At 49.2% G+C, this 66,049-nt stretch overlaps 7 protein-coding genes across 21 annotated transcripts in view; 5 read left to right on the top strand and 2 right to left on the bottom strand.

The window, feature by feature from the left end:
* The first annotated feature begins 230 nt into the window (after positions 1–230).
* Positions 231–2,122, top strand: RAMP2 (receptor activity modifying protein 2). 2 transcript variants are annotated; one of them, XM_023243804.2, is made up of 4 exons: positions 231–481; positions 831–986; positions 1,446–1,554; positions 1,682–2,122. In XM_023243804.2, the coding sequence occupies exons 1-4, from the start codon at positions 382–384 to the stop codon at positions 1,935–1,937; spliced, it is 621 nt and encodes a 206-aa protein (XP_023099572.1). In that variant the 5' UTR covers positions 231–381; the 3' UTR covers positions 1,938–2,122. The 2 variants fall into 2 exon arrangements, with proteins under 2 accessions (XP_023099572.1, XP_023099573.1); XM_023243805.2 differs by having other exon boundaries at positions 250–481; positions 921–986.
* A 4,115-nt stretch (positions 2,123–6,237) lies between these two features.
* On the top strand, positions 6,238–11,328 carry VPS25 (vacuolar protein sorting 25 homolog). Its single transcript, XM_003996902.4, has 6 exons — positions 6,238–6,391; positions 6,605–6,750; positions 7,677–7,730; positions 8,360–8,448; positions 9,222–9,297; positions 10,698–11,328. The coding sequence occupies exons 1-6, from the start codon at positions 6,339–6,341 to the stop codon at positions 10,808–10,810; spliced, it is 531 nt and encodes a 176-aa protein (XP_003996951.1). The 5' UTR covers positions 6,238–6,338; the 3' UTR covers positions 10,811–11,328.
* A 1,004-nt stretch (positions 11,329–12,332) lies between these two features.
* WNK4 (WNK lysine deficient protein kinase 4) lies at positions 12,333–28,055 on the top strand. Of its 8 annotated transcripts, none has more exons than XM_003996903.6 (19): positions 12,333–13,078; positions 14,488–14,660; positions 15,649–15,869; positions 16,180–16,337; positions 16,812–16,900; positions 16,997–17,213; positions 19,174–19,438; positions 19,684–19,805; positions 20,033–20,091; positions 20,183–20,300; positions 20,574–20,690; positions 24,913–25,050; positions 25,628–25,682; positions 25,786–26,381; positions 26,461–26,521; positions 26,621–27,029; positions 27,113–27,312; positions 27,479–27,576; positions 27,684–28,055. In XM_003996903.6, the coding sequence occupies exons 1-19, from the start codon at positions 12,464–12,466 to the stop codon at positions 27,684–27,686; spliced, it is 3,714 nt and encodes a 1,237-aa protein (XP_003996952.1). In that variant the 5' UTR covers positions 12,333–12,463; the 3' UTR covers positions 27,687–28,055. The 8 variants fall into 8 exon arrangements, with proteins under 8 accessions (XP_003996952.1, XP_006940436.1, XP_006940439.1 ...); XM_006940374.5 differs by having other exon boundaries at positions 27,723–28,055; XM_006940377.5 differs by having other exon boundaries at positions 27,479–27,534.
* A 563-nt stretch (positions 28,056–28,618) lies between these two features.
* COA3 (cytochrome c oxidase assembly factor 3) lies at positions 28,619–29,749 on the bottom strand. The gene is made up of 2 exons (XM_003996904.6): positions 29,488–29,749; positions 28,619–29,142 (listed from the first exon to the last, which is right to left on the bottom strand). The coding sequence occupies exons 1-2, from the start codon at positions 29,699–29,701 to the stop codon at positions 29,036–29,038; spliced, it is 321 nt and encodes a 106-aa protein (XP_003996953.1). The 5' UTR covers positions 29,702–29,749; the 3' UTR covers positions 28,619–29,035.
* A 138-nt stretch (positions 29,750–29,887) lies between these two features.
* On the top strand, positions 29,888–38,569 carry CNTD1 (cyclin N-terminal domain containing 1). 2 transcript variants are annotated; one of them, XM_003996905.6, is made up of 7 exons: positions 29,888–30,262; positions 33,221–33,296; positions 33,544–33,712; positions 34,681–34,843; positions 35,758–35,902; positions 36,515–36,611; positions 37,189–38,569. In XM_003996905.6, exons 1-7 carry the CDS (start codon positions 30,094–30,096, stop codon positions 37,354–37,356), a joined length of 987 nt encoding a protein of 328 aa, XP_003996954.2. In that variant the 5' UTR covers positions 29,888–30,093; the 3' UTR covers positions 37,357–38,569. The 2 variants fall into 2 exon arrangements, with proteins under 2 accessions (XP_003996954.2, XP_019673485.2); XM_019817926.2 differs by lacking the exon at positions 33,221–33,296 and having other exon boundaries at positions 30,125–30,262.
* BECN1 (beclin 1) lies at positions 37,964–51,092 on the bottom strand. Of its 3 annotated transcripts, XM_019817925.3 has the most exons (13): positions 50,929–51,092; positions 50,526–50,654; positions 46,796–46,863; positions 45,590–45,648; positions 45,071–45,139; positions 44,825–44,915; positions 44,575–44,711; positions 44,220–44,414; positions 43,164–43,310; positions 40,923–41,072; positions 40,092–40,152; positions 39,510–39,652; positions 37,964–38,794 (listed from the first exon to the last, which is right to left on the bottom strand). In XM_019817925.3, the coding sequence occupies exons 2-13, from the start codon at positions 50,650–50,652 to the stop codon at positions 38,626–38,628; spliced, it is 1,416 nt and encodes a 471-aa protein (XP_019673484.1). In that variant the 5' UTR covers positions 50,653–50,654; positions 50,929–51,092; the 3' UTR covers positions 37,964–38,625. The 3 variants fall into 3 exon arrangements, with proteins under 3 accessions (XP_019673484.1, XP_003996955.1, XP_044900937.1); XM_003996906.6 differs by lacking the exon at positions 45,071–45,139; XM_045045002.1 differs by lacking the exons at positions 45,071–45,139; positions 50,929–51,092 and having other exon boundaries at positions 44,825–44,979; positions 50,526–50,600.
* Positions 51,093–59,497: 8,405 nt separating this feature from the next.
* The window catches only part of PSME3 (proteasome activator subunit 3), a 6,656-nt gene continuing 104 nt past the window's right edge, over positions 59,498–66,049 (top strand). Inside the window, exons 1-11 of one of the 4 annotated variants that reach the window (XM_045045008.1) lie at positions 59,498–59,771; positions 60,467–60,499; positions 60,618–60,672; positions 60,872–60,984; positions 61,884–61,932; positions 62,474–62,586; positions 62,853–62,921; positions 63,062–63,129; positions 63,229–63,283; positions 63,401–63,487; positions 64,366–66,049. The exon at positions 64,366–66,049 is cut by the window's right edge and continues 104 nt beyond it. In XM_045045008.1, the coding sequence (XP_044900943.1) occupies positions 59,730–59,771; positions 60,467–60,499; positions 60,618–60,672; positions 60,872–60,984; positions 61,884–61,932; positions 62,474–62,586; positions 62,853–62,921; positions 63,062–63,129; positions 63,229–63,283; positions 63,401–63,487; positions 64,366–64,446 (765 nt within the window). In that variant the 5' untranslated portion in view covers positions 59,498–59,729 and the 3' untranslated portion in view covers positions 64,447–66,049. Of the gene's footprint in view, positions 59,772–60,233; positions 60,363–60,466; positions 60,500–60,617; positions 60,682–60,871; positions 60,985–61,883; positions 61,933–62,473; positions 62,587–62,852; positions 62,922–63,061; positions 63,130–63,228; positions 63,284–63,400; positions 63,488–64,365 lie in introns of those variants that run through there. The other 3 variants (XM_003996908.6, XM_045045007.1, XM_003996909.6) reach the window with 3 other exon arrangements.

A 66,049-nucleotide genomic window follows, 5' to 3' on the forward strand; every position in this document is an offset into this window, starting at 1 on the left:
GAGAAGGGGACGACTAGGGTCCCGGGAGCGGATGCTCAGAGACCCGGGAGAGTCCTTGGGCGCCACGCGGCTCAGCCCAGGAAATGCGTCCCGGTTCTGGGGTTACAAGGGGAGCTGTCCAGCCCCGCAGGGTGAACTAGAAGAAAGAGTGGGCCAACGCCGACCCGCCGGAGGGAGCGGCGGGCGCCGGGGCGGGGTGGGGCATCGACTCCCCCTCCGGCCCGCGGGCCCCGGGCGTCGCCCCCGCCCCCCACGTGGCCGCAGCCGTCCCAGCCCCTGCGAGGAAGCGGCGCGGCTTCCTGGGGCTTGGGCCGGGGATATAGGCGCCCCCGCCCGGGCCCGGCTCAGCGCCACCGCCCCTCCTCGCCTGCTAGCCGCGCGATGGCCTCGCTCCGGGCAGAGCGCGCCGCCGGCGGCCCGCGGTTCTCTACGACCCTCGCGGGGCGACCGGCAGCGCTCCGCCTCCTCCTCCTGCTGGGCGGTGAGCGCTGCGCCCCGGGGCTCGGGCGGGAGGCGCGGGAGGCCCGGAGGGGAGGGGGGGCTGGACCGCCGAGGCCGAAACGGGCCCCGGGGTGAGGGCGGAACAGCGCTGTCCTCCGACAGTCCCCGGCTCCACCTCGGTGAAGGCGCAGCGCGAACTGCTTCCCACTTGGAGGAACGTGGGGTGCCGGGGGCCCGGCGGAGAGGTCTTGGGAGGTCTGGGGCTGGCCTGGAGGAAGAGGGTTTGGGGTCTGGATGTGAGTGGGAGGGAGCTGGTATCAGCCCTCTCTTCCAGTCACTGAAGCACCCCTTGGGAGCCTGGATTATTCTTCTTTCTCTTCTGCGAGTAGCTCTGCCTTCCAAGGGTCTCAGACCCCTCCTCCAGGCTCCACCGCCTAGATCCCCGCCATCCTCCTTCCCTCCCCCATTTCTGCTCACAGCTGTCCTGAAGCCCCAGGAGTCCCTGGCTCAGCTTCTTCCCACTGAAGGCAGCTTGAAGTCAGAAGGTGTGTACCGCGCGACTCTGGGAAGGTGGCCGAGGGCAACGAGGAGAGCTAGGTCAGTGGGGAGGGTCCCTTTCCCACAAGGCAGGCCCCAACCCCAAATGAAATCGCACTAAACACCCTTCCGTTCTCTCCTGGGGTTCCTTGTGGTCTTTCTCCCTCTCAGCCCACAACCCACCCTCCCCGCCCCCCCACCCCCCCCCAGCTCTGAGCTGGCTCACCTCAGGTGGGTTAGAAGACCCCAGAAAAAAACGTATATGGATGTTCCCGTCAGGCTGGGAAGTGCTGAGCACATGGAAGGCATTAACATTTTTCTGAGCTGAGACTCTCTCCTTGGGAAACTTTCTGAGGCTGTTCCTGGTGACTGCCATGTCTGAAGACAGGAACAGTGGAAGTACCTGGACCTGAGGGCTTGGAGGGAGGGCCAGGGGTGTGGTCAGTGTGCAGCATCTGTGCCCACAGAGAACAAGATGGAGGACTATAAGGCGAATGCCCAGTTTTGCTGGCAATCTTATAAGGAGCAGATGGACTCTATCCCCAAGGACTGGTGCGACTGGACCATGATTAGCAGGTAGGGGCAGTGCTAGGGCAGCTTGGACCAGGGGTGGGGCCTGCTCCTTGTGTGTGGGCCTTGAGTGTGGGGTATTCCTCTCTCTGGGCCCAACCCCATATTCACTCTAGTCTTCCCTTGCTTCCAGGCCCTATAGCGACCTGCAATATTGCTTGGAGCATTTTGCAGAAGCATTTGGCCTGGGTTTCCCCAATCCCTTGGCAGAAGAGATCATCTTTGAGACTCACCAGATCCACTTTGCCAACTGCTCCTTGATGCAGCCCACCTTGTCAGACCCTCCAGAGGATGTGCTTCTGGCCATGATCATAGCCCCCATCTGCCTCATCCCCTTCCTTGTCACCCTTGTGGTGTGGAGGAGTAAAGACAGCGAGGCCCAGGCCTAGGGTGGTGGTATGAGCTATTAGCAGTCATCTTACTCCTTTCCCCTGCCACCACCAGGTCTCTCTCTTCCCCTCCCTGCCTCCTTCTCTCACTCTCACCCCCACCACAGACCCTTGAATTGCTGGAAATGGAAGCCCAGTGGTGGCACAAGTTTTGTAGTCTTCAAAATAAAACTTTTTTTTTTTTTTTTTTTGGTACTATCCCCTCCCCATCCCAGAGTCTCTACCATTTCCCACAGCTCTGGGCAGCAGAGCTGGGAAATCTGGATACCAGCACTGTTTTGTTCACTTGCCTGCTCCTCACTATTCCTCTCCCCCCACTTGAAAGCCACCCCCTACACTGCTTCCTCCCAGGGCTGGGCCTTTCCTGTCCTTATCCAAAACCAACACCAGGAAACCTGCAGGAAGAGACTCCCTTCCGGCTTGGATGGCAGCTGGGGAGGTGTGGGGGAAGGGGCAAGGGTGGAATCTCTGCTGTGACTCCTGTGAGAAGGAAGGGGGACTGCCTAGGGGCTCTGAATTTTCCTCTTTTTCATGCCTCAGTTTACTCCCAGGGCCTAGGAATAGAAACCTTGATATGACCAAAAAGAGTTCATTCCTAAAGAGCTCAGGATTGAAGGGAAAGGCAGTGGGACTTATTCTACTAACTCCACCACAGAACTCCCTGTCCAGGTCCCTGGCCCTCATCCTACATTGTCCTGGACCCTGGGGGTGTGGCCTACAGCCTGTTAGCACACTGCCCCCTGGTGTCCACTGGAGCTAACAGCCAGAAGATGGATATGACCTGGAAGAAGCTCAAAGCTGAGGAGACTGGACCCTGGAATCAAACATCTGTCATCCCCATAGCAACCATTAGTTCTTAGCAAACCCTTCTATCAGCTTCCTAAGCCATACTGATACTCCTCTAAGACACCTTCCCACTTTCTAGGGACATACCTAGCCTCTGAACTCACCATTTCTGTATATGAATACTCTTACATGTTCCCTGGACAGTGAGGCCCAGTTTTCCCCAGAGAACCTTCATCTTCAGTTCTTCCAGATCATCAAAAATACTGGAGAACAAGGACAGCTGGATGGCTCAGTCAATTAAGTGTCTGACTTTGGCTCAGGTCATGATGTCATGGTTTGTGGGCTCGAGCCCCACATCAGGCTGTGTGCTGACAGCTCAGGCAGAGCCTGGAGCCTGCTTTGGAGTGTGTGTCCTCTCTCTGCCCCTGCCCTGCTTGTGCTCTGTTTGTCTCTCTCTCCCCAAAACAAATAAACATTAAAAAAATACTAGAGAACAACTTTGGTCTCCATAAAGACACCTGTTTATTTTCTGTGGCACGTGGAGCCTTGTCAGGGACTTTCCTTCCCTCCTTCCTGAAATATTTGCCTCCCTGAGTACATGCATATCCATTTCCTTGGGACATGCCTGTCTATTCCACAGATAGATGTCTGTATGCTTCCTAGAATGTATCTACTCATCCTCTGAGATAGACTTCTCTCAGGGCATATCTGTCTCTCTAGGGGCATACCTGTTCCCTAGGACATTTTGGGTTTTCACCTGAGATAAGTCTCTGCTCTGTTCCCATGAATGCATTGGTCTTCCCCGGGGATATATCTATCCTCCTTTTGGCCCATATTTGCCTTCATGTGTTTTACTAATGTACATCAAGGGCATACTGGTATAAAATACTGTGTATGGCATATTGTGTTGGAAAGATAAGTTAGGACTTGGTTTCTGCTCTCAATGACTTTCCATCTAGTACGGGAGCTGACATGTGTACCAATCAACAAAAGCAATGGAGTGTGTGATTAGAGTCACGAAAGGGATACAAACCAAATGTTATCTAAGTGCAAAAAAAGGAGGGGTCACACCTAGCTGAGGTGTGATCACAGGAGGGTGATTGCAGAGTTTGTACACGACTAGGCCTTAGGATGGAGTGCATTTCCCCTAGGGAAGAGAATAGGAAAACAGGTGAATTAGGAAAATATTGTGATAATCCAGGCTTGAGAAAAAGAGGACATGGGTCAAAGGAGTGATGAATGGGAAATAGAAAATAAAAAGTAGAAGAAATGATTAAAAACAGGGGAGGGACTTTGGATATGAAGGAGATGAAAGAGAGGAGAGGTTAGAGCTGATTGAGGCTTTGCATCTGAGTTACTAGGACAATGATGGAAGTAATGGTAGAAAATGGCCATTAGGGAGAGAAGCTGGCATGAAGAAAGGGATTTACAATATGAGCTAAAAATGGAACAAGCTTTTATGTCCCACAGAGAGTTAGAAATGGGAGGGGTGTTGGTGGTGGAAAGAGATTGGAGCTGGAAATACAGATTTAGGAATCTTTTGCACAGAAATGTCAAGTGAAACCATGAGAAGGATGAAAGTTCTCAAGACAGAAGATGTATTGAAAAGAAAGCTAAAAGGGCACCTGGGTGGCTCAGTCGGTTAAGCTTCCAACTTTGGCTCAGGCTATGAGCTCGAGGTCCATGAGTTCAGGCCCCATGTTGGGCTCTATGCTGACAGCTCAGAGCCTAGAGCCTGCTTCAGATTCTGTGTCTCCCTCTCTCTCTGCCCTCCCTCACTCACACTTTGTCTCTCTGTCTCTGTCTCAAAAATGAATAAACATAAAAAAAGAAAGAAAGAAAAGAAAGCTGAGAGGGCACCTGGGTGGCTCAGTCAGTTGAATGTAGCTCAGGTCATGATCTCATGGCTCATGAGTTTGAGCTCCAAGTCGGGCTCCGCACTGACAGTGCAGAGCCTGCTTGGGATTCTCTCTCTCCATCTCTGTACCTCCCCTGCTCGCATGGTTCTCTGTCTCTCAAAATAAATAAAAGAAAAAAAGAAAAGGAAAGGAAAGAAAGCTGAGGTTAGGTTCTTAGGAAATGTGCACACTTATTTTATTTTTTTTAATGTTTATATTTGAGAGAGAGAGAGGGCGAGTGCAAGTGGGGGAGGGGCAGAGAGAGAGAGGGACACAGAATCAGAAGCCGGCTCCAGGCCCTGAGCTGTCAGCACAGAGCCTGACACAGGGCTCAAACCTACAAACCGCAAGATCATGACCTGAGCCAAAGTTGGATGCTTAGCTAACTGAGCCACCCAGGTGCCCCATGGAAAATTACACACTTAAAGAATGAGGGGGAAATGAGACAGAAAGATCAGAGAGACAGTAGCAGAACAAGGATAAAGCAGTGCCATGGAAGCAAAGGAGATAGTGCCTTTTGAAAGAACACTGTCAACAGAATGGTCCATCCATTCATACAACAAATATTTGCTGGGTACTACTGTGGATCAGGAACTGTGCACAATGAAGGGTGAACTTGGGTGGGGGAAAGGTTAAAGATCGGATAGGAAATTGAGAGGGTGACAGAGTCAAGGAAACTGTACATATTTTCAAGTAGGGATGGCCTATGCATATTTGTCAACTAGGGGAGAGGAGCCAGAGGAAAGGAAAAGAGGGTAGATGACACCCAGAGAAGTCCTGGAGGCACTTGGAAAAGAGAGGCAAGAAGATATGCCAAAGGTTGGCCTTGTAAAGGAAGAGTGACACTTCTTCCTTTGAATCCAAAATGAAGGGGTAAAAGTGGAGAGAAATTCTTGTGGGATGCATTAAGTGTGGTGACAAAGAGGGACAAAAAGGGAAAGATTAAGAAGTTCACATGTTCGGCCTCAAGTTCACAAAATAGAGAAAGGCATTCTGCAGAAAGAAGGAAGACGGAGACAGGTGGAATGACTTGACGACCGGAAAAATGTGAAGAGTTACCTGGAGGGATGTGACAGGGAGTCAATAAAAGTGTTGGGCTGCACCGAGAGCCCAGCAGTGAGGTTAGTCAGGGAATCTGGGGTTCAGCCAGCATGTTCAGACAGAATTGGGTAGTCTAGGCTGGGTAAGGAGTCAAATACGACCACAATGGGTCCGGAGTCTTGAGACTAGGAAGGTGAGGATGTGAGAGATAGATGGCTGTGGTCCAAAACGGCAGCAGTGAATCATGGAAGCTGACCCATTTCAGCAATAAAAGCTACAAATATGCTCCCATGGGTGCTGCAGGAGACCAGGGAATGGTGGAGTCGAAGGACACAGTAATTGAGGAGGCTGGGGAATTGTGAGTGAAGTTAAATGCAACTAACACGTGTTAACATTAAAAGAAGCCTTAGCAGAGTGAAACAAACTATCAAGCTATGCCGCTTTGGGGGAAGTCACTGCCCATTTCTAGAGCTGAATGAGACTTCTCTGGGCTCTAAACGGTACGGATTTTTAGGTTCATAGCAAGAGACTGGCAGAGAAGCAAGATACCTTCCGTTGGGCGGCCCTTCTCGGGAAAGGCCTCCGGAACCTTTCTGCTGTGCTTTTTGCCCGGACGTGCAGAAGCGGAGGCCGGAAGTCCTCTGCCCGGAGGTTCCGGGTTTCCTGGGCTACTACGATGGCGATGAGTTTCGAGTGGCCGTGGCAGTATCGCTTCCCGCCCTTCTTTACGTGAGGCTCAGACCCCGAGAAGCCCCGCTGTGCCTCCCTCCCCTGCCCCGGACCCCGGGCTCAGCCCTGATGCTTCAAATGGGGAGGGGGAGAAAGGACCCGGTCGCCACCACCCTTAGTCCCTCACTTTGTCCCCCAGACGCGCCTGCGTCTGTGCTGCCTCTCGCCCTCTCACGCCCTCTAATTCTGCGCCCCACCCCCTTCACCCGGCAGGTTGCAGCCGAATGTGGACACTCGGCAGAAGCAGCTGGCCGCCTGGTGCTCGCTGGTCCTGTCCTTCTGCCGCCTGCACAAACAGTCCAGCATGACGGTGATGGAAGCTCAGGAGAGCCCGCTCTTCAACAACGTGAAGCTACAGCGTATCCTCCCTCAGGCTCTTCCACAGCCCACACACACGCACTTCTGCACTTGCACACATGCCCAGACTTCACACCCCCTTCACCCCAGTAGGCAGGTTCCCACCCAGACTGGACTTGGGAAGGAGCCATATGTGTAGCTGACTTCCATTTTAGCCCCAACCCCCAATGCAAATGCAGCATCAGACCCTCCAGTCCTAGGTAGTGATGAATACCCAGGTGTCATTCCGGGCTTAGAATCTCTGACCCAAAGCCAAGTCCCCGGTTTTCCAACCTGAGCCCTTTTGACTCTGAATCTCCTGTCCTCTTCTGAGTGAAGCTCAAACTCTGGTACTACCTTAAGTAATTTTCTCCACCCACTCTCCTTCTCCCAGGAAGTAAGGGTCATTTGTTTTTGCTTCCTGATTCATAGCTAAAATATCTGTGGAGAAAGTCTGAAGGAAGAAGAGGAGACAGATGGTGACAAAAGGGAGTGCCTTTCATTTCTAAAGCTCTCCTTTTTTTTTTTTTTTTTTTTAATGTTTATTTATTTTTGAGAGTGAGAGGGCACAAGTGGGATAGGGACAGAGAGAAAAAGAGAGACAGAATCCGAAGCAGGCTCCAGGCTCTGAGCTGTCAGCACAGAACCTAACTCGGGGCTTGAACTCAGGAACTGTGAGATCATGACCTGAGTTGAAGTCCCACCCTTAACCGACTGAGCCACCCAGGTGCCCCCATAAAGCTCTTCCTTTTAATTGAACTAGTATCTCTTTACCTTCCTCCCCCCTTTATCCAGGAAGTGCCAATTTATAGCCTTTTGGGGAATTGCACATATAATTGTGTGGGAGGGAGAGGAAGGGGACAGGTGGTTCTTCGCATGAGACTGGCCTCAAGAGTTTTTATCCCACCTAATTCATTCCATCAATGCTGTTCCCTTAACTTTAAACCAGGGAAGCTTCCTGTGGAATCAATCCAGGTTGTATTAGAGGAACTGAGGAAGAAAGGTGGGTTCAGGTCCTCAGATTTCCTTATTTTTCCTCCTAGTTGGGTTTTCCTGAGGGCAGCTTGGCACAAGTCTTTGCTTTTTTTTTTTTTTATTATTATTTTATTTCTTTTAACTTTTATTTATTAAGTAATCTCTGTACCCAACATGGGGCTCAAACTCACAACCCCTGAGATCAAGAGTCCCATGCTCTACCAACTGAGCCAGCCACGTTTCTCTGAGATTTTAGTTTTAAGTAATCTCTCTCACCCAGCATGGGGCTCGAACCCACAACCTCAAGATCAAGAGTCACCCACTCCACTGACTGAGCCAGCCAGGTGCCCCATGAGTCTTTGCTTTTAACAACTTTCTTTTTCTCTCCCCTGGCTTGGAGCCCATAGTGTTCTATATAGAAGATAGTCCAATTCCCTGGGTCCTTTTCCCTATTGGTATTCATTATTGAAATCTCTCCATCTGTGTTCTGAGACCTGGAGAAAGGTGGAAGGAGAATTGGTGCCTTGCAGATAATAATAGTAAAACAATTCTTGGATTTCACTTCCTGAAAGCTGAATCTCTTTCACTCTTTATACATTGGTTTTGCCTTTTGTCCCTTCTTAGCGTAAGATACTCTCATAAGTATCTTTTTTGTAGGAAACCTGGAGTGGTTGGATAAGAACAAATCTAGCTTCCTGATCATGTGGCGAAGGCCGGAAGAATGGGGGAAACTCATCTATCAGTGGGTGAGACTGTTCTGCCACAGTGACCCATGGCAAAGGAGAATTATATCTGTGTTCAGCAGATACCTAGTGTTCCTAGGTCTGGACTGAGCAAAGTGGGAAGGGGAAGAAAGAGGAAGTATAGGTCTTCCAGGCAAACCTCTTTCAATGACTCAATTTCCTAGGCTCCATAGAACTTCCCTACCTTTATAGGAGGCCAGAGGCTATGTGAGGCCATGTTTGGAGAATGCAGTGCTGGGAACCATGAGTACTATTGTTGGCTGGCGTCTCTGGCCACAGAAGATAAATGGGGAAAGGAAGGGCAAAAAAAAAAAAAAAACAACAACAACCCTGGGGCCCCTCCCCCACTAGGCGCTTTGGGGCTGTCCACAATATGAATGAGACATTCTGAACCAGTATGGGTGTGGGGACAAACTGTCTTCCCCAAATTCCTAGCCACCACCAGCCCTAAACTTTCCCAAGGGAGAGAAGAGGGGAAGAAGCATCAACAACCTAAATATAACAAACACATGCCACCTATTCCTGAACAGGAAAACAAAATGAGAGGTCACTCCTCAGACATGTGAAGGCCTGTGGTTTAGTGGTTCCGTATATGTGTGTACACGTATAAATATAGCACCTGTAGGGGTTGTGGTTTTTAGGCCACTCCTGCCGAGGTGACAGTGAGCCCTGGTTTGGGAACAGGTATCATTCGTGGGTCAGATAGGTGGAGTCAGTGAGCTCACCTTCCAGGAGATCCCTGGTCCTTATTCAGTCACTGTTTTCTGTGTCTATAGGTTTCCAGGAGTGGCCAGAACAACTCCGTGTTCACTCTCTATGAGCTGACCAATGGGGAAGACACAGAGGATGAGGGTAATGCTTCTCCCTTTCCCTCCAGTTTTGTCATCTGAATCCTCCAGTCCTTGTTCAGCTGACATTCAGACTTCCCATCCCTGCCTTTGAATTCCAAATACTACATGATAGAAGGGCTCTTAACCCATGTCCAAGGTTTCCCTAAGCCACCTGAATTTACATGCAAAATACCCCCAAATTTTGTCAGTGGGATATGTGCATTTTTCTAGGGATAGAGTCCATATTAAAAGATTGTCAAGGGCATCTGTGATCCATGAAAAGTTAAGAATTCCTGGTGTAGATAATGAATGAGGAACCGGCGCAGAAGATTAAGCCTGAAATCTCATTCTTTGCTGACGCTGGCTTTCTTTCACCCTTTATACTTACAGAGGGCTCAAGATTTGTGGGTGTCAGCTGAAGGGATTGGGCCAACACCACCATCCCCACCCTTAGGCCTTTTAAATACTTTAGTTTCTAGCCAGGTGAGGATTTATATACTGTTTGATTTTTACATAGTGTAAATATACTCTTAGCTTTTTTATCTCTGACTTCATATTCTGATCCCAGGATCACCAAAAGTTCCAATCTCAGCTGGGGAGGAAAGGGCAGCTCCCCTTTCTGCCAGGCCCTGGCTGCCGTAACAGAGTTTACAGGTCTTGGCTGTTCCCCCCTGCCCTACAGGCCTCTGCTTGCTACTCCCACCATTGCCCCATGACTTCAGTGCCACAACCATGCCCAGCCCACCACTCATGCTGGGCAAAACTGGAGGCTTCCTCAGAAAGCAAGCTCCCTGACTCAAGCCGTAGGCCCCCGCAGGGAGTGAGGTGTGCGAGCCTGTTAGGGCTTGCCACCTGCTTCTCACATCTCCCTGCAATATCTTGCCATATCTCCAGATATTCAGCTGGCCCTTGGCTCCCAGCCTTGTTCCTTTTAACTAGGAAAGGGCAGATATCTGTGCTGGCCCTTAACAGTCTCCTGGTCAGAGGTATGGCTATACTTTGTGTTAGGACAGGTGCTCCTAATGGGTACAGGTGTGCAAACTAGGGTCAGTGTCCAGTGTCAAGGACCTTGACGTTCCTAGGTTTAATTGTCCCCCACTTTGTGGCCCAAAAGTAGATGGTGTCACTCTCATACATCAGATACTAATGGCACATGGGTGGGGGATACACATGAGGGTTGAGTCCAACAGAAGAACCCAGAAGGGGAAAATAAGTGTGAACTCACATTTTGTGCAGACTCTGGCTTTCTCTCACCCCTTACTCTTAAGGCGTACCCAGGAAGGATTGGTGGCAGCGGCAGCAGTATAGGTGGTACATGTCTACCCTGGCCTCAAGGGGTCCCAGATTCCAGCTAGACTTCTCCTCAGGGGCCTTGAGCCCCCAGGAGCCAAGTGTCCCTGACTACCCATCTCTCCCTTCCAGAGTTCCATGGACTGGATGAAGCAACCCTACTCCGGGCTCTGCAGGCCCTACAGCAGGAGCACAAGGCTGAGATCATCACTGTCAGCGATGGCCGAGGCGTCAAGTTCTTCTAGCAGAGACCTGTCTCCTTTTACTTCTTACCTCCCACCCTTCCAGGGCTTTCAAAAGGAGACAGACCCAGTGACCCCACAGACTGGATCTGTGACTCCACCAGACTCAAAAGGGCTCCAGTCCAGGGATGGGTTTCCCACTTACCCCACGTTTCTGTCCCTGGGGAAGGGCGAGGCTGAGGCGCCTGGGAGAAAAGATGTGCTTCTCCTTGCCCTACCTCCTCTCCCATCCTAGACTGTCCCTGAGCCAGGGTCTGTAAACCTATAACTCCACATGTGTTCACACACGTAAGTACATACACACGCCTGCACAAGCTTCTGTCTCTTCCCCTTCCCACCCCCTTAGCTGCTATTGCCTCCCCTCTCAGGCTGGTGCTGGATCCTTCTTAGGGGATGGGAGAAGCCCTGGCTGCAGGCAGCCTTCCAGGCAACATGAAGATAGGAGGCCCAGGAAGGGGCCTGGCAGTGAGAGGCCAGGCCCGACACTGATTTTATGATATTAAAAAGCTCATCCCCACTGCCTCCTGTCGGAAGTTACTACTGGAATGGGCATAGGGAGGGCTGTGAAGTATTGCCCCCTGAGTGAATCCCAGCCTAGGAGAGGGTAGAGGAGGCCTATGGCCTTTGTAAATGAAAAGGTGCCCCCGTGCTGGCAGGCTCCAGGGGGCCTGTGGTTTTACATCTGCTGGGTGGGCTGTGTGGGGGAGTGCTGATGGAACACAGCTTGGGGACAGACTGCTTTCTGAATTGGAGTAACTTCATGGCTTCCCCTTCTCCCCCATGAAAGTCCTGAACTGCTCTGAAGCCCCTCCCTCCATCCCACTGGTCCGGGGTGGGGTAGTTGAGGCCAAGGGGAGCTGAAGGGGTGTAAACCGGATATGGACTTTGGTTTATTGGGAACTTGGGCAAACAGAAGGAGGAGGAAGGAGAGCCCACAGAGCAAAAACAGCTACTGTGGCCAGGCTAGGCTGCGGCCAAGGTAGGAAGGCGGAGGGGATGGGTGACCGGGTCCTTGGCTTGGGGGAGGGACTTGTCCTGGGGTGCACACACCCATCCCTGTGCAGCCCAGAGGGTCAGCGGCTTGGGAGAAAACCAGACCTTTCCATTGACCTCTGTATTGTCGGCCTGGGGCTACTCCGGACGAACAGGGGGGGGTGGCGCTACCTTATCTGGGGCTTGCAGGCGGGTGGTAACCTTCCCTTAACCACCCCTCTCTCCCCCCCACGCTTCTAGGGCCGGAGGGCCGCTGTCACGTTTCCTCTCCCAACCCCAGCATCGTGCCTCCCCCAGCTACCCCCGCCCCCCGACAGGTTTGCTCACTCTTAGTGCGGGAGGACACACGGCCGCCTCGCACCCGGTCGACTTCGGAATGAGCCTCCGGGCGGTGCACCGGGAGGCGAGGGAGAGGAGGGCCTGCGGCCGGGGGCGGGGCGGCCGAGGTGAGGGGCTGCGCACCCGATTCCGCGCGGCTGGCCGCTCCGAGGGGGCCGCCCTGGGGGGATGAGGGCGGGGCCGGGGGCGGGGCTGCAGGACGGTCGAGCCGGGACTGGGGCCCCTGTAGCTCAGCCCGAGCGCTGCGCACCCAGCCAGTCCGCCTGTCAGACCGCCTCCTCTCCAGCCGCCCGGCTTGCTGCCCTGCGGCGCCGGCCCTTCCTCATGCTGGCACCCCCGGCCTCCGAGACTGCGGTCCCCATGTCCCAGGCGGAGGCCGACCTGGCCCTGCGGCCCCCGCCGCCTCTCGCTGCCGCGGGGCCGCCCCGCCTCGGGCCCCCTCCTCGCCGGGCGCGCCGCTTCTCCGGGAAGGCTGAGACCCGGCCGCGCTCTTCCCGTCTCAGCCGCCGCAGCTCAGTCGACTTGGGGCTGCTGAGCTCTTGGTCCCAGCCAGCCTCACCCGCTCCGGAGCCCCCTGAGCCTCCGGACTCCGCTGAACCCGGCCCCGCGAAAAGCCCACCGCCTAGCTGCCCAGAACCCCCCGAGGGCACGTGGACCGGGGGAGCCCCCGCGAAGGCTGCAGACTCAGCGCGTCCAGAGCTAGCAGTCTCGGCAGGAGGCCCGGGGTCCCGGGAACCGCCGAGGGTCCCCGAAGCCGCGGCTCGGGAGCGGCAGAGGGAGCAGGAGGAAAAGGAAGACACGGAGACCCAGGCAGTGGCAACGTCCCCGGACGGCCGATACCTCAAGTTTGACATCGAGATCGGACGTGGCTCGTTCAAGACGGTGTATCGAGGGCTGGACACCGACACCACGGTGGAGGTGGCCTGGTGTGAGCTGCAGGTGCGGCTGGGCACCCCCTCTGTGGCACCTGGGATGGGACCCTTTGGAGGTCTGGGGATGAGAAACCTAGGGGACAGCAGCAAGGGAGAGATCTATTTTTCCAGTCAAATGTCTGGACACTCCTGCCCCACCTTGCTCTGATGATTAATGAATCTGACTGATTCTGGGCTGCAGAAGGAAAAACTGAGGCAGGGGGTACATGGAAGCTCCCCTATGGGTTGTGGACATTTTAACTTTGAAGTCTCTGTACTCAACCCTGAGAGGTGGAAGATAGGATGCTAAATCGGGGAGGGAGCCAGTTTGGATCTGAGGGGGACCAATTTCCCTCAGTAGTAACAATCTCTTCCTTTCCCGTTCCCCTTAGTACTGAGACACTCAGTGTGACCCTGGTCCTCCTCCTTCACCCTGGATCTTTGCAGATTAGGAGGCTGGGATGATGGAAGCTAGAAGCTGGGGCAGGGTCCTCTCCATTTCCAAAAGATTTAGAGTGGTGGTAGCAGGATGGGGCCCCCCCAGGCCCCTTCTGGAACAGTCAGACTTCTAGACTTCTCCACAACTGGGGGAGGGGGAGACAGAGAGTTCCAGCCCTGGCCTGAACCCAGTCCTTCTCCTCATCCCACTGTCTACCTGGGCTCTCCCTTCCCAGACCCAAAGGCACTGAACCCAATGGGCTTTAGGGGGATGTTGGTGTGAAGGATTTCTTCTCATGGAGGGAAGAACCCAGTTAAATCTGGGCCAGCAGCAGCTTTGGGCAGAGCCTGGGTAAGGGTCCTCCCCTCCAGCCCTGGCACTGGGCTCGCCCCTTGCGCCTGCCAGTGGCGCGCCCTAGGCTGTAGGCCAGGCAAGGAGAGGCAGCCAAACCAATGGGGTGGGGGGGCGGGTGGCGAGGGATATGAGAGGGGGGCGGGACGGCCAGGGGCAGGGGGCGGTCTCCTGGTCCTGGATCTTTCTCTCTCTCTCTGTAACTCCCTCTGCAGCCCTCCGGCCTCCTGTCTGGATCTAGCAGTGCCCAGTTTCTGGGGCCAACCCCGTTGAGGGCCCCAATTCTCTGCCCGCTGTCAGCCTGCTGCCCGCCTGCTGCCTGCCCGCTGCCAGCCCCTGGGGCGTCCCCTCCCGCCCCATGGCTGGCCAGGGAGGCCACAAAGGCGCTATTGAGCTCAGGGCTCCTGGACGGGGCTGCATAAAGGCCCTTGTGTCCAGCGGGGGGTCCAGGGGCGGCCCCAGGCCCAGGATGGGCGTGTCCTTGCAGCAGCCGGAGGGGGCGGACCGAGAATTCGGGGTATACAGCTCCTTGGGCGAGCGATGACCTAGCCCCATTCGCGACCTAGGCCCTTCCTCGTTTCTGGGGGGGGGGGGGGGGTCCTGGGCCTGATGTGATCTTGATTCCCACCCATCCCCTACCCCCACAGACTCGGAAACTCTCTCGAACGGAGCGGCAGCGATTCTCTGAGGAAGTGGAGATGCTCAAGGGGCTGCAACATCCCAACATCGTCCGCTTCTACGATTCGTGGAAGTCGGTGCTGAAGGGCCAGGTTTGCATCGTACTGGTCACCGAACTCATGACCTCCGGCACGCTCAAGACGTGAGCTCTGCGCCTGGTGATAGTGTTGGTTGGTGGGTGAACTGGTGGTGGGAGGTCCCCACTCCTTCTGGAACTTCTCCCAGGCTCCCCAAACTCCAGATTTAGGTCCAAAATCAGGCTCTCACCCAGCCCTACTGCATCCCTGCCTTGGTGAGTGGCAGTGTCTACCCAGCACTCCAGCTGAAACTTGGGCGTCTCCCCAGATGCCTCCTTTGTCTCCGCTCTGTACATCCACCTTCTCCACCAGTCTGTCTCCAAGGCCCTTCTTAAAATGCCCCACTCTGCTTTCCTTGTTCCATGCGCTGCCACCTCAGTGGTCTGGAGCCCTGCAGCAGCCCCCTAAAGGGCCTTCCCCCACTCTGCCCTCACCTTTCGGAGCAGTCCTGTCTTCCCGCAGTCTGGTCAGCCTTTCTCCATTCCTTAAAACCCCTTAAAGGTTTCCCACCACCCTCAGGAAAAAGTCCACACTCCCTAACCTACTCACAAAGTCCTTAGGATTTAGCCTCCTCTTGAGCCTTAATTCTACAAAAACTGAATTCCCAGCACCTCCTCCCACCCTGCCCTATCACCGCCTGCGTGCCTTGGAGCACAGTGTCCCCTCGGCCTGGAAAGTCTCCATCCCTTCCCCTTTTCACCCTTGAACCCCTACTCATCCTTCAAGATGCAACATAAAAGTTATTTCCTTTCCAAAGCCCTCCCCCACGCCCAAGGCAGTTAGTCATCCCTTCCGGCACCCCCACAGCCCCTTGGCGCAGCCTTATCTGTGAATTTATGCCTGACCCATTTTGTAATCCCGGGTCTACTACCACACCCCCCACTCAGTTTCTCTGTGGGGCGCACCGCGGACTGAGCTAGAATAATGCTGGGAGAAAATGTGTACCTGGTGGTGCCGGTGGAACTAGGGTAACTTCCCAGTGGGGGTCTCCTCCCCCCCCCCCCCCCCCCGCCCTGTCTCCGCCCCGACCCTGGCTCTGCACCCCTCCCCCAGATACCTGAGGCGGTTCCGTGAGATGAAGCCGAGAGTTCTTCAGCGCTGGAGCCGCCAGATCCTTCGGGGGCTTCATTTCCTACACACCCGGGTACCCCCCATTCTGCACCGGGATCTCAAGTGCGACAACGTCTTTATCACTGGCCCTTCAGGGTCGGTCAAGATCGGGGACCTGGGCCTGGCCACGCTCAAGCGCGCCTCCTTTGCCAAGAGCGTGATAGGTGCGTTCCTCCAGGAGGTCCTTGCTATTCCTACCTCCCCTGCGTTAGAAGAGACCCTGGGGGCCCACTCTCCCCAGCAGGGTCCTTGGAGTTGCACGGAGTTACAAGAGCATGGGGAAAGTGGGGAGACTTATGGCATCCTCTCTGCCCCGCACCCCTCCCACACACACGGTGGGGAAGGGTCCGTTACTAGCACTCCAGAACTCGTGAGGTTGCTCTCCCTCCCCGTCCTCCCCCCTCCCTCCCCCCGAGAGGAAAGAGGAAGCCAGAGGGAGGCTCTGCAGCCTAATGCCTGCTGTGGATCCTACAGGGACCCCGGAGTTCATGGCCCCGGAGATGTACGAGGAAAAGTACGATGAGGCGGTGGACGTGTACGCGTTTGGCATGTGCATGCTGGAGATGGCTACCTCAGAGTACCCTTACTCCGAGTGCCAGAATGCCGCACAAATCTACCGCAAAGTCACTTCGGTGAGAGGGGACGGGGAGGGGAGACAATTCCAGATCTCCTCCCATTTTCCGACCCTTACCAGCCCGCGTCAATGCCCTTTCCCTTAAAGAAAGCAGGCTAGACGCAAAGATGCTCTGGTAAACACTGAAGGATATTGGATGCACACACGCCCTATCCCCTTACTAGCTGTTTAGAATAATGATGTGTGTAGCACTCTCTAGAGTTTGCAAACGATTTCACATCTGATCTTTCACCCGCAGCGTGAGCAGGGCGTCTCGTCCTGCCCTGCGCTTCACAGATGGGAAAACTGGCACACTGGGAGACTTGTTCAAGGTCATACTGTCAATACTTGGGCTGGGATTTGAAATCAAACCGTCCAGTAGCTGTCGCGGTGCCTTTGCGATTGCATGCTCTGCTGCCCCAGACGGGGTGAGGGGCAAGCAGAGAGCTGGGACGCAGAGGCCTGGAGGCCTCATGCGCCCCCTTTCCTCTAGGGCACAAAGCCGAACAGCTTCTATAAGGTGAAGATGCCTGAGGTGAAGGAGATCATCGAAGGCTGCATCCGCACAGATAAGAACGAGAGGTGGGGTGGAGGGGGCAGGGTGGGGGTGGGTTCAGGGGCCGGGGCAGGGGTGGGGGGACGGCGGCAAGGCTCGGCTCACCGCAGCACTCCCCCCAGGTTCACCATCCAGGACCTCCTGGCTCACGCCTTCTTCCGCGAGGAGCGCGGCGTGCACGTGGAGCTGGCGGAGGAGGACGACGGCGAGAAGCCCGGCCTCAAGCTCTGGCTGCGCATGGAGGACGCGCGGCGCGGGGGGCGCCCGCGGGACAACCAGGCCATAGAGTTCCTGTTCCAACTGGGCCGGGACGCGGCAGAGGAGGTGGCGCAGGAGATGGTGAGCAGAGGACAGACTGCCCTGCGCCTGGGCTTGTGCGCCGCCGGTCAGTGCCATGTGGGTGGGGCGCCAGGGTGGTGGGAGGGGCACCCAACCTGCCCCTCTCAGAGCGTCTGGTAAGTGTCCCCCTGGCCCGCGCGCCTAAACACACGCACGCCCCAAGTGCGGGCTCACTGCACATTTCCTTTTCCAGAGCAAGCCCTGGGTCCTCCAGCCTGCCTGGCTCTGCTTCCTGCTGCTCTGATTTCCCTGGAATGCTCTTCTCTCCAATTTATTTATTTTTCTCTTTTCCACCCCCCGCCTTGGTCTTTCTTTTTCCTCCCCTCTTTCTTCCTCCGTGCTCAGAACCAGGAATTTCAGGAAACCTGTCCCCTCTAGGGTCAAAATTAAATGCTTCGTTCCAGTTCAACAGGTCCTCCATTACAGGACCCACCACCATTGGTCCTGTTTTATACCAGGATACACTCCTGTCTCTCTCCTCCACTGGACTATAAATTCCTTGAGGGCAGAGACTGTGTTCTATTGATTTTTCTATCTCTGACAGTGCACGGCACATGGTTGGAGCTCATTAATAATCCCACATTTGTACATGGCTTAGAGCACTTTCACATGCATTCGATTGTTGTTACCAACCCTGCCGGGAGTGATTTTATCCTGATGTATTGATGAGGAAATGGACGGTTCAGAGAGGTTGAATATCTTGTCCAAGGTCCTGAGCAAGTAAGTGGCAGAGCTGGATTTAAACTCAGGCTGTTCAGATCTTAAGTCAGATCACCCTGCCCCACCTCCCTTACATGTGCTGCAAAGTTTGAGATGAATAAGGAGTTGATAAACAGAAGCTGCCAGCGCAGGAGAGGCATGCATGGGAGAGAGAAGATGCAGGACTGTTTAGGAAGGCCTGAGAAGGGGAGAGAGTATGAGGTTCTTGATAGAAGAATGGCAGTTGAAAGTGTGGGGATCCTCTATGGTAGGTCTGGATAGGGAACCTGAGAATGTGTTTTTAAATGTAGCAGAACAGGTGTCCTTAGCACAGCTCAAACCTGACCTAGGATCAAATCTTGATCCATTATGTACAGGGATTCTTTTCTTTTTTTTTTTTTTTTAATGTTTATTTACGTATTTATTTTTGAGAGAGAGAGGGAGAGAGAATGCATATATGTTGGCACACAAGCTGGGGAGGGGCAGAGAGCGAGGGAGAGAGAGAATCCCAAGCAGGTTCCACACTGTCAGCGCAGAGCCTGAGATGGGGGCTTGAACTCATGAACCATGAGATCATTACCTGAGCTGAAATCAAGAGTCAGATGCTTAACTGACTGAGCCACCTAGGTGCCCCCCACTTTTTATTTGAGAGAGAGAGAGAGAGAGAGAGAGAGAGAGAGAGGGAACAGAAGGAAAGGGGCAAAGAGAGGAGGAGAGAGAGAATCTTCAGCACGTTAGGCTTGATCCCATGACCCTGAGATCATGACCTGAACTGAAATCAAGAGTCAGCTGCTCAACCAGCTGAGCCCAACCAGGTGCCCCAAACAGGGGATTCTTGATGATGACACACTATTGATACCTTTAGTTGGGAGACTGTCCTGTGTATTGTAGGATGTTGAGAAGAATTCCTGGCTTCCACTCACTAGATGCCAGTAGCACTGAGGTGTGACAACTACAGGTGTCTCCAAATATTGCCAAATGTTCCCCCTTACCCCTGAGAGCAGTTGATCTACTAGATAACCATGAACTAGTCACGGCTTTACTTATTTCTAAGACAGGGCTAAGCCCACTTCAGAAGGTTGTTGGGAGGATTTAACGATGATAATGTAAAGAGTTGCCAGTTAACGGACACAGTGCATGATCAATAAATATTAGTGTCCTTTCTCCAGGAGAAATATCCCGAGGCCTCAAGAAGGTGTCCTGATGGGTCTTTGAGTGGAGTCCTCACCTCAAACCGTGCTCCTCGCCCTCTTAACTCCAGGTGGCCCTGGGTCTAGTCTGTGAAGCTGACTACCAGCCAGTGGCCCGCGCAGTACGTGAACGAGTTGCTGCCATCCAGCGGAAGCGCGAGAAGCTGCGCAAAGCTAGGGAGTTGGAAGCCCTCCCCCCTGCACCAGGACCCCCACCAGCAGCTGTCCCCAAGACTCCTGGTCCCCCCAGTGTCTTCCCCCCTGAGCCTGAGGAGCCAGAGGCAGACCAGCACCAGTCTTTCCTCTTGCGCCATGCCAGCTACTCATCTACCACCTGTAAGCCACCCCTGACCTTGGGATATGGGATGTGACCTAGGTCCCAGAACCCTTGGCCTCTGCCCCCGCCCCACCCAGAAGTCCAATCCAGCAGCACTGTCACTTACCCTGCCTTCCACAACTAGCCACGAAGCTCCTTCTGGGAAAGAACTCCCACAGCTCCAGGCCCCTTCATGCTCAGGCAGCCCCCCCCCACTCTGCCACCCTTTATTTCCCCTTTTTTGATCCCCTCCCTCCCCCACCAGCGGATTGCGAGACTGATGGCTACCTCAGCTCCTCCGGCTTCCTGGATGCCTCAGACCCTGCCTTTCAGCCCCCTGGGGGGGTGCCATCCAGCCCCGCTGAGTCCCATCTCTGCCTGCCCTCGGTGAGAGGGGGTCATGTGGGGGGCTCCCAGACATTCCAAGCCTGTGACCTATCTTTCTCCTTGTAAAACCCAACCCCATGACCTAGCCCCATGTCCCTGGAAATCCACCACTCTGTCCTCATCTTCCTTAATTCCCTCTGCCTAGTACCCCCAGCATCCTTGACACCATCTCCCTGAACCCCCACAATTGTCTTCCTCTGACCTCGTGAACCTATTTCCCATTTCAGGCTTTTGCCCTGTCCATTCCACGTTCTGGCCCTGGCAGTGACTTTTCCCCGGGAGACAGGTAGGTTCTGGTAGGGGTTGGGGGCAAGGGTGAGACATATGGCGGGTCCCAGTGTCCATTCTGACACTCCTACCTCCTTTTTCTTTTCTAGCTATGCCTCAGATGCAGCATCAGGTCTTAGTGATGTGGGAGAAGGGATGGGACGCATGAGGAGACCCCCAGGGAGAAATCTCCGGCGTAGACCCCGATCCCGGCTTCGGGTCACTAGTGTAAGGAGGGGGCATAGGAGATGGGGAGTAACCTACGGGACCAGGAGGGAACTGTCAGGGGCGGGTGAGGGAGGTCAGCCAAAAAAGGGGAGAACAGTGTGTGACTGGTACCATAGACGCAGCCAGTCTGGTTTCTAATATCAGACTTTGGGGGCAGAGTCTGCTTCTGTCCAGTTCCAATCTGGCCACCGTCATTTGGTTGGAGTGGGGTGGGGGCACGTGATGAGGACAGAGGGCTTGACCTCCTCTCCTCTGCTGACTTTGAATCTGAAGGTCTCAGACCAGAATGACAGAGTGGTTGAGTGCCAGCTACAGACGCACAACAGCAAGATGGTGACCTTCCGATTTGATCTGGATGGCGACAGCCCGGAAGAGATTGCGGCTGCCATGGTGAGGGGGGAGGGAGAGGAGGACAGAGTCTTTGGGTCTAGGATAAGAGTCTCCCTCTGGATGTCCCCTGGTACTGAACTATCCCTTCCTCCCACCCAACAGCAAGGGTTTTTAAAGCATGATGACACTGAAGACATCTGCTCTTGTTTTGAGGACAGTTTTTATTTATTCAGTGAGGTTTGGATCCTCAGCTAGAGCAATTTCAGACTAACATCGGGTACACACAGATGCTGTGGTGAGGTACACGCTAGACACATGATACTGTGGCCATGAGTAAAGGGTGGTCTGGGGGTAACAGGGAGAAGAAGTAGAACTTATTCAAAGTCATGACAGATGGTTAAGAACAGCAGTGAAGACTGAAGAGGGCAGGTCTAGAGGAAGTACAGCATCAGGACAGGCATGGAAGCAGGGAGTGACTTGGAATATGGGGTGGGGGAGGGGGGCTTCATGAGGAGACCACTGCCACTAGAACTAAGAGTTCGTCTAGGAGACTTGTGGAAGCGAGGTTGGGCATGTGGAGGAGGCTCAGATTATAGACAGTCTTAAGAGTTAGATGGAGTGTAACATGGTGAGAATAGGCTTTAAGAAGACCATTCTGCCATGGGAAGTGGGAGAGGGTCGAGGGTAGGGAATCCAGTTGGCAGATGGATACAAGAAGCCACAAATGGTCCAAGGAGAAGATGGATTATGGGGGAAGAAAAGAAGAAAAGGGGAGCATCTGAGGGTTGTTTCAGGAAAATAAGTTACTCTGTGATCCAGTTTTTTATTCTATTTTTTTAAGTTTATTTATTTATTTTGAGAGAGAGAACGAGCATGAGTAGGGGAAGGGCAGCGAGAGAAGGAGAGAGAATCCCTTGAGGGCTCTGCACTGTCAGCACAGAGCCCAATGCGGGGCTCGATCCCACGAACGTGAGATCATGACCTGAGCTGAGATCAAGAGTTAGACGCTTAACTGACTGAGCCACCCTGGCACCCTTCCAGACATTTATTGATGTAATACAATACAAATAATAGATGCTCAGGAAACATTTGCTGAGTTGAAATGATAGGGAGTTAGGGAGAGAGGATATCACGGGCAACTTGGAGCGTGGAGAAGCTAGTGGGAGTAGACCATTAAAGGAGAGAGGAAGTTGGAAAATGAAAGTAGATGTTCTTAGGGGTCATGATGAGCTTGAATGACAGAGAGGCAGGCAAGATCCTCCCTGGGAGCACAACATGGTCAGGCAGGCCTGGAGGCGGAAGTGGATCGAGGAGTTGTCAGCATGGAAGGGAGAGTGAAGGGAGACGAGCTTGAGAAGCCAGAGGCAGAGAGGGTCTGAGAGTGGGTCTCAGTGGATACCCCCATTTCTGGGATGGGTGAAATAGGTCATCAAAGGACACAGAGATGGAGCCTGAGAGGTAGGAGGAGCCCCAGAAAATGTTAGGGAAAACTGAGGGAAAAGAGAGTTTCAAGGAGGTGACGTGGGGTAAAGCCTGAGGCGAGCCCACACTGACTTTTGTCAGGAGAAGGTCTTTGTGCGAAACCAGCTTCCCTGGAGTGGGGGAAATGGATGCCAGCCTCTGTGGTGAAGGAGTGAGGGGAATGCGAGAAGCATCAGGCTTCGGGAACTCCCTTTAAAGCTTCCCCTCCATCATGTCACTCACCTTGTATCCAGAACAAAGACAAGATATCACTCGGCACACCGGCTTATCATCTTCCATCAAGCCACTTGACCCTTCAAGAATCTTTCCTCCGGCCACACTGGTGTCTGAATGGTCCCCTGACGAGGCTGGCTGCCTTTCCGCTTCTGCCTCCATCTCCTCAGGGGTCTCTTGCCTTGAAAGGCTTCTCTACTAGGCTTTCAAGCACACTCAGATCCCACACAGCCAAAGGGACCCCTCCCCCTGACCACAGGGGTCACCCTCCACGCATCTACAGCAGACTTGGGTCTGCTCTTCCTGCTGTTTGTCCCTACATTTTTTTTTTTAAAGCTTATTTATTTTGAGCAAGAGAGAGAGAGAGAGAGAGAGAGATTGAGAGAGAGAGAGAGAGAAAATCCCAAGCAGGCTCCATGCTGCCAGCACAGAATCCAATGCAGGGCTTGAACTCATGAAACCCTGAGTTCATGACCAGAGTCAAAACCAAGAGTTGGATGCTTAACTGACTGAGCCACCCAGGTGCCCCCTTGCCCCTACATTGTTAATGGCTACCTGTGGTTACAGAGTAAGGTCCCAATTCTGGAAAATGGCCTTTTTTTTTTTAAGTTCTTTTCTTTTAATGTTTATTCTTGAGAGAGAGACAGAGACAGAGCATGAGTGGGGGAGGGGCAGAGCCAGAGAGGGACACAGAATCTGAAGCGGGCTCCAGGCTCTGATGTGTCAGCACAGAGCCTGACACAGGGCTTGAACTCACGAACTGGGAGATGATGACCTGAGCCGAAGTCGGATGCTTAACCGACTGAGCCACCCACGCACCCCTGGAGCATGGCCTTTAAAACTCCCAGCACTCCCAGCTCTGCTCTGGTCTTGACTGTTTTGTGAATGTGCTATGTCCTCTCATACCTCACAGCTGTTAATTCATGCCATTCTCTCTGCCCTTCTCTTCCCGACGAACAGCATGGAACAGAGGAAAGGGTGGGCTTTCACTTAAGACCCGAGTTCAAATTTCAGCTCTGTGATTTACTGATTTGGTGAATTGGGGCAAATTTCTTAAGCTCTCTGAACCTCAGTTGCTCATCAGTAAAATGATAGTACTCATTTGGCAAAAGTGTTCTGATATGATATGTAATTTATGAGAAGTGAGATCACATATGAGATATGAAATTATACGAGAAGTGTCCGTACATGGTAGGTCCTCGATGAAGGGTTGCTTCAAGGCTCAGCTCTGTGTGGCCATCCCAGCTTCCCTTATTCCCCCTGGGTGGCATGACCTGCTCTCTCTTTGGAATGGCATTTAAAAAAAATTGTGGCAGAAAACACATACCATAAAATTTACCATGTTAACCATTTTTAAGTATTCAGTTCAGTGGGGTCAAGTATATTCACTTTGTCGTGAAACAGATCTCCAGAACTTCTTCATCTTGCAAATCTGAAACTGTACCCATTAGACACCTCTCCCTTTCTGCTGGTATTGCATTTGATCTGTACCTTGACCACAGTGCCTTTCCTACCATGGACTGACTTGCAGTAAATCGAGTTGTGTAGATATGTGTCTCTTCTACTAGATCTTGGACTTCTTCGGGACTAGGACTTTGTTACATGCTTTTCTGCATTCCTCACCTAGAACAATGTACCCATACCCACAACAATGCCTGGCACATAGTATGTGCTCCAGTGTTTGTGAAATTGAATGTTACATTTACCATTTATTGCCTTATTTTCACTTAGTGTGTGTGTGTGTGTGTGTGTGTGTGTGTGTGAGTAAGCCTGCATGGTTTATGAGCCCTATGAGAGCAGGAGTTATGTCCAAAAGCATATGATGCAACCATGGGAAGAACTCAGGCTCTGGCTTTAGACAAGTCTGGGGGCAAATCCTGTGATGTTAGGCAGACTGAACTTAACCTTTTTGAGCATTGGTTATCTTAACTCTAAAATGGGGTTGTTGGGGCACCTGGCTGGCTCAGTCAGTAGAGCATGCAACTCTTGATCTTGGGGTTGTGAGTTCGAGCCCCATGTTGGGTGTAGAGGTTACTTAAAATTAAATCTTTTTTAAAAAATCAATAAAATAAAATGGGGTTGTTAACACAGACCCGAGAGAGCTGTTGTTGGTGTTAGATGAGCTCAGACATGTAAAGCATCTGGGCCATGATGCATCCTAGGGATGTTAGCTCCTGTCCTCTAAGGTGTATTTCTCCTCGCACCACATGGTGCCTGGCATACAGTAGATACTTACTGAATACTTATTTTAGGTGGGTGGTTGGCAGAGCAGTGGGGTAAAGGGTTGGTTTTTAAAAACTTTTTTTTAATGTTTATTTATTTTTGAGACAGAGAAATACAGAACCTGAACAGGGGAGGGTCAGAGAGAGGGAGACACAGAATCTGAAGCAGGCTCCAAGCTGTAAGCACAGAGCCAGATGCGGGGCTCGAACTCACGGACTGTGAGATCATGACCTGAGCTGAAGTCGGATGCTTAACTGACTGAGCCACCCAGGCGCCCCGAAGGGTTGGTTTTTAAAGATCAGTGCAGGGGAGAGAGATGAGTGAGATAACAGCCCTCTGTCCCCTTCCTGCTGACCCTTGCCAGGTGTATAATGAGTTCATTCTGCCCTCGGAGCGAGCCGGATTCCTGAGCCGCATTCGGGAGATCATCCAGCGAGTGGAGACCCTGTTGAAGAGAGATACTGGCCCTGTGGAGGCTGCTGAGGACCCCCTGGGCTCCCAGGTCAGACCTCTTAGATCATCTTCGGTGTGGGGGGGGGGGGGACAGACTCTCTGCTCCAGACTTCATTACTCTCTGCCAACACCAGCCCCCGTGACTCTAACTCCTTCATCTGTGTGACCCTAACACAATGGTTCTTACCCCATTTGAGTATCTGATGAAAGCCATGGGCCCTTGTTCCAGAAAAATGTGTTCAATGCATACTTTTCTTTTTAACTCATTATTCTGGTAGAATTTCAGACTTACAGAGAGAAGTTGCAAGAATTGTACAAAGAACTCCTACTCTTTGCCAAGATTTGCCAACTATTACTCTTTTGTCATGTTAGCTTTATCATTCTCTTCTTCTCTCCCGTCTCTGTATGTATGTGCACATATTATTTTTTTCTGAACCATTTGGGAGTGAATTGCAGACATCATACCCCTCTACCTGTAAATATTTTAGCACATGCACTTTTGAGTCCCTTGAAACTCCTCTTTAGGCTCCTAGAAGTTCATGGGCCCTAGATTAAGCCCTGGCTGAACTGCCATCTAAGACTCAGCTCTTCCCCACTGTGACCATGGACCCCTTCCTCTCCCTCAGGTGGAGCCAGCACCATTGCCTGCCCTCTCTGATCCCCTCCCAGACCCATCCCGTGGTATGTACTGCATTCTGTCCCTACTCATCACAACCTTTGCAGCTGCTCCTGGGAAGGGCTTAGGGATTGGGGGACAGGGAATTCAGCACACCTTTCTCGCCAGCAGAGCTCCAGAGCAGCACCTCCCTGGAGCAGAGTTGCTGGGCAGCCTTCTCCACCTCGCCATCTTCTCCTGGAACCCCCTTGTCTCCTGGAAGCCTGTTTTCCCCCGGAACTCCTGTCTCCCCAAGTCCCATTTTCCCCATCACTTCTCCCCCATGTTGCCCCAGTCCTGTCCCATTCTCCCAAGTCTCTTCAAATCTCTCTCCACAGACCCTCAGCTCCCCACTGGCATTTTCCCCCAGTGCTGCCCAGCTCCCTGGCCCTCCCTCTCAGTCTCCACCGAGTTGCCTTCTCCCTTCTCCACCTGCCTTCTCTCCCAGTTGTTCTCAGGTCACCATTACTCCTCCTTCCTTTCCCCACTGCCCCTCTGCTTCCCCCCTTCCGTCCACCACAGCAGCCCCTCTCCTCTCTCTGGCTAGTGCCTTCTCACTGGCTGTGATGACTGTGGCCCAGTCCCTGCTGTCTCCCTCACCTGGGCTCCTGTCCCAGTCTCCTCCAGCCCCTCCTGCTCCCCTCCCTAGCTTGCCCCTGCCCCCTCCCCCTGCTCCTTGTGGCCAGGATAGGCCTTCACCCCCAACAGCTGAGACCGAGAGTGAGGTGAGTAGGAAACCAAGAGGGATGGTTAGGGGAGCTCCACTCTGGATCATTTCCCTTCTCATGGACCCACACTTTGCAGGTCCCGCCAAATCCTGCTCGGCCACTCCTGGGCGAAGCCAGACTAGCGCCCATCTCTGAAGGTGAGGCCTCTGACCACTGACCTTCCCCTGCCACCTTCCACTTAATACCCTGCCAATTTCTCTCCCTTCTTTCCTGACTCTTTCCTTCTCTCTTGACAGAGGGAAAGCCACAGCTTGTGGGGCGTTTCCAAGTGACTTCATCCAAGGAACCAGCTGAGCCTCTACCCCTGCAACCAACATTCCCAACTCTCTCCAGTTCCCTGAAGCCTCCAACCCCTCAGCTGACCTCGGAGAGCTCAGACACAGAGGATAGTGCTGGAGGCGGGCCGGAGGCCAGGGAGGCTCTAGCCGAAAGTGACCGTGCAGCTGAAGGCCTAGTGGCTGGAGCGGAGGAGGAAGGGGACGATGGGAAGGAACCCCGAGGGGGGGGCAGCCCCCCACCCCAGAGCCATCCCAGCCCAGTGTGGATGAACTACTCATACAGCAGCCTGTGTCTGAGCAGTGAGGAGTCAGAGAGCAGCGGGGAGGATGAGGAATTCTGGGCTCAGCTTCAGAGTCTTCGGCAGAAGTGAGTCTGGGGAGGAAGGATAAGAGGTAGACTTGGGAGAGCAAAGCATGTGGCTAGCCCTCATGGTCCTGGTGCTTCCTCAGGCACTTGTCGGAGGTGGAGGCACTACAGACACTACAGAAAAAGGAAATCGAGGACTTGTACAGCCGGCTTGGGAAGCAGCCCCCGCCGGGTATCGTGGCCCCAGCCGCTATGCTGTCCAGCCGCCAGCGCCGCCTCTCCAAGGGCAGTTTCCCCACCTCCCGCCGCAACAGCCTGCAGCGCTCTGAGCCCCCGGGCCCTGGTGAGACCGCAGTGGCCAGGCTCCCTTCTTTCCCAGGTCCCCTTCCCTACTGATCTGGCTTTCTTCCAGGCCCTGGGGATCTGCCCCTTGGTTTGGGGGCATTAGCCCCCCTCTCCCCGTGGCCCCTTCCTTCACTCAGTGCTCTCCCTCCCCATCCTGCACCCAGGCATCATGCGAAGGAACTCCCTGAGTGGCAGCAGCACCGGCTCCCAGGAGCAGCGGGCAAGCAAGGGGGTGACATTCGCCGGGGATGTTGGCAGGATGGTGAGGGCGGGCCCAAGGGAGGGCGAGCCCAGGGAATGGTAACTGGCTGCAGCTTCACCCTTCTCCCATCCTGAAGGTTTCGTCAGTGCTTTTTCTTTTCCCTCCAGTGAATTCAGAACAGAAGCCATGTGTCTCTCCCATACCAGGGCCCATGATGGAGTTCCTGCTCTCAGAATCTGCTGACCAACACAGCTCTGCAAGGAGACCCCAGTACTGAGGAAGTAGAAGGCCAAAGGGGCATGGAGAGTGCTGCTCCATTAGAGAGAAGAGCCAAACACAGGGAATGATTTACTGTGTAGAAGGTGTCAATTCTGCAGCCTACCATCCTCATTCCTCCACCTCCCCAGCCAAAGGTCAACCACTAAGCAATTCCACTCAAGCCCTAATGCTTCTAGAGAGCACACTCCCAGCTGAACAAGTGTAGGGGGTGTACTCACATAGAATTGGCAACAGTCAATTAAAATGCCAAAAACTAGGAATCTGTGATTCTGACTCTGTTGTGTCTTAAGAACTGGGAGTAAAGGCTTGTGGGGTAAGGCAGGGGAAAATTTAGAAGGGACTCTCCTCACAATGGGAGCAAGGCTAGAAGCTGCCCTGCTTTCTGGCTTCCTGCCAACAGTTCATGAGGAAACTGCAAGATCAACCAATGATGCACTTGACCAAGCTAAGATCTCATCTAGACCCCACCTTAGGCCTACAAAGCAAGGTCCAAGTGGAAATTAAAAGAATTTTAATTCCCTCATCTTTCATCTACACCTCTCAGAATGGGTAAAGGCAGGAAAGTTGGGAGTAAGGGTGTATTGTTTTTAAGGGTAGAGGACAAAAGAGTGACCTTCCCTCCCTGGAGACACAGTTTGGTCTCACACAGCCCAGTGACCTACCATGATCTCTCCCTTAAATCAGATGGAAACATCTCATGGAAAAAAGTAATTCTAGTTAAACATTTACAGCTCCCTGGGGCAATGCCACTGCTGCAGCTACTGCTTGTGGAGCTTTCCAGCATGGTCATGCCATCCCTCAGCCTCAACACACTCATCTTGGCTCCAAGAGAGGTGACTCAGTTTATTATTCTCAACCTAACCCCATCTTTTCCACTTTAGGTTCCAACACCACACAGAGCTGCCACCCCACCCCTATAACAGCTAAGCCCCTGGGAGGTGGAGAAGGTAAACCACAAAGTTAGAAAGACCGAGAAAAGCCAAGGTCAAGGTTGTACAACTCTCAAATAAGGAAACATACTATAAGAAGGGCTCAGTGACTGGACACAGTGAGCATGAAGTGGCCAATATTCCCTTGACCAGGCCAAACGCAATAAATCCCTGGCTTCTTGGGCTCATTCATCGTCCAAGGTTGAGGCCAGCAATGCTGTGTGCAGGCTTTGATTTCCACAGGGTCATGGGGCATCATCCACCATGTGAAGGGGCTCCAGCAGGTTGGAGATGCATAGTGCCCATCTGGTTCAGGGTCCCGATGCCCTCTCCATGGCTCGGGCCCGGGCAGCTTTGGCCTCGTCCTCCAGCTCATCTAGGAAACGCTCCTGGGACACGGAGTAGAAGGTGTAACCATCTGGGGAAGTGAGTTCAGGAAACCACTTGGAGTATGCACATTGCCTTCTCCTAGCCTTGTTCCACCACCCTTGTTATTCTCTCACCCTCCCAAATCAGTGATTGGATCTTCTGCCCTCTGCTTTTCTGAGCCTTGATTATTCCGTTATTATTGACAAAGCATATTAAAAGAGCATCTTACAGTGACAAAGTAAGGTACATTAAACGCTTGGGTCAGCATCAGGAATGGCCAAGACTTTCACAGCTCTGGCTCTTTTTACCACCCCCACACTACCTAGTACTCGCCACTGTTCCCCTGTCCCTGCCCCCATATGCCGTCTCCTGAGCCTACAGTTCGAACGGATACAAATAGCTAACACCAGGGCCCCGATGCCCAGGCCGGTCACGATGTTCCGGGTCCGCCGCTGTGGTAGAGTCTTCTGCCACTGGGCGAGCTGCACCTGCCGCATGTACTGCAGCTGCGCGGGAGTCAGCTTCTCTCGAGTTGGGTCGATGCGCTGAGCCACGGGGGCCTTTCCACTCTTAGCATCGAGAGAATCACCAGCTCCTGGCGCCGCCATGTTGCCGCTCCGCCCTTCGTAGCCCCAAGGCGCGGGGCTTGCTGGGAATAGCCGTCCTTGGCCGCAGCAGCGGACTCTGGGAATTGTAGTCCGCGTTTTCTTTCGCGAGGGGAGTGCGGCTCTTGGCCTTAGGGGAAGGGGGGCGGGGGTGGCAAACCAGCCGAGCTTTCTGATTGGCTGAGGGGTCCGTGGCCGTTAGGGCGAGAAAGGGCTGTAGAAGGCTCGAGGCAGTGGGGGAAACTGGGTTTTCCTCAGACTTGAGGTGAAGACAAGCACACAGAAGGGGACGAGGAGTCCCAGACAAGAGTGTGGCGGAAGACTCGGGGGTGAAGCTAAGGGGGTCGGTTTATGGATCCCGTGAGCCGTCCGGGTGCCCCCAAAGGCTTCTGAAAATGCAGGAACCTGTGAGGTCAAGATTGGCCTCCCTCAGTGACTTTCAATTTGGAGCTGTTGCCACAGAGACGATCGAAGACGCTCTGCTTCACCTGGCGCAGCAGAACGAGCGAGCCGTGCAGGGGGCTGCCGGCCGGATGGGCAGCTTCAGGGAGACCCGGATCGTGGGTGTGGACCCAGGGCCCGGGAGATGGTTTTGTGGGAGACTGGGGCACCTGTCTGGGAGGCACCCCAGCCTGGAGATTCTGTTTGCCTTCTTCATTCAAATAAGTGTTGTTAGTAACCACTATATGCGAGGTACAGGGGATACAGTGATGAACAAGATAACACCAGCACCCTACCCTTGATTTCAACCCATGTAGAGTGCTTCTCCACACCGCTTGGCACAGAAGGACAAAACAGAGATTCAGCCCCTGCTTTCAAACCATGCCTAATCTTTAGAGGATATTAGAACAAATCTGTAAATGACCAGGTACAGGTACTGTTAGTTAAGTGACACAGCAGATAAAAGAAGCTTTCTGGGGATGGAAAGGAGCGATAGTGTGAGGTGAGGTTAGGAAGATTTAAGAGTGTTCTCCAGGCATGGTAGACCTCAAAGCAGGATGAGGTTTTGGTTGATGAAGGTGGAGGAGGGAGGGGGGCAGCATTTCTACCAAAAGGGGCTAACCTGAGTAAATCCATGGAAACAGGGAAGCTTAGGGTGAGTGTGGGTACGGTGGTTAAGTCCAGGTTGTCCAGAGCATGTGGAAGAGGAGTTGAAATTAAGACCAGAAAAGTAGTTTGGAGACATTCCATATGGGACTTTGAATGCCAAGGGCCGGGGTGGGGGACTGTTTATACTTGGCTTAGTAGGAAAACAAGAAGGCATTGAAGGTTTTCAAATAGGGGAGTGATATGACTGTAACCTTCCCCCTAGAAAAAATTATTTTGGCTGCGATGTATAGAATGGAGTGGAGTAGGGAGGGATAGGAGAGAGGTAGACCAGTAGGAATCTTCTGTCACTAGTTTAGGCAATAGGGCAGAGGGAATGACAGGGGAGGATGGATTAAAAACATTTCAGAGACAAAATCTTGGGTTCTGCAGTGGGTGAATTTAAGAGGTGGAGAAGGCAAAGAAGGCCATACCAAAGGGTTGAGTCTAAGAGAATGGGAATATAGTGGTGCCATTAAGAGAAATACATACATCTAGTAAAAAATAATAAAACAGGGCATGACTTTTGTTTGTGAAAGAGAACAGCTTTGGTTTCAGATCCACTGAGTTTCAGGTGCTTGTAGAACCTCTAAAGGAAGGTTTCTAGTAAGATATTTAAAAAAAAAAAGTCAGAAGAGAGGTCAGAACTAAAGGTAACGGTTTTGGAGTTATCTCCATAGTGATACTGTTGAAACTGGTAGAGAATGAGTCTGAGAGGGAGAAAAGAGAAGCAGGTCAAAGACATTTCCTCCCTTGGGAAACATTTTGTGTTCAGGCAACTGGAGTAGGGAGAAGAGTCATGAAGGAAATTCTTAAAAATAGGGAGATAGGAACAGAACCAAGGCACCTCTGGAAGCCAAGAGGAGAGTTTCAAGAAGGATGATGGTCAGCAATTTCAGCTGCCTCAGGGATATGAACGACAGGATTGAAAGTTGCAAAAAGGTGATGATGTTTAACAGTTTGGACCTGTTTTCTGGCCTTTGAGACCATCATTCCGGCAAGTTGATAAAAGTAGAAGCCAAACCACAGAACGTCAGGGAATTCACAAGGAAGTGGAAGCAGCAGGTTTGAGCAAAGGCTCTCAAGAAAGTTAACAGTGATGCAAAACTAGCTTAAGAGGATAGAAGGGGAGGGTCTTTCAGGTAAATGATGTATGTTTTTAAGTGCTGGAGGGAGAGCCAGCAGGAAGGGAAAGCGTAACCACCATCTATTGCATCTAACCCTAGCTCAGTTTGCTTGGCAAATTAAACTAGAAAATAGAAACAACTGCCCAGATAATTCAGTCCCAAACCAAACCCAAACAACTACACACACACACACACACACACACACACCCCGAAGAAGTAAGGCCTAACCTCCAGCAAACAAAAGGACTAATAACACACAGTTACGTGTGCAAGGGCATTTTGCTTAATTGCTTAAACTAATTATCTTCTGCATTGGGCACTGCTAGCAGGGCTTTAGTTTCTATAACACCCAGGTTTTGTACATATGTGTAACATGTGTTGGGCAGACTGTTCAACTGTCTTGCGCCAGCTTAACTTTTATGTGCCTAAGAAAGGCAAATTTTCTCTGAAGACACATGGTCATTTGACTATGCATAATTCTTTGCTAACCAGCGCTAAAAGTCCCAAGTTCTGTGGGAGCTTTCTTTGTTGAGAACTAACATTTACCCTTGTTTCCACCCTCTAATGATAATGCAAACTAAATAGAATTCTATCTGGGGCTGTTCTTTCAAAGAGAAACAGAGGCGGCCTAAGATTTTGCCAAGGTATCTTGCCCTTCCCATCTTCCCAATGCCCTTGCCCCCCTCACAGAGTGGGCTGTGGTCCCTGACGTAGGGGATATTTCTTCAAAACGAGCCACTCCCCAGGAACAAACTTGCTCCTGCGGACAGGCCCAGCCACTGCAGATTTACCCAACAAACGGGTGGTGGAGAGATGGTGTCCAGCTGTAAGGTGAATCCTGTTTGTAAAGCAGTGGGAGTTCTCCAGAGGGTGGTTACTAAACAAACACTGTTACGAAGAGTATTGAAGCTCCGGGAGGGACTTTTCTGTTCCTGTCAACATTCCACTGAAAACAGAATATAGGGGTTAGGGTTTTTATCCATCCAAGAATCTCTCTTGAAGCTGGAGGTTCCCAGCATGGTGTAGAGGCCAACTGGACCAGCTGGTATGTTTGTGTGTAGCTGGCCAAGCCTTTTATCAGCTGAGACCCACAGGAAGGCTCAAGGGTCACCAAGGGGGCTCTGTCCGCTTGGATCTGCCTGTTGGCAGGAAAGGGAACTAAGCTCAGCTTGTGTTGTTCCAGTCTCCCCCTTCTCAGCCCCTGACCCTCTTCCCTCGGCCCCCTCGTGGCTTTTACACAATGCCAGGAGTTCACGGAGTGGTTTTGGTTGCACCTTGTGAATTAGGCTCTTCTTTTCTGTTTTGGCAGAGTTTGTTTTTCTCCTGTCTGAACAATGGTGTCTGGAGAAATCCGTGAGCTACCAGGCTGTAGAAATCCTAGAAAGGTAAAGCCCTGAGCATAGGTCTTTGTGAGTGGTACCTCTCAGAATAGCTAATGTCTCCAAGTCTTAAAAAAGTACAGTTGTCCCTTACCATGAGGCCTGGTTTTACACCCTCTGTTACTTACAAATGCACATGTCTCACCAAGGGACTGATATCGGAGAGGAGGAGATATAGCATAGTTCGATAGCACAAACTCCCTTTAGTTTGAGTGAGTGCGGATGGTTTACTCTCCCCTGCCCTTCCTTACAGGTTTATGGTTAAGCAGGCAGAGAATATCTGTAGGCAAGCCACGGCCCAGCTGAGAGAGAAGACGGAGCCTCAGAATTGGAAAGCTCTGAAAGAACAGCTTTCCAACAAGTTCATCCTGCGTCTTGTGTCATGTGTTCAACTGGCGAGCAAACTTTCCTTCCACTACAAAGTAAGGAACTGGGGTCTCTCGTGGACACCTGAATGTTAGGAGAAACCAGCTCGTCCAAAGGTGACTGTGAGAAACCTGCTCCTAAGCTAGGTGTTACTACTCCTGTGGAAATTCCAGAGTGTGATTATGCTTCCTAGGCATACCTCCTACACATGCACACACACACACACACACACACACACACACAGTCACACAGAGGCAGTTATTAAATAGCCTGAAGTTCTGTTCCCAAAGTATAATTGCTGGACAGATGCCACCATTCATACAGGTCACCTTTCCTCCCCTTGGACTCAAGGACAGTTTACATAAGGTGCCTGAATTACCAACAGACCTATCAGTATTAAAGACAAATGGTCACATTTATAGGGGATAAAATGTTTCCATACCCCTACCCAATGCCTGTATAGTAAAATACCATTCACTCAACAAATGTTCACTGTCTTCTATGGTCAGATGCTGCACTAGGTGCCATGGGTACAACATTAAACATATTGCCTGCGATCTCAAGGAATTTATTATCCAATAAGAGAAGACATGCAGGCAAATAATGTGGGAGAGTGCTCTGATTAGTGTAAATACAGATGGCTATGAATGTACACCCACAGCCTTGGAGAGTCAAGGAAGTATATTTAGAGACCATGACTTTTTGAAGGGGGTATGGGCAGGAGATGGGAAGGTCCTTAAAAAAGATGGAGAGGAGTTAAGGAAAATGGGGAGAGAGGAGGGGGAGGAAAGGGAGATCCAGATATAGGAAACAGCACGCATACAGGCCTGGAGAGCTGGACGGGCTCAGAAACTGCAAGTAACCCTATATGACGGCGTGGGGGCGTAAGGGGCAATTACTAAGAGAGAAGACGCGATGAAGGCATGGGCTGGATTGTGAAAAGCTTTGTATACTGTGCCAAGATGTATGACCTTTATTCTGACACCCTTCTCTCCCTCTCACTGTTTTGTTTTTCTTTGCTCAGATTATCAGCAACATTACAGTCCTGAATTTCCTCCAGTCTCTGGGGTATGTGCACACTAAGGAGGAACTGCTGGAGTCAGAGCTTGATGTTTTGAAGTCCCTGAACTTCCAAATCAATCTGCCTACTCCCCTGGCATATGTAGAGATGCTTCTGGAGGTTTTAGGTACTTTATTACGTGTGTCAGAGAACATGGGTTGGAGTCGTCCATAGAAGGCAACAAGAATGTGCCCAGAGGTTTGGAAGCCGTGGAAAGAACCTGCCAATGAGAAACAGCAGGAAGTCGGGGGTGGGGGGGAGCAGGAAGACTGGGGACACAGTCAAGTGTCCCCTCTGGTACTTGTCAGGGAAGGAAACTCAGGTCTCAGCACCTGGCTTCTATTTGGACTCACTAGGCACTCTTGCTGTAGGATCAAAGAGGTGATTTTCTAGAGAGGTATGAGATAAGATGGGAACAAACAAATATACTCTTATCTGTATATATACTGTAGATGGAGATTTCTCTACCTCTCCCTTTATCCTTTTTTTCTTTAACATTTATTTTTGAGAGAGAGAAAGAGAGAGTGGGGGGGGGGAGGGGCAGAGAGAGAGGGAGACACAGAATCTGAAGCAGGCTCCAGGCTCTGAGATGTCAGCATAGAGCCTGACATGGGCCTCAAATGCGTGAACCGCAAGATCATGACCTGAACCAAAGTTGGATGCTTGATGGACTGAGTCACCAGGCACCCCTCCCTTTATCCTTTAAAATTGACCTCCTGGGGCACCTTGGTTTAGGCTCAGGTCATGATCTCATGGTTTGTGAGATCAAGCCCCATGTCAGGCTCTACACTGGCAGCACGATGCCTTCTTGGGATTCTCTCTCTCTGCCCCTCCCCTGCTCGAACGCACACACTCTCTCTCAAAATAAACATTTTAAAATTGACCTCCAAAAAAATAAAAAATAAAATTGACCTCCCAACTAAAGAGATTTCCTACAGAACTCATTATCATTAGCTCAAGAGCTTTATGTCACATGACAACGGTGATTACGGTCAGAGAAGATGCACTTAATGTTCTTTACCATGCCCACACTCCATCTAGGATACAATGGCTGTTTGGTCCCAGCCACACAGCTGCATGCAACCTGCCTGACCCTGCTCGACCTTGTCTATCTCCTGCACGAACCCGTATATGAGAGCCTGCTCAGGGCTTCCATTGAAAACTCCATACCCAGTCAGCTGCAAGGGTAAGGCAACTCCTTTAGGGTAGGCCTCTTCCAGAAATAGCGAGTTAGGAGCATACCTCGAGAACATACCATGGGAATGGAATTTCCCCAGTAAGGCATCCAGGCCACAGATAACCTGCACAGGTTACCTGTTTTTAATTAACTTCCAGTATTGCTTGGATGCAGATGACTAAGCCCAATCAGCAAAACTCTGAAGTATTTCGTTTTAAATTTAAATGACTTCAGGTAATTAACATACTTTCTTTCTTAGTTCTTCCTTTATGGCTGCTTAAATTTGAGATTACTGGACGGCCCTTATAGTCACAGGGCTGCAACTTGGACAAAAGTGTTTGATTACTGTAAAGTCAAACTGGTAAAAAGACTCACAGTTACATTTGTTAGGAAGACCGATGGGACAACAAAAGGCCCATAAACGAGTCAGAAGGCTCAGGTTTTAATCCCGGTTGGGCTGGGGAGGGGGTCAATTAGCTATAATTTGGCCATTTCCTTCCATATCTCAAAAAGTCCAAGATGATCAACATAAACAACTCTTAGTTGAAGTTCCATGACCCTCGGGTTTGGAAGATCAAATTTCATTCTAGCTCCAAAATTAATATGGTTTTAATCACTCAGGGAGAAGTTTGCTTCAGTGAAGGAAGACTTCATGCTGTTGGGAGTAGGAATCATTGCGGCAAGTGCTTTCATCCAAAACCATGAGTGCTGGAGCCAGGTACGCACCACTGAGCAGGACCAGCACGGTCAGAATTCACTTAATAGAAAGCATTCTCCCATCAGTTAAAGGAAAAGAAAAGACAACTTCTAAATGATAAGTCCAGACCCAGGATTAGGATGAATAAGCAGGATTTGGGAGAGGAAATGCTAGAGTAGGCCTGAAAAGCGCTCTCCAGTTTTTCCCTTATGGAGCTGGGAATGGAGGTCCGTGTTCAGCTCGTTCATTTCCCTTTCTGACAATATCCACTATCATGTTCAAGTCCAGTAAGTATATCGTCCCAAATAGAAGACAATGTCAAGGCCCAAGTGTCCCATTTATATTTCACAGACCTTATCTCCAGCACAATGAGATGTCTAGCAGAAACTTTCCAGGCTAACACTATCAGGGTAAAGGTATCCATCCCAATGTAATTTGGCCATTGGCAAACACTGGGATCTGGATTTAATCATCTCGGTAAACTCAGAGAAATGAAAAAATTTACATCTGGCTTGAGAGAACAGCATGAGCGATGTGTCTGTGCACTAAAACACGTGGAGATTATTTAGTAATAAAAAAAATCCGTCTATTTCTGAAGGTTGTGGAGCATTTGCAGAGCATCACTGGCATTGCCCTGGAAAGCATCGCTGAGTTCTCTTACGCAATCCTGACTCACAGCGTGGGCGCCAACACTCCAGGGCGACAGCCTGTCCCCCCCCACCTGGAGGCCAGAGCTCTGCGGGCTGCCACTTCCTCCAACACGTGAGGAGGGCTCCACCCGCCAAGTATGCAACAGCCTTCACCACTGCGCTTATCCCTCCTTTTGTTTACTCTTCAACTCAGGGTACAAAAGTTCCGAGTATCTTTTGGACTATGTTTTGTGTTCCAACTTCATGTGCACTTTTCTGCATCAGACAAAGAGTTAAAGTTGACAAGCATGTCCTTTTTGTTGTATCAGACTGAAAATGTCAAGGAGCTGGGAGGAGATAGAACATTAGTGAAGTTGGTTCGTTTTTGTTTAACAAGGTATTTATAGCTTTTCCTTAGCTGTTCATTTCACTGAAAGAGAACATAGGATGTGGACATTAGTGTTAACCAGGGGCTTGAAAACCGAGACTGTTTGGGTGACCTTGACTGAGCATCAAGGAGGCAGCCTTTATTTCCCCTTCAAGTTAGTTTAACATCTCTGTTCTGTCATTGACATGTACACAAATAGGGCTTCCTCCACAGCTGTCTATTGCCATTAGTCTTTTTTAAAACTAACACCAATCCATCTCTAAACATGTTTCAACAGAGCTTTCACATACCTGCACTTGAACTCAATACTCCCAGGATACAAAGTGCTCTATTTCAGTCAACAAAAAAACCAGCAGTGCACTTCTGGGCAGTTATCAGACTGCAGTAAATCTTTTATTACAAATAATTAAATCTCTCCATAATGTCTCAAACAATATCAAACACCATTTCATATCTCTAACAGAGAGCAGAATAGGCATTCAGCACTGGAAGCAAGTGAGGACAAGTGTTAAATTTCAAGCTTCTGATCACATCATCTGGTGACCAAAGCTTACGTGTCATTTTCTCACGTTATCCAGCTGTACGTCTCACACATCTCGTCGTCTCAGTGGAGACAAAAGTTTCTATTTCATATTGTAAGTGCAGGAAGTTGAGAGAGATAAAACCCAGTGAAAACACATTGATCTCAATTCAACTCAGTTAACAAAACAAAAACAAAAACAAAAACAATTTTAAATTAGTTGTTTTGAGGGGAGAGAGGGAAAGGAAGGTTTGGGGTTAAGAGTCAAACCTATGACAAAGGCTGATAGCTGTACATGACACATTGTAGCCCTGGAAACTATCTGTCACATGATATCCTGAAATAAAGTGGCTTTTGTAGATTTTTTCTGTTTTGGTATTGTAAACATGTGCTGTTAATAGTACCCGAATTTAATTTAAAACTTTTTTTTTTTTTTTTTTTTTGCAAACAAAACAAAATCTAAAGCCTTTAAGGCAAACATCTCCCTAAGAAAAAAAGTCATTTGTTATAAAACTGTGAGGATACCCAAGCAAGACCCCACTTAAGATTCGTCAGCATGAACTTGAGAGCTTTTGTCCACTGTTCCTCGGAGTTAAACTGGGTTTTGATGGAATAGGAGCCGCCACTGCCTCCTGTGTCTTCAATCTTGCCTTTCTCCACATCCATCCTGCAGATGCACATAGCAGAGCTCATTAGTAACTGAGATCCGAGTTAAGTCAGTTCAGGCAAACGGGCAGGGACTTGATCATGGGACCATTCACGTCATTTTATCTATTAAAGAACTCTTGGCGAGGAATGGTAGTGTATTTTGGATTTGCTTAAAAGCCAAACATCAAGAAGGCTGTCACAAGAGCCTCATTGTCATTGCAGAGTACAGGGACAGGACACACACCCAAACAAATGAGAAGCCTGGAGCAGAGGGTAAGTGAGGGTTACAGTACCCCTGACTGTTTTCCTAGGCATCCCTGAACTCATGGGGAGAGAAGGGAGGCAGGAGAAAAGAAATGCTTTGTTTTGGGGTGACAGAAGCAGCTCGGCCTTGTTCTCTTGAACTAAGGTCTGCATCTATCACTGGGCTCCTACAACATTTGACCAAAGGAAGCATTCCTATGTATTTCCAAGGGCCTAAGAGGAAAGCTTCCTGAAATCAGAGAGCCAGCTTGAGCTCTGTGCTAAGAAAATCCCCCAGAGCGCCGAAGAGAATACGTGACCAGATGGTCATATTCTGTCCTGCTTATAGTGTTGCATCACTCTTTGCCCATCAGTGTCATGATTTTGCTTTCCTACCATTTAGACTATGTTTTGCCTCCATTCTTACTGTCCCTTTGGTTATGCTCTATTTGGTCCTACTCTAGGTTCGTGGAGCATTAGGGAATACTGACCTGTAAGGAAGACAAAAACGTGTCTCGCCTTTCTCAACCTCTTCTTTGAACTGCTGCACACAGTCCAGGAAAGCCACCATGGCATGGTCAAACTTGTTGTCCCAGAAAAACCGCAACCCCCCGGAACAATATAATGGCAGCTCCTGCCCAAGAAGAGAGAACTGGCTGAGGGTGTGGCACCAAGACAGGCTACCAGAGAGTGTTCCCAAGACTCTCCATTTCTCAAGTCCTGTTTGTCTGTATTTCACTGGAAGCAGTAATCCTGGGCAAATGCAATGCCCAGGAACTGTTTTATCACCAGAGATGTATTAAATACCTCACAGTGGCTCCTTTCCTAGCCTACCATACACATCCCCCTCCGATCTGCCCTTAGCCCTTTTTGACAGACTGTAAAAACCTACTTTTTGTCTGTAGGCCCCAAAGAGCTAATCCTGAACTAGACAAGGCATTGAACAAGACATAGGATCATGAGACACCTCCACCTAAGGAACAAACTAAGAAATGCTATTATCAAAAGCAAACCATTTTGTCAGGAGGTACCAGGATTCTGCATCCCACTGAAGATGGGGCTTCCCAGAGTACCTTAGATTTGTCTGTCAGAGACTCCAGATATGAATGGTTTCCGTAGGGAACAAGTCGATACCTAAAATGGAGACGCATACAGAGGTGGATACAGGGCTCCTCCTGAAGCGATTATTGAAATGTTATAACCCAGTGATTTTCATGCCTCATCCTATCCAAGGACTACTTTTACTATTTCCACCTCTGTCTCTCATCTCCCCATAGACTCCCATGTTTAAAAGATTCTGTTTACTGAACGACATTTATTACATAATTGTCTGGGGGTCTTTCACAGGTAAATGTAGGTTTTGGTTTAGGCTGAAAAAAAAAAAAAACAAAAGCTAAAAACAGCCTGAGGAACCCCCAAGGTTCTGGAGACGATGGGTTGGGGACCACAGCTACGGTCATGCAGCTCAAGGACTGCTTGATGAGTGCAAAGCGACTTTTCTGGGAGTCTCTACCAGAAGCCGACCAGAAGCCGACGGGAGTCTCCACAGGCAGAAAAACTCTCGGTGTGTTGTGAACAAGGGTTCTTGCCGCAGCAGAGGAGAGTACCAGGCTGGAAATACAAATTACATCAAAGACATGCCACACCCGGGGGCGTCTGGGTGGCTCAGTCGGTTGGGCGTCCGACTTCGGCTCAGGTCATGATCTCGCGGACCATGAGTTCGAGCCCCATGTCAGGCTCTGTGCTGACAGCTCAGAGCCTGGAGCCTGCTTCAGATTCTGTGTCTCCCTCTCTCTCTCTGCCCCTCCCCCACTCATGCTCTATTTCTGTCTCTCAAAAATAAAAATAAACGTTTAAAAAAAAAAAAGACATGCCACACCCCAAGAAAGGGGTGCACTTCTTACCTCTGGAATTTCAGACCCATCTTATTGGCCAGGGCATGGAGTAGCAGCACTGTTTGGCCCCATGCAGCATTGATCTCATTCCATTCCACAGGAACACTGGGCAGGCGCCCCAGTCGGAAGTTATTGATTGTGCCAAACTGTCCACTGTGCCTAAGGCAGGAGGGCAGGAGAAAATACAGGGAGAACTCAACACTCGGCAACTTTGAGACTTCCTGTTTGCACCTAAACGCTGGTATAGACCTCCCTCATCTCCAGATTCATGGTAAGCTTTATTTGGCACTTTATTTTTTCTTAGGTAAGCTCTACACCCAACGTGGGACTTGAACTCACAACCATGAGATCAGGAGTCATATGCTCTACTGACTGAACCAGCCAGGCGCCCCTCTACTTGGCACTTTATTTATTTATTTTATTTTTTTAACATTTATTTTTGAGAGACAGAGCATGAGCAGGGAAGGGGCAGAGAGAGAGGGAGACACAGAATCTGAAGCAGGCTCCAAGCTGTCAGCACAGAGCCTGATATGCGGGGCTCGAACTCACAAACCACAAGTTCATGACCTGAGCCAAAGTCGGACACTTAACCGACTGCGCCACCCAGGCGCCCCTCTACTTGGCACTTTAAATATACGTCTGGGGCGCATGAGTTGGCTCAGTCGGTTAAGCATCCAACTCTTCATTTTGACTCAGGTCATGATCTCACAGTTTGTGAGTTCAAGCCCTGCACTGTCAGTGCAGAGCCTGTGTGGGATTCTCTTTCTCTGTCTCTGCCCCTCCCCTACTCGCACTCTCTCTCTCAAAATAAATAAACTCAACATGTTAAACAAATATAAACATAGATAGGTAGGTAAGTAAATAAATAAATATATGTCCAAATGTGAGCTGTCATCTTTACCCCTTGTGCTCAGATGCCAAAGTAGAAACAGGGGCATCACCCTTGAATGCTCTCTCCCTGCTCCCTCCCCTCAAAAACCACCAAGCTCTCGGGGTGCCTGGGTGGCTCAGTGGGTTGGGCATCCGACTTTGGCTCAGGTCATGATCTCGCGGTCCGTGAGTTCGAGCCCTGTGTCGGGCTCTGTGCTGACAGCTCCGAGCCTGGAGCCTGTTTCAGATTCTGTGTCTCCCTCTCTCTCTGACCTTCCCCCATTCATGCTCTGTCTCTGTCTCAAAAATGAATAAACGTTAAAAAAAAAATTTAAAAAAAAAACCCACCAAGCTCTCTTGATTGGACTTCCTAAATCTCTTCCATTTGTCCTTTTTTTCCCAAACTCCATGCCACTGCTCTATCTTTTCCTGCTTAGAGTCCTACTGACAAGTCTCCTTACCAAAGGCACTGTCCTCTCCCCGCCCCGCCCCCATCATCTCCCACATTGCAGGTGAAACTATCATTTACAAATGCAAAAGTAATTATGTCACTTCCCTGCCTAAAACGCTTCAGTGGTTTCCAGTGCCTTTTGGATGAAGTCCAAATCCCTTAATGAGGCCTACAAGGTCCTTGGGGGAACTGGTCACTCTCCAGTTTCATATCCTGTCACTCTCCCCTTCACACTCCATCTCCAGTCACAATAAGCTCCTTTCAGTTCTTCGGACGCCCCACTCCCACGTTCCTCCGTGTCTTTGCACATGATGTTCCTCTGCCAGGAACAAGCCCCCTCCCTCTGCAAACTTCCACTTCGTGCCTCAGCTTAAGCATCAACCTCCCCTGGGGAAAACTCTGCATGCGGCCTTCCCAAATTGGGCCAAGTGTCTTTAGGTGGCCCCCGAGCACCCGAGGGTTACAGCTCTCATACCGCATAACAACAGTCTGTCACGTATCCGTCTCTTCCACGAGGCTGTAAGCAACCAGAAGGCAGAACGCATGTTGTTTGCTGTTGCCCTTCTGGCGCTCAGCAGAGTGCCTACCACGTGGAGACACTCAACAGATACTAGTTAAATGGATGAAATGTCGAATAAATACATCAGTGACCCTAGGGGTTAAGAAATCAGCACCAGGCAGATGACAAAGTTTTCACGGGGCTGGAGGGCTCAGATCTTTCCCTTTCCTTGGGAGAGTGAATGCCACCAAGCTCTAGAATTCCAACCCCCTGAGATGTCTATCCCATCACAAGGAATGAAAGCAACCTGGACGGGGAGACGACGCACAGCCCTGTTTCATGGAGGCGGGCACCCCGGCTTGGCGGTCACCAGCTAAGGCGCAGGCGTGCAGTGCTTTGCGGGCACTCCTCACCCTCCAACCCGCATTACCAGATGTGGAAGGTTGCATTAAAGACGTTGGTTTTCTTCAGCTTGTCCAGCTGCATCTGGGCGTAACGCATCTGGTTTTCCACACTCTTCAGCTCATCGTCCAGCTCCAGCTGCTGTCGCTTAAATTCACTGTATTCCCTCTGATACCTGTGAGCAGCAAGGTGGCCATTGAAGGCTGTGGGTTCAGGGCTAGAATTTCTCTCTCACCACCCCCCAGAACGATGTATTCTAGTGGTTATGGTTAGACCTAGTTACAGCATCCTTTCCATTTGGCACAGATCCCATTCAAAGGAACATACAGATCCTAGCTGTTTTGCCTGCGAGGGACAGAAATGTCTCAAATTCCAGCTGCCCACGTGCAAAAGATAGAGGCAAACAGGACTCTTCCTAAACCAGGACCAAATGCCTCTTGTATTTCTAATTTTTTTCCAGAAGTGGGGTCAGGGCGTTAAGAGTGGCTTCTTCCAGGAACTGACCACAGGTGAACTTCCAAAACTTCACTTCTGTGCACTCACTGTCCTTCTGTATAGTTGGCATACACCATTTCCGATGTAACTTGTTCACTCCTTTGAAAACATTAACTTTTTTCTCTGTCCATCACTCCCCCAACTTTAGTTAATGTGGATACTGTGTCTCCTCCACTACACAGGGGGTTCTCTCAGGTCAAGATCACCAGTGACATTTCCGGGCTGGGAAAGAACGAATGTAGGCCAACACGTCCATCTTTCCAGAGGAGGATGCCAGCTTCGGTGGCTGACTTACCCAAACGAGCTCAGCTCCCCCCAGGGCAGCAGTGCACCTTAGAACCCTTCTTTCTCTGCTCTCTATTCAACCAACATGCTTTTTTCACTTAATCATGCTGACCCTTCACACATAACCCTCCCAACAGACCTTGAGAAGCAGGGCCCGCAAACAGTATGTGGGATCTGGAGCAGACATGCTACCAAATGACAGGCGACTGCAGCTGACAAACTGCTCAGACACATTCAGTCAGAAGCCGCTGCTTCTCCTGGAGCCTCGTGGGAAGGGAGACAGAGGAACAGGGTGACCACTCACTGAGCTTCCTCCTGATCCAGTCTCTCAGCCTCAGCCTGGACCTTCTCGAGATTTTCTGCCACTATCTTGCGGTTCTTTTCCACGTCTTCCAGCTCCTGGATCAGCCTCTCCTCCTCTAACGCCAGCTCCTTCAGCTCCATCTGTAGCTGTCCACTGTCATCCTCGTTCATTTGCTCTAAGATCTCTAAACAGCGTCTGCCAAAGACACGGGCAGAATACACTCACCGCGGGGAACCTGTCATTCTGTTTACCTGAGCGGGGCACGGCGCCTGGGTAAGAGCCAAGCAGTCTCCGAGCAGTGACAGCTGCACGGTCCAGATCTCCGTTTCCGGGCACTGGCTCTAGAGGCACTCACTTGTAGTTCTGACACTCATTTTCAGTGACGTTGAGCTGAGTGTCCAGCTGGTCTAAAAGGGTATCTGTGCATTCCTCACACAGTGGGTGATCCACATCTGTCTGGCCTGACATGATGTCAAAAAGGTCCCCAGTGACCTGGAAGCGTGGGGTGTGGGAGAGTCAGGGGAGGGCCTGCCCCAGGCTACCTGCCCGGCCACCCCCTCTCCCGGCCAGGCCCGCCGCCTGATGCTGCTACAGAGCTGACTTGCCTTCAGTCTTCGGCTGAGGTTCTCCATGGTGCCGCCATCAGATGCCTCCCCGATCAGAGTGAAGCTGTTGGCACTTTCTGTGGACATCATCCTGCAGACAGCCCCCCGCCCACGGGCCACATGAGGGAGCAGAGAGGCCTCCTCCACTCCACCTACTGCAGTGGCAGTGGCAGAGACTCTCAAGCACTGGCTGAGGGGCCTCAAGGCGCATACCCACTCCTAGCCCGACTGACCTCCCAAGGGTACCTCTCTCCCAAGGGAAGGCCATGCTGGTCTTCCACAGGGGCACTCAGCACGAAGGTTGGCCTGGATGGACTAAGGAGGGAGAGGGGGCATCAAAAACTGACATGTGTGTGTGTCTATAGTAGAAAAGGAAGGAGAATCAGGAAAGACCATTTTTAAATATCATACCCCTCACCAGCAGCCTTCACATGCATCAAAGATTAAGAACTTGAACATCTAACAACACCTGCTATTTTAAAACTTTTCAAGAGCCCCTCTCTCTTATTAGTCATTCACTCCCTCAACTTTTCTCGATTCTTCGTCATGAGAGCTACCGTCCCTTCCCACTGTGTGAACGGCTACAGGAAAAAATTAATACTGGAAGGTGACAGGCCAGGTATAAGAGAATACGTCCTTTCTGGAAGAGCCAAAAGGCTAGATGAGGATTTATTTCCATCACCTGGCTCCAGGTCTCAATTCTGGGTTCCATTAAAATTCTACTGGCCTTTGGCAAGGAACAGGGGGCTGAGGAGTAGTAGGCACCTGGCTGGGGGGATGAATCTGCGAGAGACACCATCCTGGCGAGTTTCAATAAATGGCTCCTGGGAAGGAAATAAGAGGGCATTAGAATTCTGGCAGCTTACAGGGGGAGTCTATTTCCCAAAGAGCCTCAGAACCATTTGGCTTTACCTTTGATTGATAACCACAGGACCTGATAAACCACAGAGACGTAAGAAATGGGTATGATCTAGCCAATCCTTGGTATATGTGCACTAAGAAAGGACCCCTCATACAGACAAACGCCAAGTCCCATGCGATTTTTTGTGGCAAACCATGTGATATCTATGTGATAGTAGTTATTGTGTGGCTAAATCTGCATTTTCTCAACACTGACCAGTCAGGGGTAGGAGAGAGAAGGCCCTAAATCATGGCACAAGGAAAAAGGCAGATCAGACTGCAATGAAGTTTGCCATGGCATACGACAAGGTAGATGATTTATATGTTTTTGATACTTTGACATAATTGATATGTCATCAAACTTTTTTTTTTTTTAATTTTTTTTTTCAACGTTTATTTATTTTTGGGACAGAGAGAGACAGAGCATGAGCGGGGGAGGGGCAGAGAGAGAGAGGGAGACACAGAATCGGAAACAGGTTCCAGGCTCTGAGCCATCAGCCCAGAGCCCGACGCGGGGCTCGAACCCACGGACCGCGAGATCGTGACCTGGCTGAAGTCGGACGCTTAACCGACTGCGCCACCCAGGCGCCCCGATATGTCATCAAACTCTTATGACATCTACCTTCAGCAAAGAAAATTATTACTAACGTTACCACAGCTTAAAAATGACATGTTCTCTGATACTGACAATCCCTTCTGGCTAACATAATCATACTCTAGTCCAAACTAAGACACTTTTGAGAATGGGGAGCAGTAGATATTAATAATTAGCTAGGACAATAGACATAAACCAGGCATGCCCTGGGATGACCTGGACACATAGGTCATCTCACCTCCTACCTCTAATGGCTTGTAATTCTGCTTCAAATAAAAAACCCCTCCCCACATTTTTAAACTGATGCCTCAGTCAGTAATCCTGTAACCTCAGGTGTACTTCTGTACCTCCCCAACGACCCACAGTGGCCTGATCATGTAGAATGTCTCTTGTTAACCAGAGTTTCCAAAAGTCTGGGCACTCTAGAAGCACCAAGTACCCTGCAGAAACCCAGTTTGCATTCCAGTGTTTCATACTTCTCCTGAGTTAGCCTCTTCCTCTTGGGTCTCTCCTGGTTTCACCTGGGCTGTGGCAAGTAATGGAGCTAAGGACAAGGAAAATATTGAGTTAGAGTCTTAACAAAGCCAGACTGTGTATGAAAATATGGGAAATAATAAAAACAAATTCTCATCACCACTCCCACCTCCACCTTTTTAATTTTTAAAATTTATTAAAAAAATTTTTTTAATGTTTATTATTTATTTTTGAGAGAGAGAGAGAGAGAGAGAGAGAGAGAGAGAGAGAGAGGGAAAGAGACACAGCACAAGTGGGGGTGGGAGGGTTGGGGAGAGAGGAAGACACAGAATCCAAGTAGGCTCCAAGCTCTGAGCTGTCAGCAAAGAACCCGATGAGGGGCTCGAACCCAGGAACCGTGAGATCATGACTTGAGCTGAAGTAGGACGCTTAGCTGACTGAGGCACCCATGCGCTGCCTTCCACCTTGTCCTTAACGTTTATTTTTGAGAGACAGACAGTGTGAGTGGGGGAGGGGCAGAGAGGGAGCACAGAATCTGAAGCAGGTTCCAGGCTCTGAGCTCAGCACAAACTGCGAGAGCACGATCTGAGACAAAGTCAGAAGCTTAACTGACTGAGCCACCCAGGCGCCCCACCACCCTTCTCTTAAAGTACCATTTGCACATAGATGAAATCTCTTATCTTCTTCCCCTTGCCCCCATTAAAACCAGATTAAGGAACTGTTAAATTTTTTATGTGTTTGATAATTGTGTATGATTATTATGTGTATGATTATTATATTGTGTTTGATTATGTGTATGATTGTGTTTTGAAATTTTTTTAATGTTTATTTACTTTTGAGAGAGAGAGACAGTGTGTGTGTGTGTGTGTGTGTGTGTGTGTGTGTGTGTGTGTGTGAGGGGAAGGGGCAGAGAGAGAGGGAGACATGGAATCCAAAGCAGGCTCCAGGCTCCGAGCTGTCAGCACAGAGCCCGATGAGGGGCTTGAACCCACAAACCGTGAGATCATGACCTGAGCCAAAGTCCAATGCTTAACCGACTGAGCCACCCAGGAGCCTCTAATGGCTGTGTTTTTAAAAAGACACCTTACTGGGGCGCCTGGGTGGCTCAGTCGGTTAAGCGTCCAACTTCAGCTCAGGTCATGATCTCACAGTTCATGGGTTCGAGCCCCGCATCGGGCTCTGTGCTGACAGCTCAGAGCCTGGAGCCTGCTTCGACTTTTGTGTCTCCTTCTCTCTCTGCCCTTCCCCTGCTCACACTCTGTCTCTCTCTCTCAAAAATAAACAAACATTTAAAAAAATTAAAAACAAAAAGACACCTTGTCTTTCAAAAATATTTACCAAAACATTTACAGTATTTTTATGTTTGGGATTTGCTCCAGGGTGGGAGGGGAATAGATGGGGCTGTAGATGAAACATGATTAAATAGGCACTGATAATTGTGGAGGTGATGGGTATGTGAGGGCTCATTATATACTTTGAGGTTTTCCACAACAAATGTCAACATCCCCTTTCCTCCAGAATAACTAGGAAGGAAAGTGAGGGAACATGAGGAAACTTTCTACATCACCATGATCTGAGTTATACTGAGTTATCCATTTTGTCAAAAATGCACAGCTAAAGATGACTGGCTGGCTTGGTCAGGAGAGCATGCGATTTAATCTCAGGATTGTGAGTTTGAGCCCCATGTGGGGTGTCAAGATTAAACAAATAAACCTTAAAAAATTTTTTAGGGGTGTCTGGGTGGCTCAGTCAGTTGAGCGTGCAAATTCGGCTCAGGTCATAATCTCATGGTCCATGAGTTCAAGCCCCGCATCAGGCTCTCTGCTGTCTGTGAAAAGCTTGCTTCAGATCCTCTGTACCTTCCTCTCTCTGCACTTCCCCCCCCCAAAAAAAAATAAAGATTAAAAAAACATTGTTTTAAAGCACAGCTAACACTTGTGCATTTAAAGACATGCCAATTCACATGAAAAGACGCTCAACGTCGCTCCTCATCAGGGAAATACAAATCAAAACCACATTCATATACCACCTCACACCAGTCAGAGTGGCAAAAAGGAACAAATCAGGAGACTATAGATGCTGGAGAGGATGTGGAGAAACAGGAACCCTCCTGCACTGTTGGTGGGAATGCAAACTGGTGCAGCCTCTCTGGAAAACAGTGTGGAGGTTCCTCAAAAAATTAAATATAGATCTACCCTGTGACCCAGCAATAGCCCTGCTGGGAATTTACCCAAGGGATACAGGAGTACTGATGCACAGAGGCACTTGTACCCTAATGTTTATAGCAGCAGTTTCAACAATAGCCAAATTGTGGAAAGAGCCTAAATGTCCATCAACTGATGAAAGGATAAAGAAATTATGGTTTATATACACAATGGAATACTACGTGGCAATGAGAAAAAATGAAATATGGCCTTTTGTAGCAACGTGGATGGAACTGGAGAGTGTTATGCTAAGTGAAATAAGCCATACAGAGAAAGACAGATACCGTATGTTTTCACTCTTACGTGGATCCTGAGAAACTTACCAGAAGACCATGGGGGAGGGGAAGGAAAAATAAAAGAGGTTAGAGAGGGAGGGAGCCAAAACATAAGAGACTCTTAAAAACTGAGAACTGAAGGTTGATGGGGGGTGGGAGGGAGGGGAAGGTGGGTGATGGGCATCGAGGAGGGCACCTGTTGGGATGAGCACTGGGTGCTGTATGAAAACCGATTTGACGATAAATTTCATATTAAAAAAAATAAAAAATAAAAAAATAAAGACATGCCAATTTATTTTTTAAAAAGAATAAAAAGCAAAATAATTGAGCGGGGATGGGAGGTGAGTGAAGATATAGAGAACACAAGAATGGCAGAATGTGGCTAATTGTTGAAGCTGGGTCACGGATACAAGGGAGTTCATTACGCTGTTCTCTTGACCATACGATGGAAATTTTCCATAATAAAAGGCTAAAAATGTATTAGAGTTAATTCTACTCAAAAAAGAGAAATTGGTAGTAATGATAATAGCTAACATTTATTGAGTACTATTTGCCCAGTATATTCCTAAGTACTTACGTTCATCATATTTGATCCTTACAACTATCCTGAGGTCATTTTACATTTTACAGATAAACCAAGAAACCAGGGCTTAGAAAGTAGAGTAACTTGCAAAAAGTCAGTCAGCTAGTAATTGAGTTATGATTTAAATCCAAGCAGGCTGACTCTGGACCCTTGAGCTTATTTAAACTACCTATTCAGTCTTTTTGTTCCTTTTCTAACTTCATCTTACTGTGGGACTTTAAGACTCTGCTCCTCCATTTACCAGCTGTTGGCCACTGATAAGTCACTTAAGCTCTCTGAGCCTCAATTCCTCATGTGTAAAATGATGATTGTACTCTCCCGTAGGGGCTGTTGCACAGATGAAGTAATGCACGCACTGCACTTGGTATATGGTAAGCCCTCAACAAATGGTGCTTATTATTATACACACACATTCCTTTACTCTGAAACAGCAGGAGCAGAACACTAAGGACCTCTCCTTAGAATAGGAAGCTCTCAGAAGGATACAGTGTCAGAACTTCTTCACGTTCCCAAAGAGAAAATAGGGAGCCCGAGAGATGAAATGACTTTCCTAGGTTCATACAGCGAGAGTCTATGGCCGACTACAAAGATAGCTACCTGAAGACCTACATCTCTAAAGCTGCCCATTTTCCACGATCTTGACCACCCTCTTTTCAAGGGTCTCGCTGACCTGTGAGCTCCTGGATAGTGACACGGTCCAGGATCTTGAAGCTCGTGTCCAGTTTCAGGGGCTGGCTGCAACGCTGGCACACGAAGCTCACCTGCATGGTGCTGCTGGACGTTTTAGACCCCTCCATCCCTGCGGCGGTGGAGAGGAGGCGATGTTAGGGAGAATCAGCGCCCTCGAGCCCCTGGTCCGAGGCTACCACCTGCCTTGCTGGTGTAGTCAAGGGGGCAAATCCTCGCCCGCGCCGTTCCCTGTAGGAACGGTCTGATACCAGGCAGACCCGTTTCCGGGGCAGCGCTGGCAAAGGCAATTTACCAGCCCAGAGTCAGGGAGGGGCTGCAACAGGGGCCGTCAGGGTTCCCAGGCTCCCTTCTAAGGCCCCGGCTCAGCCCCCGACGCCCGTCACCTTGGAACCCGGTGCCCGCCACCGTGGTCCGGTCTACCGCGGGGGCACCGTGGCGTCGGGTCTGCCCCGGAGGGAGGCCTCCAGAACTGCCATCGCCCAGTCTTCAGCTACTTCCCGGTCGGCCAGGGGAGGACTTCCGCCCGGACCGGACGTGACGCCACGACCGCCCTGCCGGCGCTCCAGAGGTCAGAACGGGTCCACTCGCCTACGGGCCCCGTCGCGCCCCCTAGAGGCTAAGCTGGGAAGCGCGGCAGGCGTCGGCGGGTGGGCAAAGGTAGCGAGGGGAGGTGAAGGACGAGTTGAGAATGAGGAGACTGCCGGTTTGTAATTCTGTGACTTTTCTTTAGATTTGTCACTTCCGGGCGGAACCACTTTATTTCTTCTTGCAGTATCAGTTTTAAAAGTTTCTCCTTGGGAGAACCCGGCTTTCTTTTAAACACCCCTGAAAGTGGTAGACACACTTGGAGGGGAAGGTGAGAAGGTAAATTTTATTGTTTTATTTTATATTTTAAATTTTCAGTTATTAATCAGGAAAAACCGAGTCCTTCTGATACTAAATATTCAGATATTAAAATTATAAAACGAAAACCTTTTTGTCTTGGTGCAGGAATAGACCGATCAATGGAAATAATATAGTTCAAAAATAGACCAAGTGTACAGGGTATTTAGTAGGTGGTAAAGCTAGTATTCCATTTCAGTGGGGAAATGAACTACTTAATAAGTGATGAATGGAGCCAAAGAGCCTGAAGATAGTAGATAGTACGTAGTAGTGAGCTGAATCTCTGCCTCCCTGGTTACACCAAAGAAGCTCCAAGTTTGGTCACAAATTTAAGCATCAAAAATACAATGATTGGGACGCCTGGGTGGCTCAGTCCTTAAGCCTTTGACTTTGGCTCAGGTCGTGATCACATGATTCACGAGTTCCAGCGCCCCCATCCGGCTCTCTGCTGTCAGCACAGAGCTTGCTTTGGATCTTCTGTTCCCCTCTTTTTATCCCTCCCCTGCTTGCTCTCTCTCTCAAAAATAAATAAACATTAAAAATATTTTTAAAAAAAATACAATAACTAAAGGCACCCGATGAAAGCATTTGGTGAATATTTTTTATAATCTTGGAGTAGAGAAGGTCTGTCTAAGCAGGACATGAAAATCAAAACCCGAAAAAAGGAAAATATTGAATTTTACTCGTTAGAAATTAAAACTTTCCTCACCATCAATGACACTGTAAAAAAAAAATTTACAAAAGAAAAATGTAGAAAATGGTTGCAGCTCAAGATAGAAGGGCATTTCCTCAATATACAGAACTCTATTCAATCCATAAAAATACCAATGGGCCTGGAATGAAATGGGCAAAAAATATGAAAACGCAGCTCACAGAAAAACAAATGATTGATAAAGAAATAGATGTTTCATTTAATTTGTAACGAAGTCAATGGAAATTCAACTTAAGTGAGGCAGCATTTCTCACTTATGAGATTGATATAAGCTGAACCGGTTGATATCATCCACTGTTAACATTCGCACAACTATAGAATACCATTGGCTGGGAGTGTACATTAGTATAATCTCTCCAGAGGTCAAATTGGAAATGTCTATCAAAATTTTCAATGTTCATATTCTTTGACTTATAAAATCTCTAGGAATTTTCCTAGTAGATATTCAGGTGCACAAATGTATATGTACAAGAATGTTCACTGCTAAATGTCTTTCAGCAATAGGGGATTGTTTAAATAAATTGTGGTGTTATTGATTCAGCCGAATACCATGCAATCGTTAAAAGAAAATAAAGTGGGGCGCCTGGGTGGCGCAGTCGGTTAAGCGTCCGACTTCAGCCAGGTCACGATCTCGCGGTCCGTGAGTTCGAGCCCCGCGTCGGGCTCTGGGCTGATGGCTCAGAGCCTGGAGCCTGTTTCCGATTCTGTGTCTCCCTCTCTCTCTGCCCCTCCCCCGTTCATGCTCTGTCTCTCTCTGTCCCCAAAATAAATAAATAAACGTTGAAAAAAAAAGAAAATAAAGTAAACTTGCTTTTTATTTGGTTCATTTGGCCACTTTGAGGATAGTCTGAAGCAGGGCAAGGGTGGAAGCAGGGAGACCAGCTAAGAGGTTTTCCATGAATTGAGGCAAGAGATGATTGCCAATTGAAATAAAAATTATAGGCAGTATACATGGTATGATTTTATTTGTACAAAAAAACCATGGTATATGATATGATGTTACATGTTACATGTTACAGGAAGTGATGCACAACAAGCTGTGACTGTAACTGAACAATAGGACAGAGACTTTTTCTTCTACTTAATGCAAGTTTGTATTGCTGGGTTTTGTTTTGTTTTCCACAATAAGCCTATAATTCATTTACAACAAAATTAAACCTTTATAGAAAGATAATATAACAAATACAAGAAGCTATTATTTTTATATTTTCCATTAAGGTGTGTTTTTCCTATGGATTTTAACACAGTTGTGTTTGTACTTATAACCTATCTGCAATTTTTGTATCCTGCTTTGAAAATTTAACATTACAGGGGCACCTGGGTGGCTCAGTCAGCTAAGTGTCCGACTCTTGATTTCAGCTCAGGTCATGATCTCAGGGTTCATGGGTTCGAGCCCTGCATTGGGCTCTGTGCTGACATCGCAGAACCTGCATGGGATTCTCTCTCTCCCTCTCTCTCTGCCCCTCCCCTGCTCTCTCTCTCTCTGTTCCTCTCTCTCTCAAAAAAACAAAAAAACAAACTTTAGGGGTACCTGGGTGGCTCAGTCAGTTAAGCGTCCAGCTTTGGCTCAGGTCATGATCTGGCAGTTCACACTTTTGAGCCCCACGTCAGGCTCTGTGCTGACAGCTCAGAGCCTGGAGCCTGCTTTGGATTCTGTATCTCCCTCACTTTATGCCCCTCCCCCACTCATACTCTGTCTCTCTCTCTCTCTCTGTCTCTCTCTCAAAAATAAATTAAAAAATTTTTTAAACCTTAAAATTTAACCTTATATATTATTTTTCATTTTGCTACATAATTTTCATAATTGTCATTCTCATGGCTGCATTACATCCAATGAGTGACCTTAATGTATTTTTTTTAATTTTAATGTTTATTTATTTTTGACAGAGAGAGAGAGACAGAGAGAGACAGAGCATGAGCAGGGGAGGGGCAGAGAGAGAGGGAGATACAGAATTTGAAACAGGCTCCAGGCTCCGAGCTGTCAGCACAGAGCCCGACGTGGGCCTCGAACTCACAGACCGCGAGATCACGACCTGAGCCGAAGTCAGACGCTCAACTGACTGAGCCACCCAGGCACCCCAATGTGTTTCTTTTTTGCTGGAAATTTCCATCGCTTCCAGTTTTGGTGGTTACATTCATGCTGCCACGAAGAGCTGACTGATGCCTTGTGATAGGGTCTCACAATTGGGATTTCTGAATTAAAAGAGCATGGCTATTCCATGTCTACTGATTAACATTAGCAATTGCTTTCAATTTTTTTTTTCAATGTTTATTTATTTTTGGGACAGAGAGAGACAGAGCATGAACGGGGGAGGGGCAGAGAGAGAGGGAGACACAGAATTGGAAACAGGTTCCAGGCTCTGAGCCATCAGCCCAGAGCCCGACGCGGGGCCCGAACCCACGGACCGCAAGATCGTGACCTGGCTGAAGTCGGGACGCTTAACCGACTGCGCCACCCAGGCGCCCTTAGCAATTGCTTTCAAAAAAGGTTGCACATAATTACATTCTGCCTCCAGAATGAGAGAGCCTGTTTCACGATGTGTTGGCCAGTATTAGGTATCATATATCTGAGGAACATGGGCTAAAAAATGGCACTTGCCTGTCATTTTAATTGGCATCATTTGTTACTTGTATATACTGGCTTGCTGTAATAGTTCCTCTTTTGTGAATTTTCTGTTTCCATCCTTTGCTCATTTATCTGCTAGGCCCTTAATATTTTTCATCAATTTGTGTGAATGGTCTATTAAGGTGTTTTCCAGATGTGGAAAAATTTCAAAGTTTTATGAAACCAAATCTTTCCTTTTTTTCTTGGTGACTTATATTGCTTAGAAGGTTGTACTAAATAAATAAATAAATAAATAAATAAATAAATAAATAAATAAATATTAAAATTAAATTCTATTTTAAAAAAAAGACAGTTGTTCCCACTTCCAGAAATAACTTTCCTATTATTTTAAGTGTATGTGACCTTTCTATAACTGGTATTAAATGCAGTGTGTGGGACTAGATTGCTCTTCTCCTGGTATTGCTAACTAATTAGAGATTACAACCTTTTTCCTCTTGGGTCTTTCAGCATGACACCCCCTCCCCTCCAACACATACACAACCTGGAGGAGGTGAATGGAATCATCCCCAAAGAATTCTCACCTTGGCCTGGTTTGGCCGGTTCATAGTTCTACATTTCTTCCTGCTTGGCTGCCACCAACACCATCTCAGAAAGGTCCAGAGATGTAATGAGCTTTTAAAGCAAAGAGCATAGGGACACCTGGGTGGCTCAGTCGGTTGGGCGTCCGACTCCGGCTCAGGTCATGATCTCCCAGTTAGTGGGTTCTGGCCCCACGTCGGGCTCTGTGCTGACAGCTCAGAGCCTGGAGCCTGCTTCCGGTTCTGTGTCTCCTCCTCTGTCCGCCCTTTCCATGCTCATGTCTTGCTCTGTCTCTCAATAATAAATATATTTTTAAAAAACTAAAAAAAAAAAAAAAAAAAAAAAGAGAAGAGCATATAGAGATTACAACTAGGGATTTAGAAGTCTAGACTGCCTGGGTTCAAAACCTATCTTTGTCATTCCCCAGCTCTGACCTTGAACAAGGTGTTCAACTGCTCTGTGCCTTGTTTTCTTATTTATAAGATGAGAATAATAGTATATGTCACATAGAGTGATGTGATGATTAAATAAACTACTAATATTAAACACAAAGAGCAATGCCTGGCACTTAGTAAAGTGCCTGTGCCCTGCTGCTTGGGGAATATGTGACAGTTAGCATGCATAATGCTTGAGGGATTGTCAATAATGGACAAAATACCCTAAGTCATTGGGGTGCCTGGGTGGCTCATGTGGTTGAACATCAGAGTCTTGATTTTGGCTCAGGTCATGATCTCACAGTTGTGAGATCAAGCTTCACATTGGGCTCTGCACTGGGCCTGGGGCCTGATTAAGATTCTCTCTCCCTCTACCGCTTATGTACTGTCTCTCAAAAAACAGTACCCTAAGTCATCAATCCAATAAATATTTATTGAGGACCTACTATGTGCTAGTTACTCTTCTACCTCTGTAAGGATACACTAATGAACTGTTCTAGTAGTTTATATTCTGGAGGAGAGAATTTGACAATAAACTTATAAACAAATAAGATGATTGATAATGGTAGGTATTAAGGGTGGAATTGTGTCCCCACAAAATATGTTCAGGTCCTAACCTCCCAGTACCTGTGAATGCGGCCTGATTTGGAAATAGGGTCTTTGCTGATGATCAAGTCAATCAGGTCATTAGGTTGGGCCCTAATCCAATTTGACTGATGTCCTTTAAAAAGGGACAATCTGGATACAAAGATGGATGTGGGGGTGCCTGGGTGGCTCAGTCGGTTGAGCATCCATCTTCAGCTCGGGTCATGATCTCGCGGTTCATGAGTTCAAGCCCCGCGTCAGGCTCCGTGCTGACAGCTTGGAGTCTGAAGCCTGCTTCGGATTCTGTGTCTCCCTCTCTGTCCCTTCCCTGCTCACACTCTGTCTCTGTCTCTGTCTCTCTCTCAAAATAAATAAACATTAAAAAAAAAAAAAAAAAGATGAGACTAGCCTACGGTCCTCCAACCTCACCACCATCTTCCTTGTCTTCTCCATCTGGCATACTTAAAACAAACAAAATTGTGAAGTATAAAACACATATAGAAAAGGACAAAAATCCTAAATGTACAACTCAATGAATTTTCACAAATGAACACACCCACGTAACTGTCCCTCGACTCCCCTCCCCCATGTCCCCTTCCAGTTGCTACTCACCCCAAGGGTAAACAATACCCTCAGTTCTAAAACACCATAGATTAGTTCTGTTTTGAACGTCATGTAAATGGAATCATACATTATGTACTCAGTGGAGATGGGGGAGGGAGGGGTGATAAATGATTAGGGAAATGACTTTGCAGTGTGGGAGAGTAAACTTGTCACGAGCATGTAGTAGGCTCTCAGGCAGTGTTGTGCCCCCATTTGAGATCTGTGAACATGAATTTAAAGTGAGACCAGTCATCGGTGATCACGTTTGATTCACAAGCACCAAGAATGAACAGAGTTTGTTAAATATAGTGGTGCCCTCGACAACTGGTCGCTGAATAAATAAATAAAAAATGAGTGGAGTATTACATAAAACATTTGGATAGGAGAGGAAGGGAAATAAAGAAGGAATGTGTACCCTGTATCCATCTTCTTACAACCTATCTGAAGACAAAATACAATTATTTGAGAACAAAGTCATATTTCGACAAGCACAAACATATTAAGTTTTCAACTTAAAGTTACTGATTCTGAAAGAAATGCAGGGTAATGGCATACTTAACACAGGATGAAGTTGATTTGGGAAAGGATTCCTGAGGTTCCAGATCAGAGTTCGAAAGTTACCAGGTGCAAAGTGTTAACAAAAAGCAGAGGTAAAAGAGAGAAAACTAGCAGACGTTAATAAGCGAGATCGGCAGTATGGGCTATGTTGTATGTAGTCTTGAAGAAATGGAAAAGGACTTTGAGTTTGGAAGCAGGGATGATAATAATTATATAGTTTAAGGAGTAACCTCTTCATACTAAGCACTAGCAGGGAGCATATCTGGCCGGTGGCTGCTATTTATCTGCTGCCTGCCTTGTGTTCAGACACTGTGCTAGTTCTTTTACATATTCATAATTTCCAATATTCACAAACACAAGAGTTACATATTATTTGTTACCAAAATTCCATTTTACGGATGGGGGATTTGAGACTCAGCGTTTCAGTCATCTTCCCCAAAATATCAGTTAGTAAGGAGTTGAGGTGGGATCTGCAGCTAGGTCTGATTCCGAAGACCCCAGTCAGTGGCACTTCATTTAACCGTGTATTCCCACCATCTCTCTTGTGCTTCCCACATTATTCCTGGCCTGCCCAGGAATAATGCTGAACGGCCAGAATGACCCCAAAATGTAAATCAGACGACGTGCCTTTGCACTTAATCCAAAGTGTTTTCCTAACAATCTTGCCACCCCACTCCCACCCGCAGTTCACTAATGAGTCTTTCAATTTCTTCAACAGAACAACCTCTTCCCCTCCCCAGGGCATTTGCCTGTGCTGCATCTCTAAGTACCTTGTACCTTCGGAGCCTCTTCCCCTCACTCTTCCCCAGTTAAACCCTTTACATCCTCTAGATCCTCGCTTGTCACACTATCTGAGAGGCTGTCCTTGGCCATTCTACGTAAAATAGACCCCTGGTGTTCTCTATGTCAGTCACTTGTTTCCTAATATTTACCATATTTTGCAATTATGTTGTCAGATTATTTTCTAGTGTCTTTCCCCAGTATTAAGACCCAGGAGGCCAGAGAACTTGAGGCTTGTTTACCTTTGATGTCCCAGGGATGTGCTTTTCAATACAGGAGTGTCGCACCTCTGAACTGAGATGTACAGTATGTATAAAACTCATACTGGATTTCAAAGACTTAGCATGAGAAAAGAGTGTACAAGATCTCATTCATATTTTTATACTGATGACATGTTAAAATGATAATGTTTGGATAAACTGGGTTGAAGCACTGATCAAAACTATTTTCACCTGTTTTACTTTTTAATGTGGCTACTATCTAATTTTAATTATATAAATAACATTATTTCTAGGCTCCGGGACAATGCTGTCCCACGGCCTAGTGCAGTGTCTTCTACTTTATTGAGTGAAAGCACCAATGTTAAGAGACAGACCGAATGAATGGATGAGTGAAGAGATACGGTCTCTGCCTTTTATTAGGAGAATGGATATGGCGTTTGTCGTGGAAGTCAGGAGATCTGGGTTCTGGTCCAGGATTTACTGGAAACACTGTGTAGCCTTGGACAAGCACTGCCCAACTCTGGGCGCCAACTTGCCCATCAGGCAGGCAGCTGTTCTCTGAGGTCTGGAAGTGTATGAGAGTAAGTGGCGGAGAAAGGCGGGGAAGCCTGGTACAACAGAACTTGTCTTCAGTTGGCCCTAGCCTAACACTAGAGCTTGGGCCGACGGGAGGAGGCAGCAAGAGTCACAGACTAGAACCCCCGAGCCCAGCGCCGGGACCGCCGGCTTCCTCGGTCCCACGTCACTGGGGCGCGACGGCGTTGTCCGTCCTGTCCTCGAGGCGGCTGCGGTTCAGAAGGTCCCTTCGGTGAAGGCGAGTGCCGAGCCGACAGAGGGTCAAACAGTACTCGAGTCTCTCTAATGTTCAGTTTTCAGCAAACTACCTTCTGCCGCCCTCCCCACTTCATCCTTACCCGCTCAGGAAGCCGGGAGATAAGACTCCAGCCCGCCGCGTCCAGAGCTAGACCTCAGCGCGGCTGCGCAGGGCACGTGCTCATCCTCGCCGGAGTCCCGGCGATTGGCTGTGACGTAACTTCCGGCGTGAGCGGCGAAAGCCGGGAGGGCGAGCGAGAGAGCGAGCAGGCAGCAGGCAGCAGGCGGGCGGGCGGACGGCACGGAGGGAGGGTGCAAGCGAGCAGTGAGTGAGCCAGCGAGGGCGGCCGAGTCCCTAGAACAGCCGAGATTCCTCCCGTCCCTCTGACCCCCTCCCCGGAGCCCACAGCGCCTCCGGTCTCCAGTGGAGCGGACACGGCCCGGCCCGGCCATGGCCTCGTTGCTGAAGGTGGATCAGGAAGTGAAGCTCAAGGTAGCGGCACCGGTCCGGGCCTCCTTACCCCTCGCTTCGATCTCCGAGCAGTCTGACCGGCTCCCCACTCCCCATGGCGTCTTTGTCTCCCTGGGGACACCAGCTCTGAGCTTCCGCTCGGCTCAGCCCAGCCCCCCACTCCCAGAGATGGCATCGGGGGAGAGGATATTATAGGGTGGCCTTCTAAACCGCGTCTGGTGGTGGAGAGCCCCTGGGAGACCTCCGCGGACACGTGGTGGACTCAGCACTGTAGGCCAGTGACAGCTGGAAGTCCCCCAGCCCAGAAACGTCCCCCCCCTCCGGATGCTACCGCTGCTCTCCCCCTACCCTTGGCGTCAGGCCTGCCTGGTATCAAAGGCTGGGTCTGGATGGGGGTTGGCACGTTTGTGAGCTCACACCTCCCCTCTCTACCTGTCTTTTGTTTGCTCTCAAATTCAGACAGCTTCAGACACTGGAGGGAGGGTGGGAGGGAAGACAGGTGGGTGCTGCTCTTAAGCCCCGCTTCCCTCTCCCGAGATGGAGAAATGGATCCTCAAAAAAATAAAGTATTTACAGTCTGGGGGCCTCTCAGCTTCTCATTACAATTACAAGGTGAGGGGAAGACAGCTGGATTTGGGTTTTCCCATCCTGCCCTTACCTCTATTGGCCAGGTACTGACTTGGCTGTTACTGAATTGCTCTCTTTGTTAATTTTAGGTTGATTCTTTCAGGGAGCGGATCACAAGTGAGGTGAGTACAATAAACAAACATAAGTGTTGGTTGGTAATTGGGAGTTTCCAAAGAAGAGATCTGTAGAGAGAGACCATCCCACAATTATTAATTGAGCTGTATTTTCCTTCATCTGTAGGCAGAAGACTTGGTGGCAAATTTTTTCCCAAAGAAGTTGTTAGAACTTGATAGTTTTTTTGAAGGTGAGAGACCCTTTTCTTTTCTTCTGAGTCCCCAATTTTTTTGGCACTGGTCTTTCTGTCAAATGGGACAAATCATGTGTTGATTCTATTTTGTTTTGTACTGTAAAACACTCTCATTTCTTGCCCTTCAAATGAAATACTTCTTTGTTCATTTTGAAAAGACTAATGTTGTTTTGGGGGTGGGTGTCTCTCTTTCAGGAACCAATCCTAAACATCCATGACCTAACTCAGATCCACTCAGACATGAATCTCCCAGTCCCTGACCCCATTCTTCTTACCAATAGCCACGATGGACTGGACGGTGTGAGTGTCCTGTGTTTTTCTTTGTATTCTGAAGCAATAGGTTCTCTATTCTCTGTTCTCTATTTCCTGGTCAGTTTGAACATGTACGAGGAGACAGCGGGATTCGGATCTAGGAACAAGGGCTCTTACAGACATGATGATTCCAGTACACCCCTTTTCAACCCTAATTTTCCTTTATAGCATGAACTGTATAACCTAATGCTCCACTGTCCTGGAGTGAGTTCCAAATAGGACTAATAGCTACAGGTTCCCTCAAGTTATCTGGTCTGTCCCTCTGGCTCTAAGCAAGATTTTTCTTACCCATCCGAATGTCTTGAGCATTGTTTACAGGATGAGTAGTTCTTACTATAGAATTGTAGTCCCTGTCTTTGCCCCTGCATCTTTAGCACCTAGCGCTTGTCAAGTTGTTCGTTCACATTTTTAAATAACACTGATAACACTGTGTTGTTGTTTGAATTACTGTCTCATCGATAGAGCTTGCAATTCTGGAAAGCAGAAACTGTCTCAATCGTCTGTATCCCCAACACTTAGTACTGTACCTGCTACATGTATTAAGTGCTAAATACATGTTTGTTGATTGAATATTGTGCTTCTTTGTGGAACCAGAAGATTTGTACATATTCCCTTAATTATCCTCATCTTGCATTTAATAGTTCATTTTCCCTGTTGTGTATAGTATCCACCCCCTCCCCTAATTGCTTAATGTGTTATTTGAAAGGAAAAAGTGTAAGTTGTTTTGTGGCAAGAATGTTTTCTTAAAGCCTTGTGTGTGCTTAGTAAATTGTGCATAAATTAATAAAACAACTTATGGGGCCAAAGAAGGGATTGGACTTGCTTGAAGGGTGACTTGTGATGGGGGTATGTCAAGAGCAGACTAATTGCTGTCTCTGTGTCCTCAGCCCACTTACAAGAAGCGAAGGCTGGATGAGTGTGAAGAGGCCTTCCAAGGTAAGAGCCTGCCCCACCTTACCCACTCCCTGGCTAGCAACCTGAGCAGGAGGATTAGGTCTGGTGGTCTCCTGGTCAGGAGATAGAATCAGATTTTATTTTTCAGAGTTAGCATTCTCAGATTCTCCAAACATAATCATTATTTAGCACCCAAAACCTAATTTCCCGATAAACAGAGAGGGTTTAACGTAGTGTGGACTGCCAAGGGTGAGAGATTAGAAGTGGCTACACATCTCAGATTTTTCACAGAAGTCCCAGTTTTGTGTTATTTTCTCTTCCTTAGTAATATTGGTACGTTAAATCTTTAGAGCATATTTTAATTTCTTTATTCTTCAGACTTTGGTTATACTTTAGACACTCCTTTGCTAATACGTACATTTTCTCTTTTTGATTCTCTTGGTGGTGTCATGGTTTGCAGATAGGGTTGTGATAGATAAAAGGCAGAGGTCATAGCATCTCATGGGTTTGGGAAGAAGAGAGAAAGGTGGGGGGTGTTAATGTCCTCCCTACCCCAAGCATTTGACCTTCGTGTCCCTGCCAGGAACCAAGGTGTTTGTGATGCCCAATGGGATGCTAAAAAGCAACCAGCAGCTGGTGGACATTATTGAGAAAGTGAAACCTGAGATCCGGCTGCTGATTGAGAAATGCAACACGGTGAGGCGGGGGCTTGTGACCTATGGGCTGACCCCATAGCCCCAGACCCAAATAGCCTGGCTTGAACTGAAAAATGTTGGATGTGCATTGGGAGGCATGGACGTTATAGGGGGGTTGGCACATTAAGTGTCTTGGCTCTTGTGCTTCTGGCATGTGACCCTGGCGGCATGGATTGTATACTTTCGTGGCTTCAGCAGAAAAGGCAAGGATCCTCATTTATATACTGTATTATTTATCACATGTATTCTGGTCCCCTCACCCTCCAGGTCAAAATGTGGGTACAGCTCCTGATTCCTAGGATAGAAGATGGGAACAACTTTGGGGTGTCCATTCAGGTAACGTGCTCGTATTACAAACCGGAGAGGAAGGTTTGGGAGGTTTACTTTCCTTTCCCCTGCTTTGCCTGTTTTCCCTTTCCCTTTGGTCTGCTCTCTGGGTGACTTGGAAGTGACTTGACCCACTTGGTTTTTTTTAGGAGGAGACAGTTGCAGAACTAAGAACTGTTGAGAGTGAAGCTGCATCTTATCTGGACCAGATTTCTAGGTAGGGCTGCTTGGGCCTGGCCCAGGAATCAGGGACTGGTGACGTGGCAAGCACTGTCCAGGGTCTCCTGCAGCTTCCTCCTCTTCTCTCTCCTTCCAGATATTATATTACAAGAGCCAAATTGGTTTCTAAAATAGCTAAATATCCCCATGTGGTAAGTAAGGGTTTGGGGGCCTGAGGGTGGAGGTGGAAGGAGAGGGAGACCGTTTCTGGGCAAGAGCTGTGCGCAGTCTGGCGTCGGGAACTAGCCTGTTCTCTGCCCTCCTTTCAGGAGGACTATCGCCGCACCGTGACAGAGATTGATGAGAAAGAATATATCAGCCTTCGACTCATCATATCAGAGTTAAGGAATCAATATGTAAGTAGCCTGACATATTATCTGACTGCCCACGGTCACCCTGGCTATTAGTTCTGGGGATCATTTTCTTGCTGTGCTCTGGGGGTCAAGACAGGGGATGGAGTACGATAAAATGAGTAGGATAAATTCTCATTAACTGAGTGTTGAGAGCCATGAAATCTTTGGGAGCACGTAGCTGGGGACCCCCTTTCTCTTTGGACTGCAGGGAGTGCAGTGCAGTGTAGGCATGAAGATACGGGCATTGGAGTCAGACAGGCTTAGGTTCAGAACCAATTCTTCCTGTAATCTGTGGCCTTGGGCAGGTTGTTGAACCTAAAACTCCAGTTTCTTCATCTCTAAGATGAAACTTAGAGTATCTACAGCACCAAGGTGGTTTTTAAAAGTGAGTGAAATAGGGGCGCCTGGGTGGCTCATTCGGTTAAGTGTCTTGACTTTGGCTCAGGTTGTGATCTCGCAGTTCATTGGTTTGAGCCCTGCGTCGAGTTCTGTGCTGACAGCTCGGAGCCTGGAGCCTGCTTCGGATTCTGTGTCTCCCACTCTCTCTCTGCCCCTCCCCCTGCTCACACTATGTCTCTCACTCTCTCAAAAATAAACATTTTTTTAAAAATGAGTGAAATAACACATCAAAGACCCAGTATAATTGTTAGTACATTAGGTGCTCAGTAAATGTTAGCTGTTGCTAGACACTTGGGTCCTGGGAAGTACCCGGGAATCCCGTGTGTGGGTATTAGAGAGGGGAGGTGGCCACCCTGAATTTGCATTCCGGAGAGTGAGATTGGGATTATGCGTATGATTGCTTAGGGATTTGTGGTTGGTATCTTGTTTCCTTGGGAAGTTGGGGTGGAATAAATGTGTGATTTTCTGACCTTTTCTCCCAGGTCACTCTACATGACATGATCCTGAAAAATATCGAGAAGATCAAACGGCCCCGGAGCAGCAATGCAGAGACACTGTACTGAGGCCAGGGCCAGGGCCAGGGGACTCTGTGAGTCTGGCTCAAGACCGACATTGCCTTGGTTTGTTACATGACTATCGTGATGGGGAAACTGGCTGGAAATAGTAATCACACCTCTCTCTGTTTTTAGTTAGAGTCTAATGAAACTCTCATGTAGTTCTGTGACGTGTTTACCTCTTTTTTCAGGCCTCAGGAACTCTTCTATTTCCTTCCCTAATACCCTACACCCGACCTGTCCTAATTTCTGGAGAACTCCAGGTTTGTGTGTGCAGGATATCAGCACAAGAATATTTGTGTTTTCTCTCCCTGCCCTTTCCCTCCTGTGTCTTGGGCTTTGTGTTTTTTTCCTTCTTTTGATTAGTTGATTAGAAGCTGAGGGAACTGGAAGGAAAGTGCTAGGTGTTTTTTAGGAACTGGAGTCGGGGGGTCCAGCTCCTCTCCTCTGACATAAGGTTAGTGTCTCTTGCCACTGTGTGGGACATTGGATCTTCCCTCCCACAGTTTCCCTGGTAATGACTTAGGGTTTCCCATTCACATACCTCCCACCTTGAACCTGATCATGACAAGAAACACCTTAGGCCTTCAGCCAAATCCCTAGCTCCTTGAGATGTTTTTATAACTAGGATTTTCACATACACATATGTGTGTGGTATACACAGACAGACAGAGCATATGCCTTCCTACTCTGTTACCTGATTTCCCCATCCCTTCATCTGTGGTGTTGTCCCATACACCCCCCCCCCCCCCAATCCCATGAACCCTGTCACACATCATTCAGAAAGTGATAGTTGTCTTAGTCCTCACCCCCAGGGCCCTTTGTTTTGCTATTATAGCCTCTTGGTGCCCAGAGGCTGGTAAGTTGGAGGAGAGCTAAGAGATGAGAAGCAGAGGATTTGGGGAAGGCCCCTTTCTCTGTGACTCGGGTCCTTTCGGGCGTTATTGCAAAGGATGGTCCTCTGACTCCTGGTTGCCTCTTCCCAGGCCAGTTGTAAATGGGGTGGGGCTGTCTGCAGCTGTGAGGGCCAGATGCTGCTGCTCCTGCTGGGCTTTCCTATGGGAAAAATATTTCTCTTATTTATAGTATTGTGCTTCCAAGGAAAGCAGCACCTGTGTGTGTGTGTGTGTATGTGTGTGCGTGCACACGTGCACGTGCGCATCGTGTGTATGTGAAAATCTGCTGGGCAAGTCAAAACTATAGAAGAGTTGCCTCCTGTCTCTCTAATCTTCCAGAGATATCACTTGATACAGCTTTTCTGTTAGCCGTCATCAAACCCCCACTTTTTCATTCTGCCACTACTGGAGAGTCCGTTTCTGCAGTCAGTCTGCCAGTGACTCTCAGTATCTGTTTCTGACTTTTATTCTTCCCCCGTCTCCTTGCCTTCAACCCCAATCACATTTCCGCCCAGATGCATCATTTTTACTCCCAAGTATGCTGTAGAGAAGGAGTCAGGATGCTGTCTTCCCATGAATAGTACTCAGTAACAAACCAATTGCATTTTAGTTGGGCAGTGCCCCTACCCACCCTCCAGATCCCTTCCAGCTGAAACCCTTCCCTACTGCCGCCATGTGTTTCTCAGTTTCCCTTTTTGTTTGTTGGATTATTCTGC

This window comes from Felis catus, chromosome E1, assembly GCF_018350175.1.
Source record: "Felis catus isolate Fca126 chromosome E1, F.catus_Fca126_mat1.0, whole genome shotgun sequence".
Taxonomy (NCBI): domain Eukaryota; kingdom Metazoa; phylum Chordata; class Mammalia; order Carnivora; family Felidae; genus Felis; species Felis catus.

Excerpts from the sequence above, each read along its gene's own strand:
- COA3 (XM_003996904.6), bottom strand. The coding sequence starts at position 29,701 with ATGGCGGCGCCAGGAGCTGGTGATTCTCTCGATGCTAAGAGTGGAAAG. Across the intron at positions 29,143-29,487 it reads GGCCCTGGTGTTAGCTATTT|ATGGTTACACCTTCTACTCC; the intron begins GTATCCGTTCGA and ends TCACTTCCCCAG.
- BECN1 (XM_019817925.3), bottom strand. The coding sequence starts at position 50,652 with ATGGAGGGGTCTAAAACGTCCAGCAGCACCATGCAGGTGAGCTTCGTG. Across the intron at positions 46,864-50,525 it reads CACTATCCAGGAGCTCACAG|CTCCATTACTTGCCACAGCC; the intron begins GTCAGCGAGACC and ends CCTTGTCCTTAG. Across the intron at positions 45,140-45,589 it reads AGATTCATCCCCCCAGCCAG|TCCATCCAGGCCAACCTTCG; the intron begins GTGCCTACTACT and ends CTCCCTCCTTAG.
- VPS25 (XM_003996902.4), top strand. The coding sequence starts at position 6,339 with ATGGCGATGAGTTTCGAGTGGCCGTGGCAGTATCGCTTCCCGCCCTTC. Across the intron at positions 6,392-6,604 it reads CGCTTCCCGCCCTTCTTTAC|GTTGCAGCCGAATGTGGACA; the intron begins GTGAGGCTCAGA and ends TTCACCCGGCAG. Across the intron at positions 7,731-8,359 it reads AGAGGAACTGAGGAAGAAAG|GAAACCTGGAGTGGTTGGAT; the intron begins GTGGGTTCAGGT and ends TCTTTTTTGTAG.
- RAMP2 (XM_023243804.2), top strand. The coding sequence starts at position 382 with ATGGCCTCGCTCCGGGCAGAGCGCGCCGCCGGCGGCCCGCGGTTCTCT. Across the intron at positions 482-830 it reads CCTCCTCCTCCTGCTGGGCG|CTCTGCCTTCCAAGGGTCTC; the intron begins GTGAGCGCTGCG and ends TTCTGCGAGTAG. Across the intron at positions 987-1,445 it reads AGGCAGCTTGAAGTCAGAAG|AGAACAAGATGGAGGACTAT; the intron begins GTGTGTACCGCG and ends CTGTGCCCACAG.
- CNTD1 (XM_003996905.6), top strand. The coding sequence starts at position 30,094 with ATGCAGGAACCTGTGAGGTCAAGATTGGCCTCCCTCAGTGACTTTCAA. Across the intron at positions 30,263-33,220 it reads CAGGGAGACCCGGATCGTGG|AGTTTGTTTTTCTCCTGTCT; the intron begins GTGTGGACCCAG and ends CTGTTTTGGCAG. Across the intron at positions 33,297-33,543 it reads GCTGTAGAAATCCTAGAAAG|GTTTATGGTTAAGCAGGCAG; the intron begins GTAAAGCCCTGA and ends CCTTCCTTACAG.
- WNK4 (XM_019817921.3), top strand. The coding sequence starts at position 12,464 with ATGCTGGCACCCCCGGCCTCCGAGACTGCGGTCCCCATGTCCCAGGCG. Across the intron at positions 17,214-19,173 it reads AGGAGGTGGCGCAGGAGATG|GTGGCCCTGGGTCTAGTCTG; the intron begins GTGAGCAGAGGA and ends TCTTAACTCCAG. Across the intron at positions 20,691-24,912 it reads AAGAGATTGCGGCTGCCATG|GTGTATAATGAGTTCATTCT; the intron begins GTGAGGGGGGAG and ends GACCCTTGCCAG.